Below are 72,089 nucleotides of genomic sequence, written 5' to 3'. Positions count from 1 at the left end.
TGAGATCGAAGAGAGTGTAGAAGGTGGTTCCACAAGCAGGAAAATAAAGGAATAAATTGGTGGAGGTGAGCAGGGGTTCTAGATTACTGCAGTTTCACTAGAAGAGGGTTGCTAGTGGATCGTGTGCGCCTACAGATACGTGGGGGGGAACGGAGCTCGGAGAGGGCAGAGAGTGCAAGGCCAGTTATGAGTTGGAAGAAGACAGTGAGACCGCCGACCTTTCAGAGATGGTGAAGTGATAGGCCCATAGGCTCGGCTTCATTGCGAAAGATTCCAATGTTGTTGAATGCCTTGGTTTCCATGGCGTCAAGCTGAGCAAGATGTGAGGCAGTGTCAATCAAAGGAGTAGAGCAGCCCAGATGGGAGAGCAGTACTCCAAGCTGCGGATGAAAGCCTTGTAGGTGAAATCAGGTGTGCCAAGGAATGGCTCGGCATGATGCAGGATGCCCAGTCAGCGTCTGGCTTTGGAGGCCAACTTTGAAATGTGGCTTGCCCAAGACCAAAAAGAGACCACCGCTGAGAGCGAGACCCCAGAGTCTGAGTGACTGAACCTATTTGAGATGGTTGTTGAGAAAGTAGATGGGAGGGTTTGTGGAATGGTCCTTTTGGAGAGAGAGAGTGTGAGTGTGTGGGATTTCTCAGGATTGAAAGAGATGTTGCTGGTGTTTGACTAGTTTATGATTTTGTCAAGGTCTTAAGCGAGGGAATCGGCTGCTGCCGGTCTGTCAGAAGGATGAGGGATGTCAGGGCAGAGAGTGGAATCATCAGCAACGAGATAAATAGGATTTTCCAGAGAGTTAGAGAGATCATTAATGAAGATTAGGAATAAGATGGGGCCGAGAACAGTGCCTTGGGGAACTCCAGCCATAACAGGGAGAGGAGAAGAAAGGGTTCTGTTTGGAGCCACGCGTTGGCTACGAGAGTGGAGGAAGTCAGGAATCCAAGAGTGGAGTTGGCCTTGGATTCCATAGGCAGACATTTGGCAAAGAAAGGTGGGATGCCAAACTGTATCAACAGGTCGAGATATGTCCAGAGAGACGGCCCTGATCTCATATCTGATAATGACATGTCCTAATCTCAGGTCGAATGAATCAGAGGAGACATTAGCTCTTTGCATCCCACTGTTGGAACCGCTGCATCGAGTTTCCATCTCTGCATCTTCTTCCTCAATCTGAGAAAGAGTGTTTTAAAACATGGGTGACTGTGATTAAACTAATAAAAAAAAACAAAAAAAAAAACATAAACTTTGACTGATTAAACTAATAAACAGACATAAATTTTTGTTCGGAGTAAATCGATTGATTATTACCTTTCAACCAAGTAAATCGATTATTAGCTTTCCATTGGTACCATTTTTATTTTTCTACTACAGCAGGAACATTTTAGAATTTAGCATGATGGACACACACACACACACACACACACACACACACACACAAACACAAACACAAACACACACACACACACGGATGCTTCTCCTTTAGTAATATATGTCACAAATAAAAGCAGAAGAGAAATCAAATTTGAGATGCAAATGACGAGCGAGTAATTGAAGATTTTAGGTAGTGGGTTTGGGGGAGGCCAGGTATCCTCATTGTAGGCCCATGCACGGATTGCATGTCTTCTTCTTCTTCTTCTTCTTCTTCTTCTTCTTCTTCTTCTTCTTCTTCTTCTTTGGCAACCACAATATTTTCCACCTTCTTGTGAGGTAGGCCCAGGGAGGCTTGGCCCAAGTCTTTCACGAACCAGCTGGCCAAGCCTGACGTTCAACTAAGGTTAGGGCAGGAATTTGTAATTTGTTCAGCGTGCCGATGACAGCTCGTCTGCTCTTCACAAAGGCCATTGTGGGATCTTTGAGGTCCACCAGCTAATGACTGCGGACAGGACACCCGGCTCCTTGTACATCCGAGTATGGCACACACTGATGAATCACCCTGCCTGTGAAACACTGGGATGATAGTTTATAGCTGGGTCGAGACTCGAACCCAGGATAGACAGCTTAGAGACCAGTACCTCTTGGCCAGTGTTTCTCAGGCGGATTTACCAGATGACCCACCCGGAAACCCACTCATTGCCCCTTTGGCAGTCACAACCACCGTTTGAGAAACACTACTCTAGGCCATCCTGCCAGCCGTACATATTGCATCTACAGTATGTGAATAAAAAAAGTGATCCATGTCTCGGTACGCAGGTTGTAGTTGACTTTGGGGAAGCAGATTTGATGGGTATGTTGTGCATATTTTCCTCCTGCTTCGTCACCGAGCATGCTATCTGTGACTGTGCATTTTACCAGCACGGGGGTGTGGCAGTTCATGATGTCGCCGTGCTTTGCCGTGGCAGATTGGATTGGCGGTGCAGCTGTGGGTGACACCACTTTGGTGCAGAAAGCGGTTGTCCAGCGTGGCGGTAATGCTGCGCTTCTTTTTCTGCACATATCTCATCTTGACTCGTATTCCATGTATTTTCCCTTTCACTTTTGGATTATGATGGACTTTGCTAATCACATCTTCTATCTCTTTCTGTAAATAACAACTACCTGAGAAAAAAGGATATGGGCGGGGTCTGCGAGCTGTAAATTTGATTGGTCGAGATGATGTAAAATGCTGTAATATTTTGCCCAGGTACTGCTGAATTAAAGGATTTTGAAAGTGTTCAAAAAGGCGATTTGTGTTTTACAGTGTTCAAGTAACATAAATGAATTGAAATAAAATTAAGATTTTAAAAGTTGTTGAAATTTTTTTTTCTGGAAGTTTCCCGCCCTTGACACACCGTCTTTTACACCACCTATTTAACGCTTCACATTAGTTATTTTTGCCTGTTGTTTGTGTCCTTTATGGCGGCCTTGTTAGTTTCCTGTTTGGAATGACTTTCAATTTTGTCTGAATGCCAGACAGGCAGACAGAATAAAACAAGACTGAAAGTCTAACAACGACGCAGCCGGGCATGTAAAATATTATAAACCACAAACACACATGATTAGTTTTTTTAAACAGTCGCTAATGCTGTTTATGACATTAAACAAAGAAATTTGGAGGAATCCCGACATCCATGAGGTAAGTTTTACTTACAGAACTGAGGGAAGATCTACTGTAATCTAGATTATACCCCACAAGGATTGGGTATGTACCGTTTTGTTGGAAGAGACGTAACGCCGATGCTTTCGATATTTGATGGTCATTTTAACAATCGTTTTATTTGTGTTTCACACTGAATGAAAAACGAAAAGGTAGAGCGTGGCGATTTTGATATATGAAAGGTTTGACAATATGTTCAGCATGAACGGCATATAAATCAAAATGGCGGTGTGTGAAGAGTCAGCCACCGTACACCGTAATGACATCAGACATAATCACATTACCCTGTAATGTGACCAGATCCTCAGCTATGATTAGTATACATGTACGTTTGAGGGGACATACATACATACATACATATATACAGACGGACAACCACTTTTCTAGACGGCTTTGCCCTATGGGCTACGCCGTAAAAATTATCTCACTCCTCTCTGCGCATGTGCGATCAGGACAAATTTAGAGCCAAATTACAGTAATGAAAAACTACAGTTTCGTTTTCCGATTTGTATTCAAAATATATACCCTGGTGTTGGGCTAGTGGCTAGGGTGCCGGCTTAGGATCCTAGGATCCTGGGTTCGAATCCTGGTCGATTCGCTGAATTAACGCCAGGGGGGTTGACTCAGCCTGTTCATCCTTCCGAGGTCGGCTAATTGAGGACCAGTTCACTGGTAATTCCCTGTTTGTCGTTAAAGGCGGCAAAAAGGGTTGGCGTCAGGAAGGGCATCCGGCCGTAAAACATTGCTTCAAAAAGGGGACCGAAAAACAACAACAACCATGGTTCCCGAAAAAGGCCAACCCCCGCTTGCGGGGAAAAATGGCCTCTAAAGGTGGTTTTTAAAATTTTTTTATTTTATTCAAAATATAACATTAAGTTGTTCCTCAATCATAAACTGACGTTTGTGTACAGACAGACAAAATGAACCAATTCCATAACCCCACTTTTCGCTTCGTGCACATGGTGTAATACCAAATTTCTGATCATGCATCTTTTGAGGCAGGATCTTTACACTGATTCTGAACAAAGTCAAATGATAACAGAAACAAACTAGAACGACACTCGGTAGAGCGCATACCTCCGCCAGGCTGAACAGTTTATGGTTTCTATCCCACTGATACTGATAGGCCAGATCGGGATTCGGACCTGAACCAAAATTTAATCGACTTGTTCTTGTCACCAAACCAACTCGTCCACCAAGTTTAGTTATAACTCGTCCATGACTTTTTAAAATACTAGGGCATGCCCGTACTATATATACATATATCTAAAATTATATCCCCCCCCTCTATTTACATGAAATGGTTTGGTCCATTCACAAAGCCAAAGCGAACGGCTTGCGAGTACGGTGACAATCCCCCCCCTCTATTTACATGAAATGGTTTGGTCCATTCGCAAAGCCAAAGCGAACGGCTTGGGAGTACGGTAGAACCCCCCCCCTCTATTTACATGAAATGGTTTGGTCCATTCGCAAAGCCAAAGCGAGCTCGCTGCTCTCTGATTGGTCGAATCGTTTTTTGGACATAGCTCGCTAACTACTTGTCCGATTAATATGAAACCTTGAAAAGGCACATCCTCAGGTCCCCAGCAATATACCTGGCAAGTTTCAAGTATATCGGACCCGTGGTTGTCGAGAAACAGCGGTCACGTACACACAGAGATTAGTGGAATTATAGATAGATCATGTTATATATCGCTTTTCACCCAATCTCTCAATAGTGAAGAATCACTTTAAAGTTAAATAACAATTGTATCCGAATCCATATTCCGATCTTCACCAAAATCGAATCTATTTGTCCTTGTCGGACACACAACCGGTCCGCCACGTTTCGTCCAAATCCGTCCATATATTTTGGAGATATCCTGATTGTATCGTTTTTGGCCCCATCTCCCAATGGTGAAGAATCACTTAAAAGTTCTAGTAGCCGGATCCGAATCTGGATCTTCGCCAAAATATAATCATTTCGTCCTTGTCACATACGCTACATCTCTGCCAAATTTCGTCCGAATCCGTCCACAACGTTTTGAGATACCCTGCTATATATTGTTTTGTTCAACTGTCATCCAACTCTGGTAGGACCAAGCCTGCTTTGTAAAATATTGCATGAGCCTGATTTTATGATGAGCCATGGCTTCCAATGGGAATGCTGCTTGCCCATATGTGAATGATCTGCTCAATGCTCTTCCATATTGTGTTTTTTCTCCTGTTTTCCTCTAGAAGCCTGGGACTCCTATCTGCATTTTGCTTTAAGAAACATGTTTCCCAACATTTGGACAAAGGCAGCACCTAATGGGCAGGTGAGAGTTAAAGAACGGCTGAATCTTTCGAGCAGAGGAAGTTTGAAAGTATTACTCCGTTCATTTATATTGGTGATTATATTAGTCCCACTCGGCTCGTGAACGAGGACCTATTTTGAAAAATGCGCTTCTTGTTTGGCTAAGAATAACATCAAAAATCCGGTATGCTTATTGGTAGAAAGAAATTGCTTCAGTTTGGTGTCCTGTCTTCTATCACCTCCTTTCTGGTCTTGCACCATCTCCTCTTTCTGTGCTTTGTTTCCCCCACCTCCACCCCACGGTCTTGCAGAGCAGAGCATACGTGGTCCACCAGTAACCCCCTTCTGGTTAAACTCCCAAATTCCAGAATCACTGCTCACCTCCACACATGTTTTTTTAAATCTGTCCCATCCAAAACCTTGATCTTTTCTACCCCCGTTAATCTACCCCAAACCCAGCTTCTTCAAATTTCCTATTTACTTTCCTGAAATCCCCTGTAGGTTCCATCTTGTTTATCCCATGTACCCTACTCCAGCGCTCTCTCATCCACAAATTTCCTGATGTCCCTGTTCTCTACTGTTGTTGTGCTTCTCTCTCTCCCCCCCCCCCCCCCACCCCCCCCACTTCTCTTGTTCCCTTTATTATATGATCTATGTGTTAGCTCTTTCTGAGCTTCGACCAAGTATATAAAAAATAAACAAGACACATACACGGACAGACAAGGGCGTTGCAATAGTCTCGCATCCCGTTCGGGGTGATATATATTTACTCCCGCCAGGGAGTAATGCATTCGCTCGTGTCCGTCTGTGTGTGTGTGTGTGTGTGTGTTCGTGTGTTTGTGAACAAGATATCTGGAAAAGTTCTGAACGGATTTGGATGAAGGTTGGTGGGATGATTGCCCTTGGGATAAGGAAGAATTGATTAGTTTTTGTGAAGCTCAGGATATTATTCCCGATCCAGGAATTTTTTTTGGGAATTTTTTTTTCTGTTTTCCTTTAAAAACCATTTTCTCTGCAATAATTGGACCGATTGAGAGCAAATTTTCACGATAGGAGGGACTCGGTCTGTAGAATATTTTAATGGTAATTATGACGTCACAGGTCACGTGGTTCGGCCGCCATATTGTTTTGAGTGAAAAACACAAATCCAATTTTCTCCAAAACGCCTGAACAGATCGAGGCCAAACTTTGCAGGCAGAATCGCATACCCACGCCGAACAAAAAAAGTCAGCGAGCATGACGTCATGCATCACATGGTTTCAGAGTTATGACGTTTTTATGCACAAACCTTTAAAACCTAGCTCCTCCCTCATTTGTGATCCAATCGAGGGGAAACTTCACAGGTCTGTTCAGCATATCAGTCTACTAAAATGTCCTTTTTGAATTTGCGATAGGTCACGTGGTTTGGCAGACATCGTTAATTAAACGCAAATAATAAAAACATTTATATCTCTTGAAACACTTCATTGATCGACGTGAAACTTCATACTGTAGTAGAAGTCATGAAGAGTAACAAGTGTGCAAAATTTGAAGATCATTGGATGTACGGTCTGGAAGCTAGAAGTTGTTATTGCGTGAAGAAGAAGTCTTCGACTACAACAACAACAAACAACAGGCATTTTAAGGCCATTTTCCCTGCAAGAGCGGGGGTTAGCCTTTTAAGGCCTTCGACTGTGGACGATTAATTATTTATCACGTGTCCAGACTTGCAGGCATCGTTTGACACAATCTCCTGGGTTAATTTGAACCTCGAATAAAATTATAATTCCAGATTTGTCAATGGCTGAGGTATATTAACAAACGAATAAAACAGATTTGGCAAAATTCCAACTTTTTTTTTTTAAAGATCGCATATTCACCCAGGGTTGTGAGAGTCTGAAGAAGAAGAAACCTCGCATGGACTTCCCAGACCAAATAAATAATTCTGGTTCTGGCTCTGCGATTTTCAGGTTTATTACTCCCGCCAGGGAGTAATGCATTCGATCGTGTCCGTCCGTGTGTGTGTGTGTTCGTGTGTTCGTGTGTTTGTGAACAAGATATCTGGAAAAGTTCTGAACTGATTTGGATGAAAGTTGGTGGGATGATTGCCCTTGGGATAAGGAAGAATTGATTAGTTTTTGGTGAAGCTCAGGATATTATTCCGGATCCAGGAATTTTTTTGGGAAATATTTTTTTCTGTTTTACTGCATTAAAGCTTTTATTCTTATTCTTAAATGATGTTTTTCTCCTCTAATTCTGAGATATATCAAAATAAATTCTCTGACAGTTTGTTCTCTGACTCTGACTCTCTCTCTGACAATTCTCTGACTCTCTTTTTCATTTATTGTTTTGGGGAGAGGGGATGTTGATGTTGAACCACCTTTAGAGGCCATTTTTCCCCGCAAGCGGGGGTTGGCCTTTTTCGGGAACTGTGGTTGTTGTTGTTTTTCGGTCCCCTTTTTGAAGCAATGTTTTACGGCCGGATGCCCTTCCTGACGCCAACCCTTTTTGCCGCCTTTAACGACAAGCAGGGAATTACCAGTGAACTGGTACTCAATTAGCCGACCTCGGAAGGATGACAGGCTGAGTCAACCCCCCTGGCGTTAATTCAGCGATTGACCGGGATTCGAACCCAGGATCCTAGGATCCTAAGCCGGCACCCTAGCCGCTAGCCCAACACCAGGGACTGGGATCACCAGGGGATGTTGAACAAAACGTATTATTCCAACTAAACCCACGGCGGGAGTATGCGCTCTACTGAGTGGCGTTCTACTTTTAATTGTACATCGCTCTTTTCCTATTCTATCTCCAGGTGCTGCACGACGTCATTTCCGGGCACCGAAGGGGGCCCGGCGATGACGCGCACTGAAAGGGAGTACTCAGTTTTCACTCTGGTTTCTTGTTTTCTTGTTACTTGCAAAATCGAAGATTTTTCAAGTATATTGGTCGGTTGCATTTGTTATTCTGTCTGTTTGTTTATTACTTGGCAAAAAAAAAAATTTGGGTCAAGTATGTTGATCACTCCTGTTTGTGTGTTTGTTTGTTTGTTCGCTCACTTATACTTGCCTACAGGTCACAATTTTAAACCGATCTTCACGAACCTTCACCAAACGGTAGAGTTCGTGGTCCGACAAAATCCTACATATTTTTGAGGTCAATAGGTCAACATAGGCCAAAGGTCAACCACTTTTTTCAAATTTCTAAAATCCTCAATTTTCATCCCATTTACTTGAAATTTGAAGAAGTTTTGCATATCAGGTCACATAATTCAACCACCAATTATTTGTGAAGTCAAAAGGATGTTCTATCGAGTGCCATCCTACTTTGTTCTCTTTTGCTAAGTGTCGCTCTATGAGTGATTTTCATTTGCTTGTTACTTGCGAAATTGAAGATTTTTCAAGTATATTGGTCGGTTGTGTTTGTGGTTCTGTCTGTCGGTCTGTTTGTCTGTCTGTTTGTCTGTTTGTCACCGGCCTACAGGTCACAATTTTCAACCGATCTTCACGAAACTTCACCAATTGGTAGAGTTGGTCAAAAGCAAGAAGCCTATTGTTTTTGGGGTCAATAGGTCAAAAGGTCAACATAGGCCAAAGGTCACCAACTTTGGCCAAATTTCTAAAATCCTCAATTTTCATCCAATTGACTTGAAATTTGAAGTGGACTTGCATATCTGGTCACTGAATTCAACCACCAAGTATTCTTGAGGTCAACATAGGCCAAAAGGTCAACATAGGCCAAATTTCTAAAATCCTCAATTTTCATCTGATTGACTTGAAATTTGAAGAGGACTTGCATATCTGGTCACTGAATTCAACCACCAAGTATTTTTGAGGTCACCATAGGCCAAAAGGTCAACATTGGCCAAATTTTTAAAATCCTCAATTTTCATCCGATTGACTTGAAATTTGAAGAGGACTTGCATATCTGGTCATTGAATTCAACCACCAAGTATTTTTTTTTCGGTCAACATAGGCCAAAAGGTCAACATAGGCCAAATTTCTAAAATCCTCAATTTTCATCCGATTGACTTGAAAATTGAACAGCATTTGCATATCTGCTCACTGAATTCACCCACCAAGTATTTTTGAGGTCAACATAGGCCAAAAGGTCAACATAGGCCAAATTTCTAAAATCCTAATTTTTCATCCAATTGACTTGAAATTTGAAGTGGACTTGCATATCTGGTCACTGAATTCAACCACCAAGTATATTTGAGGTCAACATCGGCCAAAAGGTCAACATGGGCCACATTTCTGAAATCCTCAATTTTCATCTAATTGACTTGAAATTTGAAGAGGACTTGCATATCTGGTCACTGAATTCAACCACCAAGTATTTTTGAGGTCAACATCGGCCAAATTTCTAAAATGCTCAATTTTCATCCGATTGACTTGAAATTTGAAGAGGACTTGCATATCTGGTCACTGAATTCAACCACCAAGTATACTTGAGGTCACCATAGGCCAAAAGGTCAACATAGGCCAAATTTCTAAAATCCTCTTTTCATCCAATTGACTTGAAATTTGAAGAGGACTTGCATATCTGGTCATTGAATTCAACCACGTATTATATTTTAGGTAAACACAGGCCAAAAGGTCAACATAGGCCAAATTTCTAAAATCACCAATTTTCATTTGATTGACTTGAACTTCTAAGAAGATTTATATATATATGGTCACTGAATTCAACCACCATCTATTTTTGAGGTCAACATAGGCCAAATTTTTAATATCCTCAATTTTCACCCGATTGACTTGAAATTTGAAGAGGACTTGCATATCTGGTCACTGAATTCAACCACCAAGTATTTTTGACATCAACATGGGCCAAAAGGTCAACATAGGCCAAAAGGTCAACATAGGCCAAATTTCTAAAATCCTCAATTTTCATCCAATTGACTTGAAATTTGAAGATGACTTGCATATCTAGTCACTGAATTCAACCACAAATTATATTTTAGGTGAACATAGGCCAAAAGGTCAAGATAGGCCGAATTTCTAAAATGACCAATTTTCATTTGATTGACTTGAAATTCTAAGAGGATTTACATATATGGTCACTGAATTCAACCACCAACTATTTTTGAGGTCAACATAGGCCAAAAGGTCAACAGATGCCAGGTTTTTAAAATCCTCGATTTTCATCCGATTGACTTGAAAATTGAACAGCATTTTTGCACATTGAGTCTCTAAATAGGGAAACTAACTATTTTTGAGGTCAAAGGTCAACTCAAGGTCAACCTTACAAAATCATCATTTTTCATCTGAAAAATCGTCACTTTTCATCCTGTTGACCCGAGCTTTGATTAAGATTGTAAATTTTAATCTTCATGAAATGGACAATTTGCTGTATCATTGGAGCCTGGTGTTGGGCTAGCGGCTAGGGTGCCAGCTTAGGATCCAAGGATCCTGGGTTCGAATCCCGGTCGATCGCTGAATTAACGCCAGGGGAGTTGACTCAGCCTGTCATCCTTCCGAGGTCGGCTAATTGAGTACCAGTTCACTGGTAATTCCCTGCTTGTCGTAAAAAGGCGACAAAAAGGGTTGGCGGCAGGAAGGGCATCCGGCCGTAAAACATTGCTTCAAAAAGGAGACCAAAAAAACAACAACAACCACGGTCCCTGAAAAAGGCCAACACCCGCTTTGCGGGGAAAAATGGCCTCTAAAGGTGTTTTTTTATTTATTTATTGGAAAACCTTTTGGGGGAGGGGAGGGGGCGGATTTTGCAAGTATCGTGCTCCGCATGACGTCTTCTTGTTTGTTTCTTTGTTAGAAATGTTGTTTTGTTTCAGTTAGAAAGCTGAAAACTGGGGACAATAGTGAGCAAGTGCTTTGGCAAAAACGCTATTTTAATTTTTTCAATTAATCAATTAATTAATCAATTACGTAATTGTTATCGATTAATTAAGTCCTTATTTATTTCCTTTGTCATCTGGGCAATATGTCAGGCACCTTTTGAGCGAGGAAGCTGATATTTGAACACAGTGATTAGGCTGTAAAGGATATTTTTGATTTATTTGGTTAATGAATTAATCGATTAATTATTTAATTATTAGATTAATTATGCATTTAATTAATTTTCAAAAAGTTACACATTCGGATGAAACGGTGGTGGTTTAGGTATGCTATTAGCTATTTAGGTATGCTATTAGCATATTTGGTAAGATATTAGCTCTTTAGGTATGCTATAATGGTGGTGCAATTTTACGATTATTTATTTATTTTAATTGCACAATTAATCAATCAATTATTGTACACCTCTCTCTTCCAATACTGTCTCTATGTGTTGCACGGCGGCATCGCCAGACGCCGAAGGTGCCCCATTGATGCCGCATGCTGGAGGATATGTTATTTATTTATTTGGCATGTCGGTGGTGTACTTTGAATGTATCTGTACTTGTTCATTTAAAAAAAAAATCATGTATTTGCTGTTCATGCCCAAATTAAAGATCAAGCAGTTCATGAAGACTTAAACCAGTAGCCATTTAAATACAACCTGTTCTTAAGACATTGACTTTGTGAGATGTGTGCTGAGTGTACTCATCACATCTTTCCTTCATTGCCGTTGGAAGGTGCTCGTATGGAAAGTGACCAAAGAGCAAAGAAAGGAGCTAATGAAAGATGGAAAGAACTTGAGGACCATTTGCCTGGAGTTCCAGGGATTTTCTCGTGTGGCACATTTGGTGTCTGCTTCTGGAAAGGCAAGATGTGACCCGTGTGTTTGTGTCTGTGCTTTTGCATGCATATTAGGCCTATTATATTACGCACAGCACTCAAGAAATCCTAACCTAATGGATCCTCAGAATGCATCTGAGTTTTCTGTTTCCAGAGTTTATTCATTGTACATCATTTTGTTCACCATCTGAAGTCACCTGTGAGTTGTTCATATTTTGTTGCATACCTTCATTTATTGAAGACTAAGCATTTCACCGTTGCTTTGCTGACAGATTTAAGCAAAAGACAGTACATTGTACTTCACAAACGTTCTGCTCTATTCACTCCATCATTTGCCCAAGATCATCTTCCATCTGCTTGGAAGTCAGCTAGCATCATCTTGATCAACCATCCTTGCTGCTTATATATGGTGTGAGCAAAAAAATCACTTCCCTTTCACTGCGAAGCCCCGTGTTGGCTGCTTTGGTTTGAACCTCCGCTTAAATGAGTGAAATTAAATGTTTTGAAAATTTTGATTTATTCTCACTCTGATTTCAACATCACCATAATGCATATTATCAAGTTGTTTAAAATTTCTTTGTATAAGAAGAAAATGCTTTGGAATACTGGATACTACTGGGTGGCACTCTACTGTACACATTTACATGGAGAGAATTGGGGTCTTACCCCTACCTTGATCCCCTTCCCCAGATATGCTACCCAGACAGAAACCATACTTGGGGTATTGGGGTAGGTACCCTAAGGTAACATGCAAAATTTGGTTGGATTTGGTTTTAGTGACTTTTTAGTTCTTGAAGCATAATATACATATTGTCATGTGGTTCCCTCAATTAATACTGAAAGAACCACGGAAGGCAATCGAGCGTTACTTCAAGGCGTTCAGTTCAATAGCGGATTGTACTATATACGCGCGGGAGGAAGAAAGAAGAAGAAGCTGCAAAGCCTTACCTGGTCAATCCCGCCGGCAGTTCCCGAAGCTGCAAAAATAACTCAAGCGAAAAACGGATTTATAATGTACAGGGAAAATAATGAAAGGATTTATTCAAATGGAACCCGATAACAAGAAAAGCGCGTCTATAAACTAAAACCTAAATGCTCCCTCACCAGACTTAAAACACAGACACAGGAAGAAAATAACTTGAAAATAATGGTGTGTGGTTTTATTTAGTGCACTTAGCTCAAGTGGGCTGAAGTATCCTGTCAGGAACAGTGTCGGCCCCAAACTCGCCGTCCGGACGCGGCTTGGTGCTTGGCGGGAAGAAGGCCACAGTCTGCTCGCTCGCTGCTAGACCTCACCGAGCGCCTCGCTCACCCCGGCCTCGTGGTGTCCCAGTTGAGCCGCCTTTGGTCACGCATCGTTCCTGCCTGGCAAAACTCTCCACGTCTCCCGGTGGTGTCTCTGAACTCTTCGTCTCTCCACCAAAGCCCGAAGGCAAGAGAATATAGAGGAACGCAAGGGAAGTCCAGGGCAAGCAGAAGGTCCAGAGCAAGAGAGAGAAAATGTCCGTCAGAGGGTTCTTTTATCGACGGAGTAGTGACGTCATCAGTCCTTTTCACCAACCCCCACAGGCCACCGCTACATTGTCCAGCACTCCACCAATCAGCGGCCCGTCCGCCTCCGACGTCCTTGGTGGTACCTGGCCAACCGGCACGTTGCTTCCTTCTCAGCCTTCCTTCCACCAATCAGCGGGTCGCTTCTTGCTCCAGCCTTCCGGTTGGTCAACTCCCGCCCAATGGGGTCCTTCTGGATGTGGCCTGTGCGATGTGTGTTCAACCAGGCAGAGTTGTTAGCCCTGGTCTTGATGTCTGTCTTCCGGTTAGTTATTATTTCTTAATTGTTTAACTAGAGTACTAATGGGCCTTTCTCACCAGCATCTATGTGCAGTGCCATATGGGACAACGGGATGATCACAAGGTTTTACGAGCCGGGGAATTAGCATAATCCCTATGATAATTAGCACAAGGGTGATCCTTGTATGACCACGGAGATACACTTACACGAACAAACCACCGAAACAAACTTATTACATGTGGGGTGCCCTATCACGATAATCAGAGCACACTACCTATACAGATCTACCTGACTCTATATACAGTCACGTGAAAAAGTAAGTACACCCCATGTAAAGTTTTGACTTTTTCAACATATTTCAACAAATAGCTATTTGATCTTCATTTCAACAATATTGATAGATAAAGGTGATATAATATAACAAATATCATGAAACATTTACATTTTGTAGTCCATTGTATAATTTAAATAAACATAAATGCAAATTTCGCATGTGGAAAAAGTAAGTACACCCTTGGCTCTAATAGGTGGTATTACCCCCTTTGGCAGAAACAACCTCAAGTAGGTGTTTCTTATAACTGTCTACCAGTCTCTGACATCGACTGGGAGAAATTTTTGCCCCCTCCTCCATACAGAATTCTTTCAGCTGTGTGATGTGTTACGTGGTCCTCCCGGTAACTACCTGGTCTTGGTGACCCCCGGACCGTGGGAGGACCCCGCCAGAAAGATCTCTGATTTATACGCGTTCGTAATGCAATCAATATGAAAGACACAAACAATTCAAGTCAATAAGCAACCCCACACCAAGGATCCGGATTCATTAATAATATATTCTCAATCCATCAACCACAATCAACAATCAATCAGCAATATTACTAAGATGGCCATCTTATATATTTCCCCCCTTTCCCACTCACGACCCCTCAATGGTCACTGTCCCTCACAATGTCTCTGGGCCCCTCCAGACCAAGGTGAAGGTCGACTTCTCCGCACACGGGCGATTGAACGGACCCCTGGCTGACGTGCTCCAAACGTGCACGTCGCGTACCGGGAACAGCTGCTGCAGCGCACACCTCCTTGCAAAGCAAAGCGGGCAAAGCAAAGCGCGGCTCGCAAAGCGCGCGAGGCCCAAGGTGCGACCCGTACACGCCCTCGGAGGCGTCGAGGCGAACAGTGCCGGACGCTTGGTTCCTTCCAGGAAGCCACGGCAACCTGACACGTAACAGGCAATCACCCCGCGCAGGTAACTCCTCTCGCCAGACGGGCTTTTCAAACTCAGCGTTCCCAACGCTAATCAATATCGACACTGCTCGCGTCGGAGCTGGGCGTGGATGAAGAAGATAGCCGCTTCCCCCGGACCTCATGTCTTTTTTCGTCTTCTTCCGATTTTCTATCCCGTTTCCGGTCTCCTGTTATCCGGAGCCTCTCTAACCATTTAACCACAACAACCTTTAATAGAATAAACATTAATAAGCAATGACATGAATAGTAATTCACCTAAATCCGGGATCCGTAACACTCCCCCCCTTCAAGAAAGAAAGTTTGAACCCCGCGAAAACTTTCTGGGCCGGCTAAACTTTGATAAACCAACCCGATACCCCAAATCATCAGTTCCCCCCGGGCACAATTATCGCATCTCAAAAATAAAGCAACAAACTTTCACCAAAACCCCCCAGAGATTCCAAGGTAATTCCCTCTAGACCAAGCGTCAACAACTTCTAGTTGCTCTTGGATGGAGGCCCAGCTGAGTCCTCACTACATGGACGCCTTAAGGAATGTGGGGTTCACGGTTAGTCCGTGCAGGGAAGTTCCCTACCGGGACGCCTTTAAGAACGTGGCGTTCACGGTTAGTCCGTGTAGGAGCCCAGGCTCGGCGGCTCCGCCGTATATAGAGTGCTTCAACTTCTCCGGACTCCTAACAGTTACGGTGGGACCCCTTGTCCCAGCAGTCACCTGACTGGCGGTGTCCTTCTCGGCCAATCCTCTGCCAATCATTCTTTCGGGAGATGCCGTAACTCTGGGAGCCTCCATAGTAATATCGGCTGCTGCCAACACCAAAACTACCGCCAAGTGGTCCTCTGCTGTAGACCTCTCGACGCCTACGAAATGCCTTCCCTACTGTTATGGTCCGACCCTCCAAATCCTTACCATTCCAATTCTTCTCTGCCTCCCTGGCGTCTTTTGTGCTTGCAAACGTGACAAAGCCGAACCCTCTTGACCGTTGCGTTTCCCTGTCTTTTACCACCCGCACTTCCACCAGCGGCCCATATCTGTTGAAGACAGAGGTCAGAACTTCTTCCTCTGTGTTGAAGTTCAGTCCCCCTACAAATAACTTGGCACTTTTGTCGCCATCCCGAGCTGGGGTGGTGTTATTTCCCCTGCGGTGCTCTTTACCCACCCTCGGGTTACCATAAATTTGCCCCCCGGCCAAATAATTCCCGATAATCACAGATACTCCCTCTACAGGAAGCGTGGCTTGTAAACCGACGGTGACCGGTCCTGACACCAAATCGGATTCCAAATGGATAACATGAAGTGGGGCACTAACACAGCCACCGATCCCTTGTAACCGAACCCTATCACCAGTTGCGGTACTCTTTGACAATGGCAAAATGCCTTCAAGCATGAAGGATTGATGGGCTCCTGTGTCCCTCAATACCCTAACAGGTCTTGGGTTAGTCAAGTCTCCCTCGAGTGAGACCAACCCCTCATAAATAAATGGTTGGTAACTCTTCTGTGGGCAATTTCTTACGCTTGCCATCGCATTCGGAGTTGTAATAGTCGGACTCTGCTCTGGGTTTTCCCTTTTCATGAGGTAACAACTGGACATCAAGTGTCCAGGTTTCTTGCAAAAAGCGCAAGTAGGTCCGGAGGAAAAACTCGTGGTCTGCCTCGGGCCCCCCGAAAAATAAGTTTGTCCTGGGCCCGTCGCCCTCTGATTTCGAACAGTTCGGGTATCAGCGTTGTCCCCATAATCATCTCGAGGCCGCCGCCATGTATTGTCGTTCTCCGCACCTGCTGTTCCACAACTCCCCTGCGGAAATCTAGGCGAGGAGTTAGGTTCGTGGACCCCTATCCGGTGTGTTAAGGCATAATCATCTGCCATGGTGGCTGCGTCCCACAACTTCGGTACTTTCTTTTCCTGCAGGTACACTTTGATGTCCTCGTGGACACACTGTTGAAATTCCTCCACCAGGATCAAGTCACGCAATGCTTCGAAGTTGTTCCCGACTCCTTTTGACTCACACCACCGATCAAACATGTTTTCTTTCACTCTGGCAAACTCCACATGGGTCTCACTCTCCCTCTTCCTGGCATTCCTGAATTTTTGCCGGTAAGCTTCAGGAACCAACTCATAGGCTTTGAGGATGTGCTTCTTCAATACCTCATAATTGGCACATTGGTCCATTGGTAGCGCCGAATAAATCTCTTGAGCTTTCCCCACCAGCACACTTTGCACTAGTATGGTCCAGGCCTCCTCCGGCCAGTTTAACTGTCGAGCCACTTTCTCAAAGTGTGGAAAAAATTGAGTGACTTCCTTTTCACTGAAGGGTGGAACCAGCCTCACATGTCTGCCCACATTCCAGGTGTTCTGGCTAGGTGTCGGCCCAGTCAGCAAGGGTGGTACCTCTCCCCGTTCTCTCATTAACTCCAGCTCCTTGAATTTAATTTCTTGCTGAAGCGCCATGTCACGTTCCTTTAATTCCCTTTCGGCTTTTCTCTCCTCTGCTTCGAGTTCCCTTGCAGCTCTCCTCTCCTCTGATTTTCTCCCTTCTAACCTTTCCTGGAGTTCTCGTTCCACTCTCCTTTCTTCTTCTGCTCTTTCCTTTTCTGCTTTCCTTTCCTCTGTTTACATCCTTTCTAACCTTTCCTGGAGTTCTCGTTCCACTCTCCTTTCTTCTGCTTGTTTCTCTTCTCTCCTCTCTTCTGCTTTCCTTTCCCCTTCTGATCTTTCCTTTTCTGCTTTCCTTTCTTCTTCTGCTCTTTCCTTTTCTGCTTTCCTTTCTTCTTCTGCTCTTTCCTTTTCTGCTTTCCTTTCTTCTTCTGCTCTTTCCTTTTCTGCTTTCCTTTCTTCTTCTGCTCTTTCCTTTTCTGCTTTCCTTTCTTCTTCTGCTCTTTCCTTTTCTGCTTTCCTTTCTTCTTCTTTGATCCGTTCCTGGCTCCGTAATTGCAACTCCAGTTTCCGGAGCTCAACATCTTCTGGTTCTTCGGGTAGCCACTCCCAGGCTAACTCGTCCCATGTTCCTAATCCCACCATAGACTGTATCACCGTGGTCTGCAACTCTGCCTTCCTCAAATTAGTTCGGACCTCCAAGTTAAAATGTTTGGCCAATTTCAAGAGGTCCGACTTTAGTAACGCTCAGAACTGTGCCTCACTCGGGGTTACCGCAAAGTTCTGTGCCACAAACGCCATGGTGCCTATCGTTAACACCTGTTAACCTTCTCCCAAGACTTTACCACAATTTCCCAAAAATTTACCAATTAATACTTAATTAATAAATTTTAATTAATAAAAATATTATTTTATTATTTTATACAATTTTATATCCCGGAATTCAATTGGACGAGCCCCCAATTCTGTTACGTGGTCCTCACGGTAACTACCTGGTCTTGGTGACCCCCGGACCATGGGAGGACCCCGCCAGAAAGATCTCTGATTTATACGCGTTCGTAATGCAATCAATATGAAAGACACAAACAATTCAAGTCAATAAGCAACCCCACACCAAGGATCCGGATTCATTAATAATATATTCTCAATCCATCAACCACAATCAACAATCAATCAGCAATATTACTAAGATGGCCATCTCATATATTTCCCCCCTTTCCCCACTCACGACCCCTCAATGGTCACTGTCCCTCACAATGTCTCTGGGCCCCTCCAGACCAAGGTGAAGGTCGACTTCTCCGCACACGGGCGGTTGAACGGACCCCTGGCTGATGTGCTCCAAACGTGCACGTCGCGTACCGGGAACAGCTGCTGCAGCGCACACCTCCTTGCAAAGCAAAGCGGGCAAAGCAAAGCGCGGCTAGCAAAGCGCGCGAGGCCCAAGGTGCGACCCGTACACGCCCTCGGAGGCGTCGAGGCGAACAGTGCCGGACGCTTGGTTCCTTCCAGGAAGCCACGGCAACCTGACACGTAACAGGCAATCACCCCGCGCAGGTAACTCCTTTCGCCAGACGGGCTTTTCAAACTCAGCGTTCCCAACGCTAATCAATATCGACACCGCTCGCGTTGGAGCTGGGCGTGGATGAAGAAGATAGCCGCTTCCCCCGGACCTCATGTCTTTTTTCGTCTTCTTCCGGTTTTCTATCCCGTTTCCGGTCTCCTGTTATCCGGAGCCTCTCTAACCATTTCACCACAACAACCTTTAATAGAATAAACATTAATAAGCAATGACATGAATCGTAATTCACCTAAATCCGGGATCCGTAACAGATGTTTGAGGGGTTTCTTGCATTCACGGCTTGTTTCAAATCCCTCCACAACATCTCGATGGGATTTAGATCTGGGCGTTGACTTCGTCATTCCAGAACCCTCCATTTTTATTTTTTTATTTTTTTTTTTGTATACAAGATCGAGGCTCGTGAAAGAGCGAACATTAATCACACAGAAAGACAAACAGACACACAAAACAAATAACATCGGGAGCGGTAGACAAGATGGGGAGAGAGGGGGAAGGACACAAACACAACATTTGAGAGCAGGGACCGAGAGACATGGAGACATCGAGAGAACTGTGGGAGGGAGAGGGCTTTGGGTGGGAGGCATGGGAAGGGGGGGGGGGGGGGGTGGGAGAGGTATAAAACATATGGACACTGCCAAGACTTCCAGGAAAGAAGTTGGAATTTCAAACAAGGTGGATCTGGGGTGAATTAGTGGGGGTAGAAAAGATCAAGGTTTTGGATGGGGGAAGATAAGAGATGGTGGTGAACAGCTGTTTTGAAGACCTGGAGGGAGGAGTGTGATTGAAGTGAATGTGGGAGTTTGTTCCAGAGGCGGGAGAAAAGAGGAATGAAAGCGTGAAGGTGAGCAGAGAGCCGAGATTTCGGCAGTTTAACCATCAGAGGGTGGCTGGCAGATCTTGTGCGACCTGTAGGAATATTTGGGGGACAGAGCACAGAGAGAGCTGGGGGAGCAAGGCCGGAGAGGAGTCGGTAGAAGACAGAAAGACCACCTACCTGCCTGCGGTGAGTGAGTGAAAGGCCCTCAGAGATAGCTTCATCGCGGGAGATTCCAATGATTCTGAAAGCTTTGGATTCAACAGCGTGAAGCCGAGCCAGGTGTGAGGCAGGAGCACCAGCCCAAAGGGGAGAACAGTATTCCATTGAGCTGCGGATGAAAGCCTTGTATGTGGTGAGGAGCTCAGGTGTGCCTAGGAAGGACTTCGCACGACGGAGGATGCCCAGTCGGCGACTGGCTTTGGAGGCCAGCTTGGAAATGTGGTTTTCCCAAGAAAGATCATGGCAGATGGTGAGACCCAAAAGCTTGAGCGACAGAACTTCTTGGAGAGGATTGTTGAGAAAGTAGATGGGAGGGTTGTCCAGTCGATCTTTTCGGAGAGACATAGTAAGAGTGTGAGATTTGTCAGGATTGAAAGACATGTTCCACATGTTTGACCAGTCTGTGATTTTGTCCAGGTATTCAGAGAGTGAGGAGGCTGCAGACTGCCGATCTGAGGGAAGAGGAATGGAGCGGCAGAGAGTGGAGTCATCAGCAAAGAGATACAGAGGATTTTCCAGAGAGTCGGAGAGATCATTGATAAAGACCAGAAAAAGCACAGGGCCCAGCACACTGCCTTGGGGAACTCCAGCCTGAACGGGAAGGGGAGATGAGAGAAATCCATTCAGGGCCACACGTTGACTACGACCAGAGAGGAAGTCCGCAAGCCATGCATGGAGATTTCCATGGATACCATAGGAGGAGAGTTTGGTGAGCAGAGCTGGGTGCCAGACCGTATCGAAGGCACGTGATATGTCAAGGGAGACAGCTCTGATTTCCTGTTTGGCATTGAGGACCTCCATCCATTGTTGAGACAGCAGAAGCAGCATGTCCAGAGTAGAGTGACCTGGTCTGAAACCAAATTGATGATCAGAGATCAAGCCATTGGAGAAGAGGAAAGATTTAATATCCGAAGCAATGATGGATTCCATGACTTTGCTGATAATTGGGAGCAGGCTGATTGGTCTGTAGTTGCAAGGATCTGTTTTTGCACCTTTTTTGTGTAAAGCAGTAATGTTTGCTGATTTCCAGGATGCTGGCAGATGACCTTGAGCAAAGGATAGGGTGAAAAGAACAGAGAGAGGGTGAGATAGAGCGGCAGAGCAGGATTTTAGGACCCGTGGGCTGATGCCATCTGGTCCAGTTGCAGAATCAGAGTCGAGGTTTGACAAAAAACTCCTCCACCTTGTCAGGAGAGAAGGTCACAGAGTCCAGGAGCAGTTTGGATCGACTGGGAAAGGTGGGAACAGAGAGAGATGGGTTTGGGACTAAGGATTTTGAGGCAAACACAGAGTTGAGGCATTCGGCTTTGTCACGTGCGATGTCAACTGTGTGGCCATTTGAGGTAAGGGAGGGGATGGAGGGGGAACAAACACCAGAAACGGATTTGACCAGACGCCACCAGGATTTGGAGGAAGGAGACAGGTTTGAGAGTTCATTCTTGAGTGAGGAGAGATAGTGCTTCCTGGCACTCCTGAGGGTAGACACACACTTGTTCCGAGCTTGGTGGAAGGAACTGAGATTTCCTTCAGTTGGATTAGCCTTCCAAGAGGCAAAGGCAAGTTGTTTCAGGGCAACTGCCTCACCACAAGATTCAGTGTACCATGGACGGGAGGAAGGGTAAGACAACTGAAGGCGAGATGGGATAAATCTGTGCATGAGAGAGATCAGTTTGCTTTGGAAGAATTCCCAGGAAGAATTGATGTCAGAGGCAGTGGAGATGGGAGACCAATCCAGACGATTGATGGCTGCTTGAAGACCGTCCCAGTCGGCCTGAGTGAAATGCCAGACTCGTCGACGCTGAGGAGGCTCTCTGAGAATGGCCAGAGAGATGTCCACTTTGACAAGCACATGATCAGAAGAACCGATTGGAGCAGAAGAAGAGCAGCAGACATTAGCAGGGAAGTTAGTCATAACCAAGTCTAGAAGAGAAGATACTCCATTGGCTGAGATCCGGGTCGGGAAATTGACAGATTGTGTCAATCCCAGTGAGTCACAGAAGTCCTTTGCTGAGGTGCCATGACTGGTGAGAGAGGAACCCACACCCAACCAGGTGGCATGATGACAATTGAAGTCACCACGTATGAGGAAGAGAGAGTTGGGATGAGTGGATAGAAGTTGGTCCATGTTGTCAGACAGTGAAATGTAGATGGAGTCATCACTGTTTGGGGGACGGTACAGAACACATATGAACAAAAGGTGGGAGCGGAGAGGAAGCCGTAGCCAGAGGTACTCCTGGGGGTGAGGAGGAGAGAGGGCAGTGCAAGGAGAGTGAGGAAGAGAGTTTTTGATAAAGATAGCCACCCCACCACCAGGCCGAGGCTCAGGTCTATCATACCGGAGGAGGGAGTAACCAGGAAGAGATATTAAGGAATCAGAGACATCTTGAAGGAGGAAAGTCTCTGTTAAGCAGATAAAGTCTGGATTGTCAGAAGCAACCTGTATGGAGAGATCAGTCAGGTTTGAGCGAAGGCCCCGGATGTTTGAGGTCCATACCGTTAATGAAGAGAGAGGGGGAGCATCGAGTACAGGACAGGGGAGGGGAGGAGTAGGGTAAGATGAAGGATGAGAGGGGGAGGTAGGGAGAGCAGTTGTTAGTGTGTCAACGATTGCAGAAGAGTTCCAAGAAAGGGAAGGATGAGGAGGATGAAAGGTTTGAAGGTGAAGGGATGAGGCACAGAGAGGGGTTGTTTGAGGGGGGGCAGAGGAAAGAAGAAGGTTGGGGGGGGGTGGAGGTATGAGATAGAAGGGAGACGAAGTGGGGAGGAGGCAGCTTTGAGGAGGAGGGGGGAGGAGGGAGAATTGGAGAGGAATGGTATGGGGGGAGATTTGAATGGGAGGGGTTGGGGGGGAGTTTTGAAGGGGAGGAGTGAGGGGGGAGTTTAGGAGGGGAAGGGCAAGGGGGGAGTTCAGGAGTGGAAGGGCAAGGGGGGAGTTCAGGAGTGGAGGGGTAGGGGGGGAGTTTAAGAGTGGCGGGGCAAGGGGGGAGTTTAGGAGTGTAGGTGCAAGGGGAGGGATTTGGATGGGAGGGGCAAGAGGGGAGTTTAGAAAGTGGATGATTAATGAAAGACGAACATTGAAAACAAATTGGGTTTGTTGTGATTTTCAAGTTAGCAATCTGGTTCAGAATGATGGAGGAGGGATGGAATGAATGTGAATTTAGACCATGTAGTGAGGGAGACGTATAAGATATTGAATTTATTTTTTTTGAGGTGGAATGAGTTGGAGAGGAAATTGAGAAAAGCCTTTTAAATAGGAAGAAAAACAGCGTGTTGTAAAATACCACTGAGTAAAACACTGAAGGGGAAAGGTTATACATATTTAAATAATATTTAAACAGAACCGTGAACAATCTTATGTGCACAAAAATACCAACGGGGGGAGAGCCGAGAGGGACCACCACGAGTCACGTGAAGGGCAAACGGTGGATGGCAAGGAGTTAATGGGGGCGGGGCGAACAGCACACCTGGACAGAAAATACAGGATGAGTCAACAGTACACGTGGAGAAAGGAAAAGAAATGTTTTTTTTTTTGTTTGTTTGTTTGTTTGGTTTTTGGGGGTGGGGGGGGGGGGGGTGGTGGGGGGGATTTAGAACGTTAGACAGAGTATTATGTTTGGGGTAGAAGGGAAAAAAACTAAGAGCCAAGCAAAACACGATTAAGATAACAAACACCGACGGGGGTACAACTACAAGGCCGCACACGAGGAGCAGAACACGATTAAATAATTACAAGTTACAGGAAATTCAAACCAAAAGTAACTATAATCAAAACAATAACGCATGGACGATAAAATAACGAGTTGAAATTTGACAATCTATCTGGGGAAATGGGGGAGAAACACGTGGTCGAAGAACGAACGAACGAACGAATAAGAATGAATAAACGAATGAGAACAGAGAAGGGAATTTTTTTTTTTGATTTTTTTGAGTTGTGATTTACACAAGGAAGAGGGCTATGGGGTGAAAAGACTGGGAAAACAGAGAACGAAAGTTATTGGATCACAAAAACACGGACCGCTGAGAGAAAAACAAAGCCTCAAGGTTGTACAGTGTTCACTGTACAACTACAAGGCCTCAAAACACGACCCGAATTAACACGATTTTCAATACAGGTATGAAAGATTTGCACCGAAAATCTTCGTCGGGAGACAATATATACACCATAAAATAAATAGTTATAACGAAAATACAAATGGGAACAATTACTTAACTTCGATTTCGATGGATAGCATGGAGAGCTGAGAATAAACGAGAGAATAAATTTATTTCTTTTCAGCCATTCCTTGGTGGATATACTGGTATGTTTAGGGTCATTGTCATGTTGCAAGGTCCACCTTTGGTTGAGCTTCAACTTTCTGACAGAAGGCCTCACATTATCCTCAAGCACCCTCTGGTACAATTTAGAATTCATAGTGGATTCTATGATGGTGAGCTGCCCAGGCCCTGATGCAGCAAAGCTGCCCCAAACCATAATATTTCCACCACCATGCTTTACAGTTGGTATCAGGTTCTTGTAGTCAAATGCTGTCTTTGCTTTTCACCAAACATGTCTTCTGGTACTGTGGCCAAATAGCTCTACCTTTGACTCATCTGTCCAGAGCACATTGTTCCAGAAGTGCTGCTCTTTGCCTAATGGTAGTTCATTGGCAAACTTTAGTCTTGCCCTGATGTTCTTTCTGGACAGCAAAGGTTTCCTCCTGGCACACCTCCCATGTCGATCAAATTTGTGCAGCCTCTTTCTAATGGTAGACTCGTGCACTTTGACATCAACAGTGGCAAGAGCTACCTGTAGGTCCCGTGATGACATTCTGAGGTTCTTCGAGACTTCTTTCAGCATCTTGCGGTCTGCTCTCTGGCTGAACTTGCTGGGGCGGCCTGGCCTGAACAAGTTGGCAGTTGTTTGGAATCTTCTCCACTTGTAGATGATCTTCCGGGCAGTCGAATGATTGATTTCAAATTGTTTGCAGATCTTTTTAAATCCCTTCCCAGACTCGTAGGCATCTATAACCTTCTTTCTGAAGGCCTCAGAGAGCTCTTTTGATCTAGGCATGGTGACGCCGCACACTTCAACAACAAAGAGCAAACCAAACTAAATGTCTGAGGTTTAAATAAGACAGGTTCCTCCAAGATCCTCTCTAACGATGTTCTAATCATTTGCACCTGAGCTGGTGCACCTGATTCTAATTTTAGGTATTTGAAGTAGTGATAAATGTAGGGGTGTACTTACTTTTTCCACATGCGAAATTTGCATTTATGTTTATTTAAATTATACAATTGACTACAAAATGTAAATGTTTCATGATATTTGTTAAATTATATCACCTTTATCTATCAATATTGTTGAAATGAAGATCAAATAGCTGTATGTTGAAATATGTTGAAAAAGTCAAAACTTTACATGGGGTGTACTTACTTTTTCACGTGACTGTATCACTCTACCCCACCGACATAACAATATATAAACAAATACACAAATTTACTTTTATAGTACGACTCCTAAGTTTGAATCTGTGATCTACAGCTACATCATGCCAAAACCACCTGTTCTTTGCTGCTGATATTTCGTGTCCGAAGAATCCTCTGTGTAGTTTTCGCATGATATGTTTAAAGTTTAATTTTGCTCGTATATTTTTAATTAATACCATGCTTTTGTTGTTCATAACAGCCGGTGGTCGGCCACAATTGTTTGCTGGATTTGATGCATTTTTTTGACAAATTCTTCAAACCACTACCTGGTAAGCTCTTTTGCAGCAGCGGGTTTTGTTTTGATCTGAGGTAGACAAGCACTCGATGTATTAGAGCAGAATAAAAAAGTTATATACGCTGTGAATGAAGAATAGAAAAAGTTATGTATGCTGTAAATGAAGAATAAAAAAGTTATATATGCTGTAAATGAAGAATAAAAAAAGTTATATATGCTGTAAATGAAGAATAAAAAAAAGTTATATATGCTGTAAATGAAGAATAACCCCTTCCCCCTCCCCCCCCCCCTATCCCTCCCATTTACTTACACAGCACCTCCCATTTGTTTACACCCTGACCCTGTTTTACTTCCACCCTGCCCCCCCCCAATTTACTTGCACCCTGTCCCCCTTTAACTTGTGCCCTGTCCCTCATTTACTTGCACCCTGTCCCCCATTTACTTGCACCCTGTCCCCCATTTACTTGCACCCTGTCCCTCATTTACTTGCACCCTGTCCCCCATTTACTTGCACCCTTCCCTAATCACCTGTCTGGAGGAAACCTAACATGTCTACAGCTTTGGGGGATTGAAGAGACATTCACTGCATTCAAACATGTCAGCCTGTTCTCTTCACAATGATCATCTCTTCAGTTTGTCTTTGCAGAAAAATACGAGGATTTCAAGAAGCAGCTGAACGACCTGCTGCCTTGCATCTACGATACGAAACATATCGCCCTTTCGATGAAAAAGGTTGTCTATTGTGCACCATGTGTACGAGTGATCCAATTTGTGTCTATTTCACCTGAATTTATTTTTATGTGTCCGCCAACAAAGTCGCCAGAAGCATTATGTTTGCGGGTTGTCAGTCCATCCATCCATGCGTCTGTCCATCCGTGATAGGTTTTGGTTACTGTGATAACTTGATAACGGCTGAAGGGATATTAGTCAAATTTGTACAGGTATGTCTAATCAGGTAAAGATGAACTACTTATATTTTGCGGTGACGAGGTCAAAGGTCAGAGGTTATGTCAGGTAAAATATGATACTTGAGAACAGCTGAAGGAATTTAAATCAAACTTGGTACAAGTATGTACAGGGTCCGGCTGGGAGGTGTGACGATTTTCAGAAAACTCGTACACAGTTATTTTTAGTCGAATTTCAATTTTTTTTTTTTTTAAAGACTACATATATAATGCCATTTAATACACTGTCACAAAGACATTAAAAAAATGTAATTCATGTTTGAATTGGGTATAACAATGCAAGTGGGGGGTCTAGCGCATGCGTGATGGCTGTTGGTTACTCGTTGTTAGGCGCCATTTCAGTAGCCATGGAGCTGTGGACGATTGAACATCGCGTCTTTGTTGTTGAGACGTTTATTCAAATGGGTAGTTCGGTGGTGCTTACACAGTGCAGATTTCGTACTCACTTCAATGTTGGTCGACGTGGCGCCGTTCCGTCTCGAAACACAATATTGAAGTGGGTAAAAAACTTCAGGACAACTGGATCTGTGAGGCCGGGAGCAGCTCGGGGAGGTGATCGAACCGTTAGGACCCCGGAAAACATCGAAAGGGTTTGACAAGCTGTGGAGGCCAGCCCTCGTCGGTCAGCGGTACGGCACGCTCGCGCTCTACGGATGTCAGACAGATCAGTTCGTCGAATTTTGCACTTGGACCTTCATTATCACGCGTACAAAATCATGGTGGTTCAAGAACTGCAGCAGAATGATTTTGTACGGCGGTTTACGTTCGCAGAAAGAATGCTGGAACTGCTGAGGGATGCTGCTGTGCTGAGAAATGCTGGAACTTTTCCACGCGTCTGCAAGAATGCTTGGACAAGAACGGCCGCCATTTAGATGATGTCATTTTTCAAACATGAATTACATTTTTAAAATGTCTTTGTTACAGTGTATTACATGGCATTATATATGTAGTCTTTAAAAAAAAAAAAATTGAAATTCGACTAAAAATAACTGTGTACGAGTTTTCTGAAAATCGCCACACCTCCCTGACGGACCCTGTATGATGATGTAATAATGCGGGTGGGGACATGTCGGTCGATGTGGCGATGTTGAAGAGTGCCGTTCTAGTTAGTTATTATCCCTGACTGTTAGTAACATTGTGTCACTGCTATGAACATCAATTCCTTTTATTGTTAAACTGTAAAACATATTTGACGCCTGCACATCCATCTTATTCTCATATAGAGCATTTACTTTGGTTCTGTTTAGAGTGGAAGCAAGAAGGTGCAGATACATGAGAATGAGCTCATTGTAGGACTGAGGCGTAACATACATAGAGTACAAAGAACTTTTACAGTTGTTATCGACGCTCGAAGGTGGGGTCAAAAGCATCGAGGAGTGGGGCCTTAGTCATCAGCAATCCAACTTCAAGGAAGATGGTGGTGGTGGCGGCCTTTAAGTCGCACAACACCAATAAAAGTTCAAAATATGTGTATAACATAATAACACTGAAAGATAACATGGCAAAAGTGGTTCATATTTGACAACGAATGACATCGATGAGTGACTCACTGCACGTTGGGTAATTGGCATTCTGAGCAAAGAAAACCCCAAATTAATTGTCTTCCTTAAGAAGTGACAGGATATTATCACACATTGTCTGGAAGAACATATTATATCCAACCTGGTTCAGGTGTTTTTTTATTTTTTTTTACATGACGAAAAACACATTGTCAGATAGATATCCTTTAAACACCTCCTCCCTATACCTCTGCCATCTCATAATGTAAGCATTCCTTGAAATTGTATCGCTTTGACTCTTTTGTACCGCTCGTTCCTCTGCACCAATGCAACTCACATCGAATGTAGCTCAAATGTGATGTCAACTTGCAACATACATAGACTTCTGCTTTAAAGTGACTTAACCACCATGAGCTGTGATGTAAATGAGATTATTATGAACGGCAGGACTTCCGATGCTATAACAGAAGTGCAGTGGCTACCCTGTCAGGATTGCATGCAACAATTCAGAGGTGAGAGGGTCCTTCACCTGGTGGTTTACCTCCTTACCTGCATTACCTGTCAGCTTTAATTCGTCTTATATGTACTTTGGAACCACCTACTTTATAGCCCTTCAATGAGCCAACAGTAAAAGAACAAGTTACTCTTGAGAATGTACATTGAAACTGGAGCGGTGTTAACATCAGGGAGAGGTCCTAACTGCAAATTGACAGAAAAATGAACTTCCTTGTTTGCCTTTGTTCTTAGATTGTTGAATGTACTAGCACGGCCTCCACATGTACACAGTCCTCCGATTTGTTTGTATAACTGCCTAATGGCCACTGTGACCGACTCTTTTCAGGAACGTCAAAGACAAGCTCCTGTTTCCAAAAATCAGACACGCGCCCGGGCACATCCGCTACGGTATCCATGTGGGAGCTCGCGCAGAAATTCTTTGAGATTCATCCTGGCACATGTTGTTTCGATCGTTGAGGTTTTCTGGGTGGATTTGGAGTGATATTGTGTAATAATGTTTATGGTAACTGTAATTCGTTATTTTATTTCGTTAAACCAAGAGTGGTGCAAATCATTCTTTGGAGTTTTGACTTACCTTTTCTGATAAAGTGTGATTCTGGAAATCTTGGGACAACTCCAGCAAAACATGTTTGTTAGCCCGCTGCCAACGCACCGGGAGATGGGGTTTGCAATCACTTCTGCCTGTGTGTCTCGCCAGGCCATAACCTTTTTTTTAACCATTTGAGCTTTTGTCATCAAATTTCCAGCAAAGTTTTATTGAGAATATGGAGAAGACAAATTTATGTTTTTGTCAAAAGGTCGAAGGTCAGAATCACAATCATCAATTTTCATCCAATTGACCTGAAATTTCAATTCACCATTTGAACTTTGTCATCATATTTCCAACAAAGCTTTATTACGATAATATGGAGAAGACAAATTAATGATTTGGTCAAAGGTCTACGTCATAAAATTGTCAATTTTCGTCCAATTGACCTGAAAGTTTACGAATTGGCATGTTGGGTCACTGAATTGGTTCACCAATCAAAATCTAAAAGCCGATTGTGTTTTAGATCAAAAGGTCAAGGTTGTCAATTTTCAATCGTCAATTTTCATTTTGTATTTTTATTCCCCTACCGGTGTACACCGGAGGGGACTATAGGTTTGCACGCCGTCCCTCCGTCTGTCCGTCTGTCAGTCTGTCAGTCCGTCACGCAAAGAACAGTTTTCCGGACTTTTTTTCTAAACTCTTAATGCTAATGATTTCAAACTTGGTACATGGTTTCCTCATGATAAGTTACAGATCAAGTTCGAACTTCACGACGTTTCGATCATTTTTGACAAAGTTATGGCACTTTGTTTATTCTAGAGTTCTCCTCAAGCCGCACTGCACGCCCTCAGCCTTGTCTCGCGAACGTAAAAAGCGCGACAGCGCGCGCTTTCGGGAGGGGCGGAGCCAAGCCGAGCAACATATATATATATATACACATCGATCATTGATCATGAACCGGAAAATATAATAAATTACTAATATTTAGCGACTCGAAAGGTTCTTTATCAACAACTTATTTTCTCGTGCTTCTGCTGACCTGTCTGCAAGATGTATAAATCGAAGTCCCGAGTGCGAATCACAGGTGAGCCCGTCCTGAGGTAATTAGCGATTGGGAACGATTCAGAACCTGTGGGTAAATAACCCTTGGTAATTTCCCCAACAGTTTCCCGGACGACAGACTGCCGGTAGGGGACATGTATTGCAGCGCAATACTCAGAATGCTTGTTTTTTAGATGTTTCAATAATAATACATCTTTATTGTTCCATATTCAGAGAAATTATTCTTTGGTGACACCGTAAGTTAACCATGATAAAAAAAACATAAAACACAAAGGGAATAAGAAAACAAAATAAAAAGATATAAAATATATAAATATATCTTTTATTCTATATATATATATATATATATTATTATTGATATATATATATATATAAAAGAAAGTTTTTGTTTGTTTGTCTGCACGCGCTAATCTCCTGAACGGTGAAAGATAGGAGGAAACCTATGAAACAAAAAATGTCGGGACGGGCCCCGGGAAGGTTATAGGCTAGGTGGTAAGGCCGGTCGAGGCCGCCTCGGCCGGGCTGGGCCCATTTCGCAATAAATCTTCTTCTTCTTTCAAAATTCTCTTGAAGTACAACTTATGCACTTAATAGGAATATCTGACTGATTGCAACACATGCTTTCAAAATTCTCTCTCGCGGGGCCCGACAGAAGAAAGAACAAGGAATCGTTGAGCACTAACTGATACTGGGCTCGCGTCAGACTTATGCACAGAAGATTAAATTCATTCAAAAAGAATCAGGGCCACGCCGGGTGCATTCAGCTAGTAATTTATAAAAAGATATAAAATGTGGAAGATGGACGAAACAGCAAATGGCTAGGAATTCGAATTTAGCATTTGAATCGCACATGGTACAAATGACTTTTTGAAAATGTTCTTCTCCATCCGCCTTACATGAAAGCGTCTCCCTGATGGCAGTTTTTCAAAAAGTCCGTTCAATAAATTACTTTCATCGGTACACACCTGCACCGACTTTCTTTTCAATGCTAGCAAGTACAGATACTCCATTCTGGTTGAAGGCCCACCTACAGCTTTAAATGCCAGTGTAATGACCTTTCTCAATCGTAATGACTTTTCAGATGCTTTCTAGTTATCTCACCTGGAACAAAGTTCAGGGGAGTTATGCGATGGCGCGTCGTCCATCAGTCAGTCCGTCAGTAAGTCAGTCTGTCCGTAAGCACTTGAAACTTCTTCTCCGAAACCGCTGATGGGATTGTGACCAAATTTGGCACAAATTATGTTTGTTGTCGTGACTAAAGTTTGTTCACGGCATTTAAAAAATCGGGGGCTAAGGGGGTCTACCGGGGGTCAAAGTGGATCCAGGTTTGACCCCCCAGAATAGGAATTTGCTTTTTCCTCTAAGTACACACACTATTTCGATGAAACTTTACCACAACCTTCATCACCCGTGATGTACCAAAGTTTGTTCACGGCATTAAAAAAAATCTGCCTCTTTGGGGGTTTACAGGGGGGTCAAAGTGGTTCCAGGTTTGACCCCCCAAAATAGGAATTTGCTTTCTTTTCTGAAACTACACACACTATTTCGATGAAACTTCACCACAACCTTCACCACCCATGATGTACCAAAGTTTGTTCACGGCATTTAAAAAAATCTGCCCTTGTAGGGGTCTACGGGGTGCTTGCCCCCCAAAATCGGTGTTTGCGTTCTTCTCAGAAACTATACGTGCAATTCTGATGAAACTTGATCACAACCTTAATCACCCGTGTTGTATCAAAGTTTTTTCCTGTCATTTAAAAATCCGGGTCTCAGGTGGTCTATGGGGGGAGAGGGCTGTCCCCCCAAAATAGGTATTTTTTTTTGTTGTTTATTTAAAGTCTTATGGTTATGTTAGTATGATTCTACATGCTTCCCTGTCTTCTAGCAACCATTGAAATAGGTTTCAAATACCTTTAGTCAGTGCAGTATACTGTTTATTCTACCAGGTGAATGCCAGGGGTATTGCCCCTATGTTATTTTTCCTTTTTTTGTTGTAGGGTAAGATTATTTAATTGTCTGGGATGATTGTCACTCACCATCTCATACTGTAGTGCTCTTGTGGATTCTTATTTACGTGTTTCCCTACCCCCTTGTGTCAAGCTTGTTCACCATCAACCTCTCCCTGTCGCTTATCGAATCCCTGAGTATTAACACCTGTAGAAAGAGAACAGCAAAATTTTTAAAATGTTGCTTTGACCATAAAATTCATTTGCAGTGAATGGAGGCCAAATTCACGAGGCTGGCTACGATGCCTTCTTATGTGGCTCAGGTGAGGAAGATGAAGTTTACCCATGGTCATTTCGTGTTGTTTCCATCCGCTATTAATTAATTAATCATCTTCTAAGGATGTAGGAGTTTGCTTATTTGAAACCACTTAGTCGAGAACCATGGTGGCTTATTTTACATGATTTGAACTATCAGCTATGATGGTAACTGTGGTGATGGATAATTTCAATATATGTATAATTTGATTTGTAATTGTGTCGTCTTTTCTGACTTCACCCATCGCTTATTGTCCTCTATCTCTGGCAGTGTTTCTTTTCCTGGCCCAACAACTCATCTCAAACAACTTGTGGTAAATGAAACCTTCGGCCGGTCTGTCATGATTCTTTCTTTTTTCCGTGTTTAAAATGTAGCAAGATGTGCACTTATCATGGGGAGTTCAGTGTTGGCGCACGGTAACAGGTGATGGTGCACCCCACATCTGCACGTAGGCCGTTTCCCATTCGGTGTTGTTTGTTAATGCCGCCCGTGTACATTGGATGTCGAGATGCGCGGTAGTTGACCTCGAATTTAAATGGCTAGAATTACGGAGTATTGAGTTGAAGGCTGAATAGCCTCAGTATCCAATCGCGTACAGACTAGCAATGCGGTTTGTACAAATATACATCTCCAAATGAACCGTGTATGCGCCAAGCTTTTGTACACATGGAGAGCACGTGTGTGTTTAACAGCTGCAAGTTGGTTCAAACGCTGACGGTTGAAGACATGCTACGTTGCCTTGGCCCTTACACAAACTGTGTCAAGATACCCTGCAGCTACTTGGTAAAACAGTAAGCCAGCACGAGGACGGTTACTTTGTCGATATTATTGTTTTTCGAACCTTCTACCATTGATACATTATTTTGCTGTTTTACGATTCGTATTGGTAATTGGAGCATCTGCGGTTCATATGGATGGGAAATGCTTTCCGGTTGCTCACAAGCTCACCATTCACCTGTCTTCTTGCAAACTTGTAAAGTAGACAAAGAAAAACGTATGATGTGGTGCTAATAGGGGCTGCTGAATCTTTGAGGACATTCGTCAGATCATGGATGTCATGCGCACTAAACATCCCATAGTATCTTTTAGAAGGAGTAGGCCTCGCCAAATTCCCAATTTGCTGTAAGCTTTATAAATAACACCGTACCTGCGGAAGGTGGCAGCACCGAGGTATGTGTATATGGCACTGGTATGGTGGGCTAAATAGCCTTCTTATGTCTTAACCTTTAAGCATTTAATTTTAGTTTTGTCTACGATGGCAGGCGCAGCGTCTAACTCCAACAAAATTCATTTGCACGTGCACATGAACCCATGGGCATCAATAAATACAAGGACAGAAAAAGTAGTGTCCGGGACAAAAGCAGGAATAACCTTTTCACCCAATTACCTCCATTTTTCTGCATTTTCTTTGTGCAAGGTCAGACTTTTATTGTCGGTCGGAATCTTCCATAAATCTAATGTCCAGAATGTTTTGCACAATATAACTTTTGCTATGTATTGTATCATGTGACCCTTTTACTTAGTTTTGTTTCCCTTCACTGCTCCTAATACAGTAGGTGGAGAACAGGGTGATGCAACAAGCTTTCATTCCCAGGCAACAACCTATCGTTTGATCCTCCTGTCTTCATCCATTCCCTCCTTTCTCATTTCCCCAACCCCAGTGCCTCACTGGTGAGGACCCTCCTCAGATCAAACATTCACAGGTTATCGTGATTGGCCAGCCCCCTTCTAGTTTTTTCCGATTGCTTTGCAAGATCGGCCCCCATGCGGTGCAGCCAATAGGACAACACCGCTTCATTGTCACCATTTTCAGCAGAGGAAGGTACATGGAGAGATTGAATTGCACTTTGTCCAGTAATCTGATGGCAAAGTCACTTCCACGATGTTGACAAAGATGCGAGTATGCAGAACTAGAACATGTCCACAGTTTTGTCCATCACATTATTTAAATATACTGTACAGGTAGTCTCCGGTTTATGAACACCCAGCTTCCGAACATCCATTCATACGAACATTATACTTTATAAGCATGTTTCGGTCTTTTGAACATTCGGTAAATTCACACGAACGCGGCTTTTTTGAACATACCACGCTGAGTACTGAACGCAGGAAAATGGACACTAGAGACTTGATTATCCATTCACACCATAATTCACACGGCGTGCCCCAACACTCTTCCAACATTTCGCATGCCATTCTCTCCATGAGGTTCTTTATGGGCATAAGAAACGGCGAGGTGCTCTCCCTGCTTCACCGTAAACCCCTCCAGCTCGTTATCCCTCGTCACCCCTTATACTTGTACACGTTCAATTTACTCTAACTAGTACACCCGTTCCATACGGGAGTGGCAGGAAGGGCCATTCCACTCAGTGGCATATAGATATCAGTAGATCTAATGTCTGGCCTCAAGAACATTGGGAGGGGTTGTGTGTTCAATTACCGAGTTTGTTGTAGAGCACTTGCTAAGTGGTTTCAGCATTCGAGCAATCATTCCATTCAAAACCGCCGATAAGGAACGGCTGGCTTGGCAAGTGCTAGCTAGCTGCTTGGTAACTGAACACACCCCGGGTTTCCTCCCTTTCACTTTTTTCTTAGACAGCTGGAGCGACTGTTTTAAAAGGTAATCAAACGTGTTTGTGGTTTATAATATTTTTTACTTCTGGTGGAGGCCGGTGCTCCCACAAAAACACCACGATAAGCTATTTATACACGTTAACACAGTGTTTGTTCAAGGAGAAAAACCCCTTGGGAGGTGGGATATTATTAGTATTAATATTGTTTTGTAATAAGATTAATATTATGCTATTATCTTTGGTTTTGTTATTATAAGTGACCTTGGAAAAACGCCACGACAAAGCTAACTTGACATGGCTAATGCACCTCAACACGCATCCCCCATTCGCGGGGAAAACCCTCTTGGGGAGAGGGGAGGGGGAAAATGAATTTGCTCCAACCTTGGAAAAGGCCAACCCCTGCTCTGCAGGGAAAAATGGCCTCTAAAGGTGGTTCTTCATTGTGTGACCCTGAGTCCTCCTGTCAAGTTTGGTTGAGATTGGATAAGTAACGACCGAATGTATCGCAGTCAAAAATCATCAGACGACACTAAATGGTGTTTTTTAGTATTATTTGTTTATTTAACGACATTTAATAACATTTTTATATTAAAAAAAATAGGTTTATGAGTTTTCAAACATACCGGGCTGAGCATGCAGCAAATCGGATGTTCGAATGCAGGAAAACAAACAATGCGGGGGGCCGTGCACCGAACAGCAGAATGCAGGGATTCATACCTGTTTCCATGATACATCTGGCTTTTTGGTGGCACCATACTGTCGAGTGTCGTGTATTGTGCTATATTTGTACACGTTGACCTCCCCCAACTGCTGCTGGTGTCTGTCGATTGCCCAAAAAAGATTTGTATGTACACGTTTTTAGGCTTTATTATAAATTACTGTCGGTATTTATTTTTATTTTATATTATTATTTTTATTTATTTATATTTTATAACATCAATTTATTTCTTTTTTTTATTTTAAAAGCACATTTAATAACGTTTTTATGTCGAAAGTAGGGTTTAATTTGTGTTCGGGAACCAATTAATCCCTTATTACATGGATTTAAAGGGGATTTATTGTTCCTGCTTCGGAACATCCAGCTTACAACATATTTTCAAGAACACATTGTGTTCGGAAACCGGAGACTGCCTGTATATGTATCCAGACACATTACATGTCCACAAGATGAAGCTTTGTGTTAGCCGTACTTGGTATCAAAAGCGAGTCTTGTCACCTACACCTTAGGCTGTGGAGTTGAGGCACAATTGTTTTTTTGGTTCAGACACGTCATAGTCTACTCTAAGTAGATATTCCCAAACAACCCATGAGCTCTCGACACAACCTAAAAATGAAAAAAAAATGGACCATGCCCATCAGCATCGTATCTATAGGTTGCTTGGCCTTTAACTCTCCTCTCCCTCTTTTCCTCACCCTCCGTTTTGCATCAGGATAAAAGAGCTGATGGCGGCAGCAATGCCCAACAAAGGATTGTTTGTGGAGTCGTACTCTGTGTGGCGGCACACACGTCTCTCGACTGTAGTCCTCTGGTGAGCTTTATTGGATATCCACATTCTAGCTTTTGTTTTTTTCTAGCAATGCAGGAAAAACATTCTCAAACAAGAAAAAGAGCAATCGGAGATTGCAAACCCTCGCCAGGATGTATTTTCAGTGGTTTTTAAGGCTTTTGTGTTAAAACGCATATGGCGGCCGAACCACGTAAGGTTGAATCTTCCTTGTCACATACCCAACCTGTCCTCCAGGTTTTGTCTAAATCCGTCCATAACTTTTTGAGATATCCTGCTCACAGACAGACAGACGAACAGACGGGTGGAAACATAAAAACATAACCTCCGTCCACCTTCATTGGTGGAGGTAAATATCATACAGCCAGATGATGTCACCACCACCACCATCCCATTTACATCATGAGTATAGACGAGCCAGCAGAGGAACAACTACAACTCTTTCTACCAACGCAGGTTAAACTAAAAATTATCTGCTGCATTTTCGGCATATGGACGTGAAATCATCAAAATGAAAATTGCCATTTACTTTCACTATTTCGAATGACAAATGGATCTAGCGTACTGATCGCTCACTTGCAGTGGATGACTTGGATGATGATCATGGAACATTGTAAACCTTGTAAACCCAGTGAGCAGTTTAAATGTGATCATGATATTGAGAGTGATAAACATCTTGGCAGAAACCATCAGGGACGTCACAACCAGAAACTATATAATGAACATCCACGGAAGACCCTTGCGTATGAGCAAGAGATCCTGTTTGAGAATGGTCGATTAGCATTGGGAGTGTGGAATCCAGATTTCCAATCAATGTGACCTTCACAAGCACCATCTTTTTTTGTACTCTCCACCAAGCTCGATGCACATTTGTTGGAGCGTTGGACGTTTTCAGATGACATCGTCGAACCGTGCGTTTTGAGAGTGGCAGCCACATTGGCTGACATCGTTGTTTCCTCAATCACGGCATCATAACAGCTTTCATTATCTCGAACGGGCATCGGTTGCTCGGTACTAAATCTGGCAAACGAGGTGGTTTGAGGAAGAACACGGTAGTCCAGATAGAGCGAGCAGCACTCGCATGAGACAGATTGTGTAGTTACCTCCACCATCGATTGTGGATGTAGGTTGTTTTCATGTCTCTTTGTGAGCAGGATATCTCTAAGTTATGGCCAGATTCGGACAGAATATGGTGGACAGGTTGGGTGTGTGACAAGGACGAATTGATAAAATTTTGTTGAGGATATGGATCCGGATATGCTGATTTTTTAAGCGATTCTTCACCATTGAGAGATGGGGCCAAAAACGATATATAGCACAACATCTCAAAAAGTTGTGGATGGATTCGGACGAAACTTGGTGCATTAGTTGGACAGGTGACAAGAACAAGCCAATTAGATTTTGCTTCAGGTCTGCATCCAGATCTGGCCTATCAGAGGGATACAAAATGTAAACTGTTGAGCATGGCAGAGGTATGCAGTCCACCAAGTCAACGTTAAACCGTTGTAGTTTAACAACAGTTTTATTAAATTGGTCATTCGTTCCACTTTGTTTGAATGAAAGTGAAAGGAGTACTGTGTTCCGCACTTTCCAGACTCGTACAAGTGCATTAAACCCCCAATTGCTTGTTTCTCTTGCCATAGGATGAAGAGCCTCCCTTGTAGTGCAGCAGATAAACACAAAAATTGTGCATTTTATGAGAAAAGCATGAAATTTTTAACATAGTTAGTGCATACTATAAGGTTTATTTTCAAATATGGAGGGAAGTCAGATTTGACCTCTGAGAACCGTGAGAGGTCAAATCCAAAATGGCCGCCAGTCCACCGAGTCTAATGTTCAAACGCGCTTAATTTTGGAACCAAATAGTGGAGAAAAACATTATAGGTGTCATTTCCAACTGAATTGGGGATGCCCAGAGGTGAATGATGCTTTCAATGAACTCCTAGGCATGCCAAGTGAGGTCAGTGAAGGCCCAATGTTACTGCAAGAGCGATTTGTGGTGCTGATGTACGATAGAAAAAGTGAGAGCACGGACGTGAATGATGCCAGGAAACAGCTCTTCACACGGAAGTGTAGAACTCTAGAGAACATTCCTCCAACCCAGGCAACACTCAAGCAGCACATCAAGTGCACTTGCTACCACGCCAACTGCTGTAACCAGGCATTGGTCATGGATCCAGAGATGCCAGACCCACCTGACTGGGGCTGGACAAAGGAGACAACTGGGTGGCAGCCTCTTTGGACCACTCTTCCTGAAGCATCAAAATCGTGCCATGAATTGATCCACTGTGGCTGCAAGAAAGGGTGCACTGGACGCTGCAAGTGTGCCAAAGCTGCACTCAAGTGCACTGCACTGTGCTTCTGTTCTGGAGACTGTTAGATTTAGATCATTACCAATTTTCATCATTGCACTTGATTTAATGTAAGCTTTGGTGGACATACTTGGTTAACTACAGTTATTTTTTCAGAGGTTATTGCATCATTCCTTGCAGTGTAAACACTTTTTTTTCATCATTTCTGGTCTTTGGGTGTTCTGTACCTATCCCTGTACCTGAAAAAATAAAGTTCATTTGAACTTTTAAAACTTTTTCCAATAGCAGTTCCAACTGCAGTATCATAAAAATAGATATTTAACGTAATTTGACCTTGACCATGACCTAAATGCATGTCCTTGAGTTCTGGCGATCTCAAAAGTATCACCAAATGAATGGGCATCCCCAATTTAGTTGGAAATGACACTTATAAGCGCGTTTGAACATTAGACCCGGTGGACTGGCGGCCATTTTGGATTTGACCTCTCACGGTCCTCAGAGGTCAAATCTGACTTCCCTCCACATCTGAAAATAAACCTTATGGTACATACTAACTATGCTAGAAATTTCATGCTTTTCTCAAAAAATGCACAATTTGTTAAAATATGAGAGCTTATCCGCTGTACTATTGTGAATGATGGCGTAACTATTGCCTGGAAGAGGAATTGAGTACTGTACATTGGTAATCACTTTTTGTTCTCACCCACCTCCTTGTCATCACTCCCTCCCCCAGGTTAAGTGGCATTGTTTGCACTTCATCACTTTCCTGGCTGATTACGTCTTACTTTAAATAGAGATGCCGTGAGATCACACAGGCAGGCACCATCAGATGTACGTTCAGGTGCTCCGATGGGATACGAAGCTTGAAGTTTCACTACCACGAATGACTCTATTTTATCCCAGAATGGCAGTGATTCAACGTGCTGATGTAACGTACTTTTATTTTATTCGTGAATTTAACTCACCTTCAGTGCACACAAGCAATACAATACCAAGGTGGACATTTTGTTCTCTGGGATGATTTGCATGTGTAAACCTCGTCTCAAAGGTTGCACTTCATCTCAAATGTCCATTTTTGTTGAAACCTTTCCTTATCAAATACAGAACTTGTTATTTTCTTTGCAATTCATAAAATATTTCTCCCTTCCTTCCCCCACCTGATACCACGTCGTCAGTTTTATGTCCAACTCCCAGCAAAGTGACCTTTGACATGTATTTGGAGTGGTATCTCCACACTCAGCTCACCAATGAGATGAGTTATTGAAAGTATCAATTTTGGGTTTAAAGATGTATTTCCTGAACCAGTCGGACTGCAATTCATAATGACATCATAATGGTTCTTCCAACCTTCCTTTGTTCAAGCTGACGAGGCTTCCCTCTGATGTACCCCTCAAATCCTAAATATCATGGGGAGTCTCCTGCAATCATTAATTTAAAGTATAAATAAAAAATAACAATTTTTTTTGTATACTAAGTCAAGGCTTGTGCAAGAGCTAACACAAATAACATAAAACAAAGAAAATTTGAGGAGAGAGAGGGAAGCACAACAGTAGAGAACAGGGACATTTGGAGATCTATGGAAGGGAGAGGGCTGGGCTAGGTACACGGGATAAACAACATGGACACTTTCAGGAAAAAACGTAATTAGAAAAAGGTGCATTTGGGATGGATTAATGGGGTGTAAAAGATCAAGGTTTTGCATGGGGGAAGATAAGAGATGGTGGTGAACAGCTGTTTTTGAAGACCTGGAGGGAGGAGTGGAATTGAAGAGAGTGAGGGAGTTTGTTCCAGAGGCGGGAAAAAAGAGGAATGAAAGAGTGAAGGTGAGCAGAGGGTCTTGATTTATGGCAGTTTCACCAGAAGAGGGTTGCTGGCAGATCTTGTGCGACCTGAAGGAATATTTGTGGGGACAGAGCACAGACAGCAGGGGGTGCTTGGCCGGAGAGGAGTTAGTAGAAGACAGAAAGACCCCCAACCTGCTTAGAGAGAGAGAGAGAGAGAGAGAGAGAGAGAGAGAGAGAGAGAGAGAGAGAGAGAGAGAGAGAGAGAGAGAGATAGAGATAGAGATAGAGATAGAGATAGAGATAGAGATAGATAGATAGAGATAGATAGAGATAGATAGAGATAGATAGAGATAGATAGAGATAGATAGAGATAGATAGAGATAGATAGATAGAGATAGATAGAGATAGATAGAGATAGATAGAGATAGATAGAGATAGATAGAGATAGATAGAGATAGATAGAGATAGAGATAGATAGAGATAGATAGAGATAGATATAGATAGATATAGATAGATATAGATAGATAGAGATAGATAGAGAGATATTCATCGCGGGAGATTCCAATGAGTCTAAAAGCGTTGGTTTCCACAGCGTGAAGCCGAGCGAGGTGTGAGGCAGGAGCACTGGTCCAGAGGGGGGGAACAGTACTTTTTCAAGCTGCGGCTGAAAGCTTTGTATGTGTTGACGAGCTCAGGTGTGCCAAGGAAGGACTTCGCACGACAGAGGATACCCAGTCGGTGAATGGCTTTGGAGGCCAGCTTGGAAATGTGGTTTTCCCAGGAAAGATCATGGCAGATAGTGAGACCCACAAGCTTGAGTGACAGAATTTCTTCGAGAGGATTATTCAGAAAGTAGATGGGAGGGTTTTCCAGTTTGTCATTATGGAGAGACTTCGTGAGATTTGTCAGAATTTAAAGACATGTTCCACATGTTTGACCAGTTTGTGATTTTATCCAGGTCTGTAAAGAGTGAAGAGTCTGTCGACTGCCGATCTGAGGGTTGATAGTGGAGTCATCAGCAAAGAAATAGAGAGGATTTTCCAGAGTTGGAGAGATCATTAATGAAGACCAGAAAAAGCACAGGGCCCAGAACACTGCCTTGAGGAACTCCAGCCTGAACAGGACGGGGAGATGAGAGAAATCCATTCAGGGTCACACGTTGACTATGACAGGAGAGGAAATCCACAAACCATGCATGGAGATTTCCATGGATACCATAGGAGAGTTTGGTGAGCAGAGCGGGGTGCCAGACCATATCGAAGGCACGTGATATGTCAAGGGAGACGGCTCTGATTTCCTGTTTGGCATTGAGGACCTCCATCCATTGTTGAGACAGCAGACACAGCATGTCCAGAGTAGAGTGACCTGGTCTGAAACCAAATTGATGATCAGAGATCAAGCCATTGGAGAAGAGGAAGGATTTGATATCCGAAGCAATGATGGATTCCATGACTTTGCTGATAATTGGGAGCAGGCTGATTGGTCTGTCGTTGTAAGGATCTGTTTTTGCACATTTTTTGTGTAAAGCGGTGATGTTGGCTCCGGCCAGCCCACCAGGTACCGTTCAAATCCATCCCCAACCTTTTGAGATATCCTGCACACAAACAGACAGGTGAAAACATAATCTTCGGTGGCAGAGGTAACAAACAGACAGGGGTGAAAATATAACCTTCGGTGGCAGAGGTATCAAACAGACAGGGGTGAAAATATAACCTTTGCTGGCAGAGGTAACAAACAGGCAGGGGTGAAAATATAACCTTTGCTGGCAGAGGTAACAAACAGGCAGGGGTGAAAATATAACCTTCGGTGGCAGAGGTAACAAACAGGCAGGGGTCAAAATATAACCTTTGCTGGCAGAGGTAACAAACAGGCAGGGGTGAAAATATAACCATTGCTGGCAGAGGTAACAAACTGGCAGGGGTGAAAATATAACCTTTGCTGGCAGAGGTAACAAACAGGCAGGGGTGAAAATATAACCATTGCCGGCAGAGGTAACAAACTGGCAGGGGTGAAAATATAACCTTTGCTGGCAGAGGTAACAAACTGGCAGGGGTGAAAATATAACCTTTGCTGGCAGAGGTAACAAACAGGCAGGGGTGAAAACAACCTCCACCCACCGAAGGTAACAAACAAACAAGGGTGAAAACATAACCTTCGGTGGCAGAGTTTAAAAAAAACACGGTTTGACACAAACGATTGTTCATCTTTATATTTTAAACTCCCTTCATTTGAAAATAAAAATTTCTTTTTTTCAAAACATGTATGAAAGTCCAACTTTCAAAAAAGGAAGAAAATAATTTACAATCGTGGTTTAACATCCCAAGGTCATACAAAGGTCAGCAAAGTTTTCCTCGTCATTGAGGATATCGACTACATCTTTGAGGGTCATGTGGAGTGGGAGGGCGATGTCACACAAGACATCACATGAGTCGTCCTCACCACCAATCCCACCTCTCGAGGACACCTTGTCATCGGGTGAAACGCAAACCGTCGTCTGGGAAGCCAATGGCACATTGTTGGTGCAAATCTCTTCCTCCTGAAGCACAAAGATATCGGATTGGGACTCTGAGTGATTTGACGAGCAGAGGGTCCCAGTCTACATCCACTTGCCACTGACTAAGCTTTACCTCCAGAGGTGCTCGGCCTTCTGCGCAGCCATTCTCTTTCCCCGTCCATGAACACCGATCCTCTTGCTCGCTGTTTTTTGATTCGTGAGGAGTGATGTAGTTGTCACATTCATCATCGCTGTCGTCTGCAAAGGAGGTCACAAGGCAGGCAAGACAAATTGAGGAAACCTTCACAAAAAATCCACAATTCAATTTGTCTAACAACACTTGTTACATTAATTGTTTAATAATGTTTAACAGTTATAATTAATTAAAAACATTAACTGCCAAAATCAAGACTCTATTCACCTTCAATCTTTCATTCCTCTTTTCTCCCGCCTCTGGAACAAACTCCATTTTTTTTCCTTTTTTTTTGTATACATAATCGAGGCTCGTGAAAAAGCTAACATTTATCACACAAACAAATCAAACAGACAAACAAATAAAGTGTATAAAAAGGGGAGCGGTAGACAAGATGGGGAGAGAAGGGGAAGCACGTAAACACAACATTTGTGAGGGACATCGGTAATGTGTGGGAGGGAGAGGGCTTGGGTGGAGGTGGCGTGGGAAGGGGGGTGGGAGAAGTATAAACACAAGGACACCAAGGACTTCCAGGAAAGAAGTTGGTATTTCAAAAAAGAGGATTTGTGGTGAAATTAGCGGGGGTAGAACAGATTAAGGTTTTGGAGAGATTAACAAGGAGGGATGCAGAAAATAGGGCAAAATGGAGAAGATTGTCATGGGGACCGCAAGGCTAACCCCCGCTCTAGCAGGGAAAATGGCCTTTAAAATGCATGTTGTTGTATGGGGGAAGATAAGAGATGGTGGTGAACAGCTGTTTTAAAGACCTGGAGGGAGGAGTGGGATTGAAGGGAGTGGGGGAGTTTGTTCCAGAGGTGGGAGAACAGAGGAATGAAAGAGTGAAGGTGAGCAGAGAGTCTTGATTTTCGCAGTTTAACCATAAGAGGGTTGCAGGCAGATCTTGTGCGACCTTTAGGAATATTTGGGGGACAGAGCCCAGAGAGAGCTGGAGGAGCAAGGCCGGAGAGGAGTCGGTAGAAGACAGAAAGACCACCAACCTGCCTGCGGTGAGTAAGTGAAAGGCCCTCGGAGGTAGCTTCATCACGGGAGATTCCAATGATTCTGAACGCTTTGGTTTCAACAGCGTGAAGACGAGCTAGGTGTGAGGCAGGAGCACCAGCCCAGATGGGAGAGCAGTATTCCATTGAGCTGCGGATGAAAGCCTTGTATGTGGTGAGGAGCTCAGGTGTGCCAAGGAAGGACTTCGCACGATGGAGGATGCGCAGTCGGCGACTGGTTTTGGAGGCCAGATTTGAAATGTGGTTTTCCCAGGAAAGATCATGGCAGATAGTGAGACCCAAAAGCTTGAGTGACAGAACTTCTTGGAGAGGATTATTCAGAAAGTGGATGGGAGGGTTGTCCAGTCGGTCTTTTCAGAGAGACATCGTAAGAGAGTGAGATTTGTCAGGATTGAAAGACATGTTCCACTTGTTTGCCCAGTCAGTGATTTTGTTCAGGTCTGCAGAGAGTGAGGAGGCTGCAGACTGCCGCTCTGAGGGATGAGGAATGGAGCGGCAGAGAGTGGAGTCATCAGCAAAGAGATAGAGAGGATTTTCAAGAGAGTCGGAGAGATCATTGATGAAGACCAGAAAAAGCACAGGGCCCAGAACACTGCCTTGGGGAACTCCAGCCTGAACAGGAAGAGGAGATGAGAGAAACCCATTCAGGGCCACACGTTGACTACGACGAGAGAGGAAGTCCACCAGCCATGCGTGGAGATTTCCATGGATACCAAAGGAGGAGAGTTTGGTGAGCAGAGCGGGGTGCCAGACCGTATCGAAGGCATGTGATATATCGAGGGAGACAGCTCTAATTTCCTGTTTGGCATTGAGGACCTCCATCCATTGTTGAGACAGCAGAAGCAGCATGTCCAGAGTAGAGTGACCTGGTCTGAAACCAAATTGATGATCAGAGATCAAGCCATTGGAGAAGAGGAAAGATTTCATATCCGAAGCAATGATGGATTCCATGACTTTGCTGATAATTGGGAGAAGGCTGATTGGTCTGTAGTTACTAGGATCTGTTTTTGCACCTTTTTTGTGTAAAGCGGTGATGTTAGCTGATTTCCAAGCAGATGGCAGTTGACCTTGAGCAAAAGAGAGGGTGAAGAGAACAGAGAGAGGGAGTGAAAGAGCGGAAGAACAGGATTTTAGGACCCGTGGGCTGATGCCGTCAGGTCCAGTTGCAGAATCAGAGTCGAGGGTTGACAGAAACTTTTCCACCTTGTCAGGAGGAAAGGACACAGAGTCCAGGAGCAGCTGGGTACGGTGGGTACAGAGAGGGATTGGTTTTGGACACAAGATTTAGAGGCAAACACAGAGCTGAGGCATTCAGCTTTTTTACGTGCGGAGTCAGCTGTGTAGCCGTTTGAGGTAAGGGAGGGGATGGAGGGGGAACAAACACCAGAAACAGATTTGACCAGACGCCACCAGGATTTGGAAGAGGGAGACAGATAAGAGAGTTCAGTCTTGAGAACGGAGAGATATTGTTTCCTGGCTCTCCTGAGGGTGGACACACACTTGTTTCGGGCTTTGTGAAAGGAAATGAGATTTCCTTCCGTTGGATTTGCTTTCCAGGAGACTAAGGCAAGTTGTTTCTGGGCAGCAGCCTCACCACAAGATTCCGTGTACCATGGACGGGAGGAGGGGTATGACAACTGAAGACGAGATGGGGTAAATCTGTGCATGAGAGAGAGCAATTTACTTTGGAAGAATTCCCAGGATGAGTTGATGTCAGAGGTGGTAGAGATGGGAGACCAGTCCAGATGATTGATGGCTGCTTGAAGACCGAGCCAGTTGGCCTGAGTGAAATGCCAGACTCGTCGACGCTGAGGAGGCTCCCTGAGAATGGTCAGAGAGATGTCCACCTTAACAAGCACATGATCAGATGAGCCGATTGGAGCAGAAGAAGAGCAGCAGACATTTTCAGGGAAGTTAGTCATAACCAAGTCCAGAAGAGAAGATGCTCCGTTGACTGAGATCCGGGTTGGGAAATTGACAGATTGTGTCAGTCCCAGTGAGTCACAGAAGTCCTTTGCTGAGGAGCCATGGCTGGTGAGAGAGGTATGCACAGTCCCACACCCAGCCAACTGGCATGGTGACAATTGAAATCACCACATATGAGGAAGAGAGAGTTTGGATGAGTAGATAGATGTTGGTCCATATTATCAGACAGCGAGATGTAGATGGAGTCATCACTGTTTGGTGGACGGTACAACACACATATGAACAAGAGGTGGGAGCGAAGGGGAAGCCGTAGTCAGAGGCATTCCTGGGGGTGAGGTGGAGAGAGGGCAGTGCAGGGCGAGTGAGAAAGAGAGTTTTTGATAAAGATAGCAACCCCACCTCCAGGACGAGGCTCAGGTCTATCATACCGGAGGAGGGAGTAACCCGGGAGAGATACTAAGGAACCAGAGACATCATGAAGGAGGAAAGTTTCTGTTAAGCAGATCACGTCTGGTTTGTCAGAAGCAACCTGTATGGAGAGATCAGTTAAGTTTGAACGAAGGCCCCGGATGTTTGAGGTCCATACCGTTAATGAAGAGGAAGGGGGGGGGGGGGCATCGGATACAGAACAGGGGGGGGGGGGGGGGAGGGGTAGGGTAAGATGTGGAAGAGGTAGGGAGAGCTGTTGGAGGTGTGTCAGAGATTTCAGAATACCTCAGAGAAAGGGAAGGATGGGGCGGACAAAAGGTTTGATGGTGATTGGGTGAGGCACAGTGAGGTGTTATTTGAGGAGGGGGAAGAGCGAGGCAGAAGGTTGGGGGAGATGGAGGTGAGAGTTGGAAGGGGGAAGAAGCGGGGAGGACGCTTTGAGGAGGGGTGAGAGGGGGGAAATGGAGAAGAAATGAGGGTGGGGAGATTTGAAGGTGAGGGGGGAGTTTATGAGGGGAGGGGTTAGGGGGGAGTTTAGGAGGGAAGGGACAAGGGGAGGCATTTGAAAGGGATGGGAGATGGGGGAGATTTGGAGGGGAGGGGGGAGTCTTTGAGGGGAAGGGTGTGGGGGGGCGTTTAGGAGGGAAGGGGCAAGGGGGGAGATTTGAAAGGGATGGGTGATGGGGAAGATTTGGAGGGGAGGGGTGATGGGGAAGATTTGGAGGGGAGTGGTGATGGGGAGGATTTGGAGGGGAGGGGTGAGATTGGATTTTGGAAAGTGTACGATTAATGGGAAACAAACATTTATTGCAAAATGAGTTTCTTGTGACCTTCGAGTCAAAAATACGTTTGAGGAAATTGGAGGGGGTTTAGGGGGGGGGGGGGGGTTGGAGAGCAGGAGAGTTTAGGGAATGTATGAAAGAGGCACTGTAAGAGTTTGAATTTTTTTTTGGAATGAATAGATTTGGTGAGCAAGTCGAAAGCAACCTTTTAAAGAAGAAGGAGAAGAAAAAGGTGTTATAATACACGACAGAATACAGAACTTCAGGGGAAAGTTTAAATATTTTAAAGTTTAACAGTGAAAACTATCTGGGGAAATGTGGGTGAAACACGAAGAACGAATGAACGAATAAGAACACAGAAGGGAATTTTTTTTTTTTTTTTGAGTTGAGATTTTAAACAAGGATGTATGGGGTGAAAAGACTGGGAAAAAACAGAGAACGAAAGTAGTTGGAGCACAATAGATGGACCACTGAGAGAAAAACAAAGCCTCAAGCCCAATGTCGGACAAGGTACAAGGCCTCAAGACACGACACGAATTAACCGACGATATTTCATACAGGTATGAAAGATTAACACTGAGAATCTTCCTAGGGACACACTATACGTACACACACGATAAAATAAATAGTTTTGACGAAAATACAAATGGAAACAATTACTTAACTTCGATAGTGTGGAGAGCGTGGACAGCTTCGAAAAAACGGAAAACCTCGCCGGCAAGACTGGAAGCGGAAGGATGATTCTCTCTTCTCCCTCACTCTCTTCAATCCCACTCCTCCCTCCAGGTTTTTAAAACAGCTGTTCACCACCATCTCTTATCTTCCCCCATCCAAAACCTTAATCTTTTCTACCCCCGTTAATTCACCCCAGATCCACTTTTTTGAAATTCCAACTTCTTTCCTGGAAGTTCTAGCAGTGTCCTTGTGTTTTATACCTCTTCCCCCCCCCCCCCCCCGCCTTCCCATGCCCCCCCCCCCCAAGCCCTCTCCCTCCCACAGATCTCCTGTTGTCCCTGTTCTCTTCTGTTGTTCTGCTTGTGTGCTTCCCTCTCTCTCCCCATCTTGTCTCCCGCTCCCTTTATTGTATGTTTTGTTTGTCCGATTGTTTTTTTTTGTGATTGATGTTAGCTCTTACACGAGCCTCGATCTTTTATCCAAAAAATAAAAAAAACACAGCTGTCACCACCATGTTAGATCGTCCCCAATCCAAAACCAGGATCCTTTCTACGCTCGTTGTGTGTTTTCTACGTATGCGCCACATACATGCGTGTTTTGCGTCCTGTTTGTGTCTGTAACATCCTGATACATTCAGTGTAGTACTAGCTATTCCACGATGCAGATGTATATAAAACAACAGGTGATGATCTCCCACGATTGGCTTTTATACATGGGAATCTGGCTAAATTGGTTTCAAGATGCATATTCCATCTTCTCCAGTCTAGCTCATCGCCCACCAAGTTTACATGTCGGTTTTTTAATAACTTATATTTAGAAATGCCTTTTAAACAACATATGATTTCAAGGAAGGAAGTTTGTTCACGACAGGGTTTGTGTTGAGCATGTCTCACCCTTCATGACCGATGATTCGGTGCTGTAGAGACTCGCGTAGCTACCACTTATCAGACAGAGACTCGGAAAGTCTGCACCGATGGTGTCCATACAATGCCCTGCACTCCTTATATGGAAAAGGTAGTGTTATCCACAAAACGAATGTCACCGACATGAAACACCACGTGTTTGATAAAGGTGAGATTTGAACCCTGACCCACACACTCATTAAAGTGCAGGTACTTCCTCAGTTTGTGATCGAGGTGCACAGTACCTTCACATACCTGAAATACCACCTGGGGGACTGCACTCATCGCATCATCATAGAGGAAAGTTGATTTCATTCCTGGTACTTACAACCATCTCATCATTGGATTATTCAAATAATCATTACATTGGAAACATTCCTCGTTTACCTGGCTCACAGATTCTGGAATTTTCTTCTTTAAATGATGTGGATGTCATATTACAGGCGATCTACAAACTACGGTCAGAAAATGTCTCAATTTTTTTTTATCCAGCTCTAACCCCAAAATTACTACATACATGGAGAAATATATATAGTACGGCGGATAAGCTCTTGTATTATAACAATTGTGCATTTTATGAGAAAAGCATGAAATTTCTAACATAGTGCATACCATAAGGTTTATTTTCAGATGTGCAGGGAAGTCAGATTTTACCTCTGAGGACCGTTAGAGGTCAAATCCAAAATGGCCGCCAGTCCACCAGGTCTAATGTTCAAACGCGCTTAATTTTGGAACCAAACAGTGTAGAAAAACATTATAGGTGTCATTTCCATCTAAATTAAGGATGCCCATTCATTTGGTGATACTTTTGAGATTGACAGAACGGAAGGACATGTATTTAGGTCAAGGTCAAATTACGTTAAATATCTATTTTTATGATACTGCAGTTGGAACTGCTATTGGAAAAAGTTCATTTGAATTTTAAAACTTAATTTTTTCAGGTACATGGATAGGTACAGAACACCCAAAGACCAGAAATTATGAAAAAAAGTGTTTACACTGCAAGGAATGATGCAATAACCTCTGAAAAAATAACTGCAGTTAACCAAGTATGTCCACAAAAGCTTACATTAAATCAAGTGCAATGATGAAAATTGGTAATGATCTAAATCTAACAGTCTCCAGAACAGAAGCACAGTGCAGTGCACTTGAGTGCAGCTTTGGCACTTGCAGCGTCCAGTGCACCCTTTCTTGCAGCCACAGTGGATCAATTCATGGCACGACTTTGATGCTTCAGGGAGAGTGGTCCAAAGAGGCTGCCACCCAGTTGTCTCCTTTGTCCAGCCCCAGTCAGATGGGTCTGGCATCTCTGGATCCATGACCAATGCCTGGTTACAACAGTTGGCCTGGTAGCAAGTGCGCTTGATGTGCTGCTTGGGTTGGAGGAATGTTCTCTAGAGTTCTACACTTCTGTGTGAAGAGCTGTTTCCTGGCATCATTCACTTCCGTGCTTTTACTGGTTCAGTCGTACATCAGCACCACAAATCGCTCTAGCAGTAACATTGAGCCTTCACTGACCTCACTTGGCATGCATAGGAGTCCATTGAAACCATCATTCACCTCTGGGAAAGACTTCCAAGTTTCCCAGGCAGTCTTCTTTCCTCTACCATCGAATGCAGATACAGTATCACACCCAGTGAAAGCGTGAAAGACTGGGAGAGTCAGACACTGTGTTGGATTCAATGTGGCAACCATTTCGTGAACAGCTTTGTACCGAAAGCTTGACCCGACACCAAAGGCAACCCACAGCTCATCAGGAGCTGTCTTGCTGAATGAAGCCACAGCCAGAACCACCACATCAGTATCAACGGTACGTATGGTCACCTTCTTACACCCCTTTTGCACAGCATCTGCCACATGCAGAAGTAGACGAGTGTCAGCCTCCTCTTGCGAACATGGGGCAAGGTGGGCCAAGTATGACAGCAGGAGAGCAGAGGACTTCACTTCCATCTGTTGCATACAGTTCCTTATGCTCGGCTAGAGGCAGATGAACAGCTTCGCGTGACAGGAAAGCAAACAATTCGGTTTTGTTCTCATCTACCCGAAGGAAGGTTTATATTCAGATCTGGTGATCTCAAAAGTATCACCAAATGAATGGGCATCCCCAATTTAGTTGGAAATGACACCTATAATGTTTTTCTACACGATTTGGTTCCAGAATTAAGCGCGTTTGAACATTAGACTCGGTGGACTGGCGGCCATTTTGGATTTGACCTCTCACGGTCCTCAGAGGTCAAATCTGACTTCCCTCCACATCTGAAAATAAACCTTATGGTATGCACTAACTATGTTAGAAATTTCATGCTTTTCTCATAAAATGCACAATTGTTGTTGTTATCCGCTGTACTAATATCTATAAATAAAATAAATGTTACACGATCAAAAACGGCTTGGCCATCTCCACAAAGTTTCCATAAAGTGATGGGGATACCAGTGAACAGGTCATGAAGAAGAAGAAGAAGCACTCCTTTCACCATTTAAATTAGCCCCTTATGGTCTTACCCCCACTTAACTGGTCCTACCAGGTCAGGTCCCCCTGGTGAACAGGTCCTACCCCCCCCCCTTCCCACGCCTCCTCCCCCCAAGCCCTCTCCCTCCCACACATCTCCCTGCTCTTAAATGTTGTGTGCTCTCAAGTGTTTGTGTGCTTCCCATTCTCTTGTCTTCCGCTCCCTCTTTTTATATATTTTGTTTGTCTGGTTGATTTGTTTGTGAAGTAAATGTCAGCTCTTTCACGAGCCTCGATTCAGTATACAAAAAAAAAAAAAAAAAAAAACTGAAAATATATAAAACAAGCACATACATTCAAAGTACACCGCCCCCATGCCAAATGATTAAATACTAGCCGAAACCCGTGGAACATCCACGGAAGGGAGGATGTGGTGTATGGATAGAGTGTACCATTATGGATGGCATAGGGGATTTGCTTGTCCGAGTAAGAGTTAGGAAGAAAGGTGAGAATGAAGAGTGCATGTATGAACAACGATCGCCGACACCGGCACAAATGCATGCTCTGGATTGTCCACTCAGTGGACGGCTTGCTTTCGCCTTCGCCTGTCCAATCAGCGGACGGCTTGCTTCGCCTTCGCCCAGCAGACGCCAATACGATGGCGTCGTATCGGCAGTTAATCAGATGCTTTTGGGCCCCAACGTCGGCTAATTCAGATTTTTCGAGTATGGCTGTACGTGATAAACAAAGAGCGCGGTTCGTAGATCGTAAACCCATTAGTGCCGTGGGCATCGGGTCACTGGTTGCGGCGTAAAAGGGATAACAAAGTCGAGTCCTTACGCTATTATTATAAAGATAATCCAGTGCGGAATTGCCAGGGCGCCTCTGGCTCATATATGAAATGAATATGAATGATCGTTTTAAGGCCATTTTCCCCGCTAGAGAGGGGGTTAGCCTTGCGGGCCCCATGACAATCATGGTTCCCTGTTTGAGGCAATGTTTTTATGGCCGGATGCCCTTCCTGACGCAAACCCTTGGTCGCCTCTTTCGATGCGCAGGGATACGGTGTACCTATTCTAAACCGGGGTACACACCGGGATCATTCATCCCAGCAAGTTGGTACTCAATTTGCCGACCTCGGAAGGATGACAGGCTGAGTCAACCCCCCTGGTGTTAATTCAGCGATCGACCTGGCTCATAGAGACTCATAATTGGCTAATAGCATAATTAAACCACTAGTGCTTCATCCGAAGATGTAACTTTTTGAAAATTAATTAAATAGGTCATTAATCGAAAAAAATCAAATAATTTATTAATCAATAAATAATTAATTGATTAATCAATAAATCAAAAATATCCTTTACAGCCAAATCACTTGGTCATTGGCATGTCCAAATATCAGCTTCCTAACTCAAAAGGTGCCTGAGATATTGCCCAGATGAGAAAGAAAAGAAATAAATGATTAATAATGAAAATAAATAAATAATAATCATAAAAAATAAAATAATTAATCAATTCGCTAATAGAACACATAAACCACCACTATTTCATCAGAATCTGTAACCTAATTTTTAAAATTTTTTTTAGTCAATCGAATAATTAATTGATTAATCAATAAATCAAAAATAGCCTTTACAGCCAAATCACTTGGTCATTGGCATGTCCAAATATCAGCTTCCTAACTCAAAAGGTGCCTGAGATATTGCCCAGAAGAGAAAGGAAATGTATAAGTACTTAATTAATCGATAATAATTAAGTAACTCAACAATTAATTGATTAATCCAAAAACAAAAAATACCGTTTTTGACAAAACACTTGTTCACTATTGTGCCCTAATTTCAGCTTCCTAGCTCAAATGATAGCTGAGATATCGCCCGGACAAACAAACAACCGGAGTGAAAACTGAGTACTCCCTTTCAGCGTGCGTCATTGCCGAGCCCCCTTCGGTGCCCGGCAATGACGTTATGCAGCGCCTGGAGATGGCATAGGAAAGGAGCGGTGTACAATAATCGTAATCTGTGAAAAGTATAGCTGCCATTTTGCCATCTTGGTTAGCACTACTCGAGTGACTGGAGTGAAGAGCGTGACTCAATCAGGAGCAATACAGTGAAGTGAGGGCAACAGCAGGTGGTGATGGCAATAGTCACTAAACTATTCAGACTGAAGATTATTCTTCTTGTTTGAAAACAAGACTGAAAGTCCAACAGCGGCATAGCCGGGCTTGTTGTACACCGCTCCTTTCCTATGCCATCTCCAGGCATTGCAAATCGTCATTGCCGGGCACCGTAGGGGGCTCGGCAGTGACGCACGCTGAAAGAGAGTACTCAGTTTTCACTCTGGTTGTTTGTTTTCTTGGTTGTTTGTCCGGGCGATATCTCAGCCATCCTTTGAGGTAGGAAGCTGAAATTTCGGCACAAGAGTGAGCAAGTCCTTTGTCAAAAACGGTATTTTTTGTTTTTTGATTAATCAATTAATTGATGAGTTATTTAATTATTAGCGATTAATTAAGTACTTATTTAATTAATTAAATTTCATTTCTCTTCTGACCATTAACTCAGGCACCTTTTGAGTTAGGAAGCTGATATTTGGACATGCCAATGACCAGGTGATTTGGCTGCAAAGGATATTTTTGATTTATTAATAATCAATTAATCAATTAATCGATTAATTATTTAATTATTTGATTAATGACGAATTCTTTTTTTTTCTTTTTTAGTCACAGATTCTGATGAAATGGTGGTGGTTTATGTGTTCTCTGACCGAATTGATTAATAATTTAATTTTTTTATGATTATTATTTATTTATTTTCATTATTAATCATTTATTTGTCTTCTTTCTCATTTGGCCAATATCTCAGGCACCTTTTGAGCTCAGAAGCTAATATTTGGACATGAGTGACCAAGTGATGTGGCTATCAAGGATATTTTTGATTTATTGATTAATCAATTAATCAATGTATCGATTAATTATTTAATTATTGGATTAATTACAAAAAGATTTTTTTTTTTTCAGTTACAGATTCTAATGAAATGGTGGTGGTTTATGTGTTCTGTGACCGAATTGATAAATAATTTAATTTTTTAATGATTATTATTTATTTATTTTCATTATTATTTATTTATTTATTTTCTTTCTTATTTGGCCAATATCTCAGGCACCTTTTGAGCTGGGAAGCTAATATTTGGACATGACAGTGACCAAGTGATGTGGCTATCAAGGATAATTTTGATTTATTGATTAATCATTTAATCGATTAATTATTTATTGATTAATCAATTAATTATTTAATTTTTTATTAATGACTTATTTAATTAAATTTCTAAAAGATACATCTTCGGATGAAGCACAAGTGGTTTTGTTATGGTATTAGCCAATTGATTAAGAAAATATTTTGTGATAATCTTTTATTGATTTTAATTATACAATTAATCAATCAATTAGATGTACATCTCTCCCTCCCAATGCAGCCTCTATGAGCTGCACTGCGGTATTGCCGGGCGCCGGAGGCGCCCCGGCAATGCCGCGCTGTAGGATATTTAATTATTTGGCATGGGGGCGGTGTACTTTGAATGTATGTGTACTTGTTTGATAATTTAGTTGAAGAGGAGTATGACCTGGGTGAAGATGCCAGTTACCAGTTAGTAAATAATGTAAGTATTAATTTTTTTTTAAGTACCATAAATGTCTAAGCAGTCTGTCACCATGGAAACGAAGAGATTTCATTGAAACACTGGTTTACTCTATTTGTTTTGAGTCAACAATGAACCAACCATACACTGCTTCTATCCAGTTACTTTGCAGTCACAACAAAGGGATTTCAGTGTTACGATTATATTTACAATATTGTTATTATTATCAAAGTTATTATTTTTACGAAGACGATGTTACTGTATTAATAAACTGAGGCTAATACCTTACTCCCACGATAATTAATACAACCGCTTCTCATCGAGTCAACAATTAATCGACCATACACCGCTTCAATGCAGTAACTTTGCAATCATGACAAAGAGATTGCAGTGTTATGATTATATTTACAATATTGTTATTATTATTAAAGTTAGTATTATTACAAAGACGATGTTACTGTATTCATAAACTGAGGCTAATTCTTTACTCCCGCGATAATTAATACACCCGCTTCTCATCGAGTCAACAATGAATCAACCATACACCGCTTCAATGCAGTAACTTTGCAATCATGACAAAGAGATTGCAGTGTTACAATTATAATAACTATATAAATTAACATTATTATTGCTATTATGAAAATGATAATAAAGTATTAAGAAACCTGGGCTAATTTGTCTAAAGCGGCCTGAAGGCGAGGCATGAAGCCTAAGGCCTATACGTACTGTGTCATTGGAAGACTCGTAACGCCGATGCTTTCGATATTTGATGGTCATTTTAACAATCGGTTTGTGTTTCACACTGAATGAAAAACGTAAAGGTAGAGCATGGCGATTGTGATATACGACAGGTTCGACGATATATTCAGCCTCAACGGCATATAAATCAAAATGGTGGTGTGTGGAGTCAGCTGTCGTATGCCGTAATGACATCACATCACCCTTGTCATGTGACCAGATCCTCAGCTCTGATTGGTGTACGTTTGTGAGGGACATACATACATACATACACATATGCAAACTGTTCTAGAGAGCACACAGTATGACTGACATCGATAGTCAGCTGACACTTGTTCCTGCAAGCCTTCAGATGTTCTTGAGACCGATTGTCAAGACAGACGAAAGAGTTGCCGTTTGGGGGCAGAATTTTATTAAGGCCTGTCGACCTCGGTCTGGAGTATTGCCACACCAAATGGGGCTTGCCATACAACTTGATCATAGATTTGGGTCAAAATGGATGCTCAACAAGTTCCACCGGCTGGGATACACTGAGTCTTACACGGAGACACAAAACTACAAATACTGCTTCCTTAATAGTAGGAGTGGAGATGATGTTCCAGATAATTCTGGCACTCTTGACACCATTGTGGAGGAAACCGATGAACAGATCAATGATGAGGTTGCGGTTGATGCTGCGCTTGAGGATCAATCAGTGATGACAGCCAAAGTGCCAGCCAGTGAAAGTGAATTGTCAAGTAATGATCAGGTGGTCTTTATGGAGGTTGGGGAAACAAACAATGCAGTCACTCAGTTTGTTGCAGACAATATAGATTTAAACATTGTCTCTATTCACGGAAACACTCCCTTTCACTCAATGGGTTGGATGGAAGTCACCTCTCCGGCACCACCTTTGCCAGATCCACAGACAACAGCAGCTTTCCCCCGGGTGAAGTTGAAGGCACTCGACAAAGCTAAGATCCTGAGAGGAACTGAAGTAAAGATTATTCCATTTACGAACAGGAAACAGATAGGAACGAACGCGATCATGTTTCTCCCCCTCGCTGAGCTTTCCTCCTCCCTGGTCATGATCAGCCACTCCTCACGCCAGGTGACACACTCTGGGCAGCGGGGTGGGTGATCAAAGCCAACCCAGGTGTGCATGGGTATGAGCCAGTTCCAACACTGGACCCCGGGCCCCTGAGGAGCTATTGCAGTTCACGAGCTGTAATTGTCATGGAGATTGCAGCAACCGGCGATGCAGCTGCAAGAAGAATGGGGTCACGTGCATCTCGGCTTGTGGAGTCTGTAATGGCATTACATGCAGAAACTGCAGTCATGATGTTGTTGAGTCTGAAGAAGACATAGACAATGACTGTTGAAACTTCTGACATTGTGAATGAGAAATAACTCTTGAGTATTATATATGTATGTGAAATAAAAGCTAGTTTGTGTGTAAATGTAAAAGTGAAAATATAAATGTTAACAATCAACTCAGAATCATGAAAAACCCTTATTTGACCCCTCATAAGTTACTTAAGGGCCGATTAAAAAAAATAAAAATTCTCGAAAATAATTTTTCGGTACCCGAATTCAACAGCTTTTTTTCTGGGTTTCCCACGGGAGTTGAACTTCAACATTTTAACACATGTTATTACACACCTTTACAAACATATTGGTGAAGAAATTTTTTGGTAACAATTTAGTTAACAGATTTGTGAAATATCTCATAAAATGCCCTTACTATTTGCTTGACAGCACATTGTACTGTATTTTCTATATTTCTATTTAGAAAAAGAACGTTCAGTTCACAATATGCCAACAGTTTGATAATAGCGAGTATTAGGAATCATTTCTCGAGAATGGTTATGAATGGTTATGTTGTAAATTCAACAGGGCTGGACAAAAAGAAGAAGTCTCTGTTTGGCATTATTGTGTATTCGTGCACGCATCTTAAGAAATAGCTTGCCCATGTAGCATATCCACTCACCCTGTATTTGGTGTTGCCATTTTTTTTTTTCAGGGGAACACAAAAGTTCTCAAAAAATTCCACATAATGCAATGAAAGTTTTAATGATTGTGAAGATAAAAAGCAGGAAGTTGCTATTCATATTGGGGTCTCAACCCTCACAAGACCTCCAATTTGTATCGTTCTTCAAAATGGTAGAGATAAATGCTAAAAAAAAAAATCATCACATATTGCAATTTTGACAGCTGGACTACGTTTCATGTATTCTGATTGTACCCGGATCTGTTGCTGAATGTGGTTAACTGATGAAAAGAAAGCTGAAAAGGTTAATTTACAGTATGTGTGCATTGACCGAGAGCCTGTGTGTGTGTGTGTGTGTGTGTGTGTGTGTGTGTGTGTGTGTGTGTGTGTGTGTGTGTGTGTGTGTGTGTGTGTGGATGTGTGTGGATATGTGTGTGTGTGTGTCTGTGTGTGTGGATATGTGTGTGTGTGTGTGTGTGTGTGTGTGTGTGTGTGTGTGCATGTGTGTTTTAATGTGTTGATGTTTGTGTGTATGTTTGAGTTTATTGGCTCTGAAAACGCATTAAATTTGTTAGTTTGATAATGTTTCCACTAAATTCATTTCTTTCAGACAAAACACACGTGTGCTTTAATGCCCCCCCCACCCACCCCGCTTTTCCTATCCTCTTAATCGAAGAGGTTAAAGATTATTTTAGGTTACAAGACTACCTTGTCACATAGTATGTTCAAATTCTCTCCAGGCATCGTGAGTAACCCAAATTATTATTGCCAACATCGCGATAATGAGGATTCAGAAATCACCCATTTTGTCACTTCTCATCAACCGCTCATTTTTTCAGACAAACTAATATCCCATTATAGGCAATCTGGAACATAATGGAGCTAATACTCATAGACCGACATCTCGATACAATAAAATAAATAAATAAAAACATTCACCGTGCTCCCTAACCCGCCCCGTGTTTGTGCAGTGGTGCATCGCATTATACACGCATAGCTCATAGTGCACTGTGCATGTGCCGGTTCAGTGGTTCCGCACTATTGGCCCCAAAATGGCGGCGTATTCTCAGTTGTCGTTACTCTCTGTATAAAGGGACTCTACTTTGAATGTATCTGTACTTGTTCGCAATTTTTTTATGCATTCTTCCGCATCCGCAAGATGGCGGCCTCCATGGAGCGATTTGGTGCGTCACAGCTTCGGAATTCTCAAGCCAAGGGATCCAGCATGATCTGGTTTTCAACATAATACGTACGCGTTTATTCACAACACCGGCTTCGCCGGCGACAAGACATTTTACACACAATTCGCTCCCGCAGGGTATTTACCAGTAGGCTAAACAACAATAATCACAGAATGTATTATTGATACAAATCTCTTTTAAGGATGAAAACAAACCCGTTGATCATGGTCACTGAATTAAAAGGAATCAAAACCGGTAATCTGTACCTGGAGACAAGTAAAGGAACTACGATCTCCTCACGCAGAGCAAAGAAAACATTTATTTATTTAATTTTTAATATGAGCATTGAAGTGATCCATAAAAAAAACTTAATAATAATATAAATGAGGTATTAATTAGTGCACGGTTATCGCAAACTAACAATATTCACCACCAAATCAGGTGCACATAATTCTCTTTATGTTAATTATAAATGAATAACGCGAGCAATACGTAACTTACCGATAAATTTTCACCGGATATGACGTATACAAGATCAGGGGGGGTGTGGTCAATTATTCAGTTACCAGGGCCTGATTGCTAGATGCTCGGATAAGCACTATTCTGTGGATGCAATACGTAACTTACCAATAAATTTTCACCGGATCTGACGTATACAAGACCAGGGGGTGTGGTCAATTATTCAGTTACCACTTACCAGGGCCGATTGCAAGAAGCTCGGAGAAGCACTATTCTGGGGATAAATCACCTATCCCGAGGATAACATTTATCCACGGAATAGGTTCCGTTACTCAAATCTTGGATAACGTTATCCTCCGGATAAATTGGTGATTTTTTCGCGTTTCACTTTAGCTTAACTCCTCTGGCCCAGATAAGGCCTTATCCATGGTTAGTGATGCGTACGTAGGTTTGCCCAATTAAAAATGGCAGACGATCCAGCTTTGTTCGACATCTGTCGGACAAATGTTGAAAGGAAATTCCGCAAACGTGTTGATCCAATGTGTCATCTATGGACGTGCAAACGTGTTAATCCAATGTGTCATGTATGGACATGCAAACGTGTTGATCCAATGTGTCATGTATGGACATGCAAACGTGTTAATCCAATGTGTCATGTATGGACATGCAAACGTATTGATCCAATGTGTCATGCAAACGTGTTGATCCAATGTGTCATGTATGGACATGCAAACGTATTGATCCAATGTGTCATGCAAACGTGTTGATCCAATGTGTCATGTATGGACATGCAAACGTATTGGATCCAATGTGTCATGTCTGGACATGCAAACGTGTTAATCCAATGTGTCATGTATGGACATGCAAACGTATTGATCCAATGTGTCATGCAAACGTGTTGATCCAATGTGTCATGTATGGACATGCAAACGTGTTAATCCAATGTGTCATGCATGGACATGCAAACGTATTGAATCCAATGTGTCATGTATGGACATGCAAACGTGTTAATCCAATGTGTCATGTATGGACATGCAAACGCATTGATCCAATGTGTCATGTATGGACATGCAAACGTATTGATCCAATGTGTCATGTATGGACATGCAAACGTATTGATCCAATGTGTCAGGTATGGACGTGCAAACGTGTTAATCCAATGTGTCATGTATGGACATGCAAACGTGTTAATCCAATGTGTCATGCATGGACGTGCAAACGTGTTGATCCAATGTGTCATGTATGGACATGCAAACGTGTTAATCCAATGTGTCATGTATGGACATGCAAACGTATTGATCCAATGTGTCATGTATGGACATGCAAACGTATTGATCCAATGTGTCATGTATGGACATGCAAACTTGTTGATCCAATGTGTCATGTATGGACATGCAAATGAATTGATCAAATGTGTCATGTATGGACATGCAAATGTATTGATCAAATGTGTCATGTATGGACATGCAAATGTATTGATCAAATGTGTCATGTATTGACATGCAAATGTATTGATCAAATGTGTCCTGTATGGACATGCAAATGTATTGATCAAATGTGTCATGTATGGACATGCAAATGTATTGATCAAATGTGTCATGTATGGACGTACAACACGTATTATTCCAATGTATCATGTATGGACGTACAACACGTGTTATTCCAATGTATCATGCATGGACGTACAAAACGTGTTGATCCAATGTCAAGTATGGACATGTAAACGTGTTGATCCAATGTGTCATGTGTGGACATGTAAACGTGTTAATACAATGTGTCATGTACGGACATGTAATTGTTGATCAAATGTGTCATGTATGGACGTGTACACGTTTTGATCCAATGTGTCATGCACACGTGTTATTCCAATACCAATTTCCACACTTGTTCTGGCATTGAACACCACTTTCGGAACTCGTGCTAGTGTTGAAAACCACTTTTGGCAATTGGGTTATTGTTGCAAGACCACTTATGTCACTTGTGCTCATGTTGAAACACACTTTCCGCACTTGAGCTAGTGTTGCAGAACCACTTTCCACACTTGTGCTGTCATTGAAAACCACTATTTGCACTTGTGTTAGTTTTGCAAAACCACTTTGCACACTTGTGCTGGCATTGAAAACCACTTTTCACACATGTGCTAGTATTGGAAAAACTACTTTCCACACTTGTGCTGGCATTGAAAACCACTTTTCGCACTTGTGTTAGTGTTGCAAAATCACTTTTCGCACTTGTGCTGGCATTGAAAACCACTCTCCGCACTTGAGCTTGTGTTGCAAAACCACTTTCCACACTTGCACTCGTGTTGAAAACCACATTCTGCACTTGAGCTAGTGTTGCAAAACCACTTTCCGCACTTGTGCTGGTGTTGTAAACAACTTTTCGCACTTTGGTTAGTGTTGGAAACCACTTTTTGCACTTGGGCTCGTGTTGAAAAACTCTTCCCACACTTGTATTAGTGTTGAAAACCACTCTCCGCACTCATGCTAGTGTTGAAAACCACTTTCCGCGCTTGCGCTCGTGTTGAAAACCACAATTCGCATTTGTCTTCATGTTGCAAAACCAATTTCCACACTTGTGCTGGCATTGAAAACCACTTTCCGCACTCGTGCTCATGTTGAAAACCACTTTCCACACCTGTGCTAGTGTTGCAAAACCAATTTCCACACTTGTGCTGGCATTGAAAACCACATTCTGCACTTGAGCTAGTGTTGCAAAACCACTTTCCGCACTTGTGCTGGTGTTGTAAACAACTTTTCGCACTTTGGTTAGTGTTGGAAACCACTTTTTGCACTTGGGCTCGTGTTGAAAAACACTTCCGACACTTGTATTAGTGTTGAAAACCACTCTCCGCACTCATGCTAGTGTTGAAAACCACTTTCCGCGCTTGCGCTCGTGTTGAAAACCACGATTCGCATTTGTCTTCATGTTGCAAAACCAATTTCCACACTTGTGCTGGCATTGAAAACCACTTTCCGCACTCGTGCTCGTGTTGAAAACCACTTTCCACACCTGTGCTAGTGTTGCAAAACCAATTTCCACACTTGTGCTGGCATTGAAAACCACTTTCCGCACTCGTGCTAGTGTTGAAAACCACTTTTTGCAATTGGGTTAGTGTTGCAAAACCACTTATCGCACTTGCGCTCGTGTTGAAACACACTTTCCACACTTGTGCTGGCGTTGAAAACCACTTTCCGCACTTGTGCTTGCATTGATAACCACTATTTGCACTTGTGTTAGTGTTGCAAAACCACTTTCCGCACTTGAGCTGGTGTTGCAGAACTACTTTCCACAGTTGTGCTGGTGGTGAATACCACTTTACGCACTTGTGTTAGTGTTGCAGAACCACATTCCGCACACCTGTTGGTGTTCAAAACCACTTTTGCACTTGTGCTGGTGTTGAAAAACACTTGCCACACTTGTATTAGTGTTGAAAACCACTCTCCGCACTCATGCAAGTGTTGAAAACCACAATTCGCGCTTGAGCGAGTGTTTCAGAACCACTTTCCGCACTTGTGCTGGCGTTGAAAACCACTTTCCGCACTTGAGCTGGCATTGAAAATCATTATTTGCACTTGTGTTAGTGTTGCAAAACCACTTTCCGCAGTTGAGCTAGTGTTGCAGAACTACTTTCCACACTTGTGCAGGCATTGAAATCCACTTTCTGCACTTGAGCTAGTGTTGCAGAACCACGTTCTGCACTTGTGCTGATGTTGAAAACCACTTGCCGCACGTGAGCTAGTGTTGCAGAACCACTTTCCGCACTTGTGTTGAAAACCACTTTCCGCACTTGTGTTAGTGTTGCAGAACCACATTCCGGACTTGTACTGGCATTGAAAACAACTTTTTGCACTTCTGCTAGTGTTGAAAACCACTTTCGCGCACCTGTTAGTGTTCAAAACCACTTTTTGCACTTGTGCTCGTGTTGAAAAACACTTGCCACACTTGTATTAGTGTTGAAAACCCCTCTCCGCACTCATGCTAGTGTTGAAAACCACTTTCCGCGCTTGAGGTGGTGTTGCAGAACCACTTTCCGCACTTGTGCTAGCATTGAAAACCACTATTTACACTTGTGTTAGTGTTGAAAACCACTTTTCGCAATTGGTTAGTGTTGCAAAACCACTTATCGCACTTGTGCTCGTGTTGAAAAACACTTGCCACACTTGTATTAGTGTTGAAAACCACTCTCCGCACTCATGCTAGTGTTGAAAACTACTTTCTGTGCTTGCGCTCGTGTTGAAAACCACAATTCGCATTTGTCTTAGTGTTGCAAAACCAATTTCCACACTTGTGCTGGCATTGAAAACCAGCTTTCACACGTTCTAGTGTTGAAAACCACTATTCGCAATTGGGTTAGTGTTGCAAAAGCACTGATCGCACTTGTGCTCGTGTTGAAAACCACCATTCGTAATTGGGTTAGTGTTGCAAAAGCAATTTCCACACTTGTTCTGGCATTGAAAACCACTTTCGGAACTCGTGCTTGTGTTGACAACCACTTTCCGCACTTGAGCTGGTGTTGCAGAACCACTTTCCGCACTTGTGCTGGCATTGAAAACCACTATTTGCACTTGTGTTAGTGTTGCAAAACCACTTTGCACACTTGTGCTGTCATTGAAAACCATTATTTGCACTTGTGTTAGTGTTGCAAAACCACTTTGCACACTTGTGCTGGCATTGAAATCCACTTTTTACACATGTGCTCGTATTAAAAAAACCACTTTCCACACTTGTGCTGGCGTTGACGACCACTTTCCGAACTCGTGCTAGTGTTGAAAACCACTTTTGGCAATTGGGTTAGTGTTGCAAAACCACTTTGCACACTTGTGCTGGCATTGAAAACCATTACTTGCACTTGTGTTAGTGTTGCAAAACCACTTTGCACACTTGTGCTGGCATTGAAATCCACTTTTCACACATGTGCTCGTATTGAGAAAACCACATTCCACACTTGTGCTGGTGTTAAAAACCACTTTTCGCACTTGTGTTGGTGTTGCAAAATCACTTTTCGCACTTGTGCTGGCGTTGAAAACCACTTTCCACACTTGTGCTGGCGTTCAAAACCACTTTCCGCACTTGAGCTAGTGTTGCAGAACTACTTTCCGCACTTGTGATGGCATTGAATACCACTTTTTGCACTTGTGTTAGTGTTGCAAAAACCACTTTCTGCACTTGTACTGGCGTTGAATACCACTTTTCACGCTTGCGTTGGCGTTGACAACCACTTTTCACAATAGTGTTGGTTTAAAAAAAACACTTTCCGCACCTGCGCTCGTGTTGCAAACCCCTTTTCGCCTTCATCTTCGTGTTGAAAAACACGTTTGGCACTTGCGATCGCGTTGAAAACCACTTGCCACACTTGTGTTCGTGTTGAAAACCACTCTCCTCACTCATGCTCGTGTTGAAAACCACTTTCCGCACTCGTGCTAGTGTAGAAAAGCACTTATCGCACTTGTGCTCGTGTTGAAAACCACTTTCCACACCTGTGTTATTGTCGCAAAACCAATTTCCACACTTGTTCTGTCATTGAAAACCAATTTCCAAACTCGTGCTCGTGTTGAAAACCACTTTTCGCAATTGGGTTAGTGTTGCCAAACCACTTATCACACTTGTGCTCGTGTTGAAACACACTTTCCACACGTATGCTGGCGTTGAAAACCACTTTCTGTGCTTGAGCTCGTGTTGCAGAACCACTTTCCGCACTTGTGCTGGCATTGAAAACCACTCCTTGCACTTGTGTTAGTGTTGCAAAACCACTTTGCACACTTGTGCTGGCATTGAAAACCATTATTTGCACTTGTGTTAGTGTTGCAAAACCACTTTGCACACTTGTGCTGGCATTGAAATCCACTTTTCACACATGTGCTCGTGTTGAAACAACCACTTTCCACACTTGTGCTGGCGTTGACAACCACTTTCCGAACTCGTGGTCGTGTAGAAAACCACTTTTCGCAATTGGGTTAGTGTTGAAAAACCACTTATCGCACTTGTGCTCGTGTTGAAACACACTTTCCACACTTGTGCTGGCATTGAAAACCACTTTTTGCACTTGTGTTAGTGTTGCAAAACCACTTTCCACACTTGTGCTGGCATTGAAAACCACTTTCCGCACTTGAGCTAGTGTTGCAGAACTGCTTTCCGCACTTGTGCTGGCATTGAATACCACTTTTTGCACTTGTTTTAGTGTTTCAAAACCACTTTCCACACTTGTTCAAAACCACTTTCCGCACTTGAGCTAGTGTTGCAGAACTACTTTCTGCACTTGTCATGGCATTGAATACCACTTTTTGCACTTGTGTTAGTGTTGCAAAAACCACTTTCTGCACTTGTACTGGCGTTGAATACCACTTTTCACGCTTGCGTTGGCGTTGACAACCACTTTTCGCAATAGTGTTGGTTTAAAAAAAACACTTTCCGCACCTGCGCTCGTGTTGCAAACCCCTTTTCGCCTTCATCTTCGTGTTGAAATACACGTTTGGCACTTGCGATCGCGTTGAAAACCACTAGCCACACTTGTGTTCGTGTTGAAAACCACTCTCCGCACTCATGCTCGTGTTGAAAACCACTTTCCGCTCTCGTGCTAGTGTAGAAAAGCACTTATCGCACTTGTGCTCGTGTTGAAAACCACTTTCCACACCTGTGTTAGTGTGGCAAAACCAATTTCCACACTTGTTCTGTCATTGAAAACCAATTTCCGAACTCATGCTAGTGTTGAAAACCACTTTTCGCAATTGGGTTAGTGTTGCCAAACCACTCATCGCACTTGTGCTCGTGTTGAAACACACTTTCCACACGTATGCTGGCGTTGAAAACCACTTTCTGCGCTTGAGCTCGTGTTGCAGAACCACTTTCCGCACTTGTGCTGGCATTGAAAACCACTCCTTGCACTTGTGTTAGTGTTGCAAAACCACTTTGCACACTTGTGCTGTCATTGAAAACCATTATTTGCACTTGTGTTAATGTTGCAAAACCACTTTGCACACTTGTGCTGGCATTGAAAACCATTATTTGCACTTGTGTTGGTGTTGCAAAACCACTTTGCACACTTGTGCTGGCATTGAAATCCACTTTTCACACATGTGCTCGTGTTGAAAAAACCACTTTCCACACTTGTGCTGGCGTTGACAACCACTTTCCGAACTCGTGGTCGTGCAGAAAACCACTTTTCGCAATTGGGTTAGTGTTGAAAAACCACTTATTGCACTTGTGCTCGTGTTGAAACACACTTTCCACACTTGTGCTGGCATTGAAAACCACTTTTTGCACTAGTGTTAGTGTTGCAAAACCACTTTCCACACTTGTGCTGGCATTGAAAACCACTTTCCGCACTTGAGCTAGTGTTGCAGAACTACTTTCCGCACTTGTGCTGGCATTGAATACCACTTTTTGCACTTGTGTTAGTGTTGCAAAACCACTTTCCACACTTGTGCTGGCGTTCAAAACCACTTTCCGCACTTGAGCTAGTGTTGCAGAACTACTTTCTGCACTTGCGATGAAAGTGCAGAAACTTTCTGCACAAGTACTAACTTGAACTTCGTACCCCTTTTTGCACTTGTGTTAGTGTTGCAAAAACCACTTTTTGCACTTGTACTGGCGTTGAATACCACTTTTCACGCTTGCGTTGGCGTTGACAACCACTTTTCGCAATAGTGTTGGTTTATAAAAACCACTTTCCGCACTTGTGCTGGCGTTGACAACCACTTTCCGAACTCGTGCTCGTGTAGAAAACCACTTTTCGCAATTGGGTTAGTGTTGCAAAGCCACTTATCGCACATGTGCTCGTGTTGAAACAGACTTTCCACACTTGTGCTGGCGTTGAAAACCACTTTCCGCACTTGAGCTAGTGTTGCAGAACCACTTTCCGCACTTGTGCTGTCATTGAAAACCATTATTTGCACTTGTGTTAGTGTTGCAAAACCACTTTGCACACTTGTGCTGTCATTTTGAAAACCATTATTTGCACTTGTGTTGGTGTTGCAAAACCACTTTGCACACTTGTGCTGGCATTGAAATCCACTTTTCACACATGTGCTCGTATTGAAAAAACCACATCCACACTTGTGCTGGCGTTGAACACCACTTTTCGCACTTGTGTTAGTGTTGCAAAATCACTTTTCGCACTTGTGCTGGCGTTGAAAACCACTCTCCGCACTTGAGCTTGTGTTGCAAAACCACTTGCACTCGTGTTGAAAACCACGTTCTGCACTTGAGCTAGTGTTGCAAAACCACTTTCCGCACTTGCACTCGTGTTGAAAACAACTTTTCGCACTTTGGTTAGTGTTGGAAACCACGTTCTGCACTTGTGCTGGCGTAGAAAACCACTTGCCGCACTTGAGCTAGTGTTGCAGATCCACTTTCCGCACTTGTGCTGGTGTTGAAAACCACTTTCCGCACTTGTGTTAGTGTTGCAGAACCACATTCCGGACTTGTACTGGCATTGAAAACAACTTTTTGCACTTTGTTTAGTGTTGAAAACCACTTTCCGCGCACCTGTTAGTGTTCAAAACCACTTTTTGCACTTGTGCTCGTGTTGAAAAACACTTGCCACACTTGTATTAGTGTTGAAAACCACTCTCCGCACTCATGCTAGTGTTGAAAACCACTTTCCGTGCTTGAGCTGGTGTTGCAGAACCACTTTCCGCACTTGTGCTAGCATTGAAAACCTCTATTTACACTTGTGTTAGTGTTGAAAACCACTTTTTGCAATTGGGTTCGTGTTGCAAAACCACTTATCGCACTCGTGCTCGTGTTGAAAAACACTTGCCACACTTGTATTAGTGTTGAAAACCACTCTACGCAATCATGCTAGTGTTGAAAACCACTTTCCATGCTTGAGCTGGTGTTGCAGAACTACTTTCCGCACCTGTGCTAGCATTGAAAACCTCTATTTACACTTGTGTTAGTGTTGAAAACCACTTTTTGCAATTGGGTTCGTGTTGCAAAACCACTTATCGCACTTGTGCTCGTGTTGAAACACACTTTCCACACTTGTGCTGGCATTGAAAACCACTTTTTGCACTTGTGTTAGTGTTGCAAAACCACTTTCCACACTTGTGCTGGCATTGAAAACCACGTTCCGCACTTGAGCTAGTGTTGCAGAACTACTTTCCGCACTTGTGCTGGCATTGAATACCACTTTTTGCACTTGCGTTAGTGTTGCAAAACCACTTTCCACATTTGTGCTGGCGTTCAAAACCACTTTCCGCACTTGAGCTAGTGTTGCAGAACTACTTTCTGCACTTGTGATGGCATTGAATACCACTTTTTGCACTTGTGTTAGTGTTGCAAAAACCACTTTCTGCACTTGTACTGGCGTTGAATACCACTTTTCACGCTTGCGTTGGCGTTGACAACCACTTTTCGCAATAGTGTTGGTTTAGAAAAACCACTTTCCGCACTTGTGCTGGCGTTGACAACCACTTTCCGAACTCGTGCTCGTGTAGAAAACCACTTTTCGCAATTGGGTTAGTGTTGCAAAGCCACTTATCGCACATGTGCTCGTGTTGAAACAGACTTTCCACACTTGTGCTGGCGTTGAAAACCACTTTCCGCACTTGAGCTAGTTTTGCAGAACCACTTTCCGCACTTGTGCTGTCATTGAAAACCATTATTTGCACTTGTGTTAGTGTTGCAAAACCACTTTGCACACTTGTGCTGTCATTTTGAAAACCATTGTTTGCACTTGTGTTGGTGTTGCAAAACCACTTTGCACACTTGTGCTGGCATTGAAATCCACTTTTCACACATGTGCTCGTATTGAAAAAACCCCATCCACACTTGTGCTGGCGTTGAAAACCACTTTTCACACTTGTGTTAGTGTTGCAAAATCACTTTTCGCACTTGTGCTTGTGTTGCAAAACAACTTGCACTCGTGTTGAAAACCACGTTCTGCACTTGAGCTAGTGTTGCAAAACCACTTTCCGCACTTGCACTCGTGTTGAAAACAACTTTTCGCACTTTGGTTAGTGTTGGAAACCACGTTCTGCACTTGTGCTGGCGTTGAAAACCACTTGCTGCACTTGAGCTAGTGTTGGAGATCCACTTTCCGCAATTGTGCTGGTGTTGAAAACCACTTTCCGCACTTGTGTTAGTGTTGCAGAACCACATTCCGGACTTGTACTGGCATTGAAAACAACTTTTTGCATTTTGTCTAGTGTTGAAAACCACTTTCCGCGCACCTGTTAGTGTTCAAAACCACTTTTTGCACTTGTGCTCGTGTTGAAAAACACTTGCCACACTTGTATTAGTGTTGAAAACCACTCTCCGCACTCATGCTAGTGTTGAAAACCACTTTCCGTGCTTGAGCTGGTGTTGCAGAACCACTTTCCGCACTTGTGCTAGCATTGAAAACCTCTATTTACACTTGTGTTAGTGTTGAAAACCACTTTTTGCAATTGGGTTCGTGTTGCAAAACCACTTATCGCACTTGTGCTCGTGTTGAAAAACACTTGCCACACTTGTATTCGTGTTGAAAACCACTCTACGCACTCATGCTCGTGTTGAAAACCACTTTCCGTGCTTGAGCTGGTGTTGCAGAACCACTTTCCGCACTTGTGCTAGCATTGAAAACCTCTATTTACACTTGTGTTAGTGTTGAAAACCACTTTTTGCAATTGGGTTAGTGTTGCCAAACCACTTATCACACTTGTGCTCGTGTTGAAACACACTTTCCACACGTATGCTGGCGTTGAAAACCACTTTCTGTGCTTGAGCTCGTGTTGCAGAACCACTTTCCGCACTTGTGCTGGCATTGAAAACCACTCCTTGCACTTGTGTTAGTGTTGCAAAACCACTTTGCACACTTGTGCTGGCATTGAAAACCATTATTTGCACTTGTGTTAGTGTTGCAAAACCACTTTGCACACTTGTGCTGGCATTGAAATCCACTTTTCACACATGTGCTGGCGTTGACAACCACTTTCCGAACTCGTGGTCGTGTAGAAAACCACTTTTCGCAATTGGGTTAGTGTTGAAAAACCACTTTCCACACTTGTTCAAAACCACTTATCGCACTTGTGCTCGTGTTGAAACACACTTTCCACACTTGTGCTGGCATTGAAAACCACTTTTTGCACTTGTGTTAGTGTTGCAAAACCACTTTCCACACTTGTGCTGGCATTGAAAACCACTTTCCGCACTTGAGCTAGTGTTGCAGAACTGCTTTCCGCACTTGTGCTGGCATTGAATACCACTTTTTGCACTTGTTTTAGTGTTTCAAAACCACTTTCCACACTTGTTCAAAACCACTTTCCGCACTTGAGCTAGTGTTGCAGAACTACTTTCTGCACTTGTCATGGCATTGAATACCACTTTTTGCACTTGTGTTAGTGTTGCAAAAACCACTTTCTGCACTTGTACTGGCGTTGAATACCACTTTTCACGCTTGCGTTGGCGTTGACAACCACTTTTCGCAATAGTGTTGGTTTAAAAAAAACACTTTCCGCACCTGCGCTCGTGTTGCAAACCCCTTTTCGCCTTCATCTTCGTGTTGAAATACACGTTTGGCACTTGCGATCGCGTTGAAAACCACTAGCCACACTTGTGTTCGTGTTGAAAACCACTCTCCGCACTCATGCTCGTGTTGAAAACCACTTTCCGCTCTCGTGCTAGTGTAGAAAAGCACTTATCGCACTTGTGCTCGTGTTGAAAACCACTTTCCACACCTGTGTTAGTGTGGCAAAACCAATTTCCACACTTGTTCTGTCATTGAAAACCAATTTCCGAACTCATGCTAGTGTTGAAAACCACTTTTCGCAATTGGGTTAGTGTTGCCAAACCACTCATCGCACTTGTGCTCGTGTTGAAACACACTTTCCACACGTATGCTGGCGTTGAAAACCACTTTCTGCGCTTGAGCTCGTGTTGCAGAACCACTTTCCGCACTTGTGCTGGCATTGAAAACCACTCCTTGCACTTGTGTTAGTGTTGCAAAACCACTTTGCACACTTGTGCTGTCATTGAAAACCATTATTTGCACTTGTGTTAATGTTGCAAAACCACTTTGCACACTTGTGCTGGCATTGAAAACCATTATTTGCACTTGTGTTGGTGTTGCAAAACCACTTTGCACACTTGTGCTGGCATTGAAATCCACTTTTCACACATGTGCTCGTGTTGAAAAAACCACTTTCCACACTTGTGCTGGCGTTGACAACCACTTTCCGAACTCGTGGTCGTGCAGAAAACCACTTTTCGCAATTGGGTTAGTGTTGAAAAACCACTTATTGCACTTGTGCTCGTGTTGAAACACACTTTCCACACTTGTGCTGGCATTGAAAACCACTTTTTGCACTAGTGTTAGTGTTGCAAAACCACTTTCCACACTTGTGCTGGCATTGAAAACCACTTTCCGCACTTGAGCTAGTGTTGCAGAACTACTTTCCGCACTTGTGCTGGCATTGAATACCACTTTTTGCACTTGTGTTAGTGTTGCAAAACCACTTTCCACACTTGTGCTGGCGTTCAAAACCACTTTCCGCACTTGAGCTAGTGTTGCAGAACTACTTTCTGCACTTG

General features: G+C 43.2%; 1 protein-coding gene across 1 annotated transcript; it reads left to right on the top strand.

The window, feature by feature from the left end:
* Window positions 1-25,712: 25,712 nt before the first annotated feature.
* Window positions 25,713-40,109, top strand: LOC137432147 (poly(A)-specific ribonuclease PNLDC1). The gene is made up of 10 exons (XM_068123856.1): window positions 25,713-25,757; window positions 26,370-26,455; window positions 28,635-28,699; window positions 29,029-29,090; window positions 32,510-32,563; window positions 32,827-32,869; window positions 33,249-33,339; window positions 34,218-34,378; window positions 36,560-36,658; window positions 39,680-40,109. The coding sequence occupies exons 1-10, from the start codon at window positions 25,721-25,723 to the stop codon at window positions 39,738-39,740; spliced, it is 759 nt and encodes a 252-aa protein (XP_067979957.1). The 5' UTR covers window positions 25,713-25,720; the 3' UTR covers window positions 39,741-40,109.
* The last annotated feature ends 31,980 nt before the right edge of the window (window positions 40,110-72,089 follow it).

This window comes from Myxine glutinosa, unplaced genomic scaffold, assembly GCF_964187855.1.
Source record: "Myxine glutinosa unplaced genomic scaffold, kmMyxGlut1.1 SCAFFOLD_234, whole genome shotgun sequence".
In the NCBI taxonomy this organism is placed as follows: Eukaryota; Metazoa; Chordata; class Myxini; order Myxiniformes; family Myxinidae; genus Myxine; species Myxine glutinosa.
The sequence above is the reverse complement of the archived record's forward strand: the minus strand, read 5'-3'. Positions and strand labels throughout refer to the sequence as shown.

Coding starts and splice junctions, on each gene's coding strand:
- LOC137432147 (XM_068123856.1), top strand. CDS start 25,721: ATGCATTTTTTTGACAAATTCTTCAAACCACTACCTG. Junction 26,456..28,634: donor TCGCCCTTTCGATGAAAAAG/GTTGTCTATTGT, acceptor TATGAACGGCAG/GACTTCCGATGCTATAACAG. Junction 28,700..29,028: donor TTGCATGCAACAATTCAGAG/GTGAGAGGGTCC, acceptor GACTCTTTTCAG/GAACGTCAAAGACAAGCTCC.